At 43.8% G+C, this 66,742-nt stretch overlaps 3 non-coding genes and 6 pseudogenes across 3 annotated transcripts; 2 read left to right on the top strand and 7 right to left on the bottom strand.

Moving 5' to 3' along the window:
- Nucleotides 1-7,951: 7,951 nt before the first annotated feature.
- On the bottom strand, nucleotides 7,952-11,336 carry LOC149517868 (25S ribosomal RNA). The gene has a single exon (XR_016344415.1). It is a non-coding gene; the product is annotated as a 25S ribosomal RNA (ribosomal RNA).
- Nucleotides 11,337-21,344: 10,008 nt separating this feature from the next.
- Nucleotides 21,345-24,732, bottom strand: LOC149517869 (25S ribosomal RNA). The gene has a single exon (XR_016344416.1). It is a non-coding gene; the product is annotated as a 25S ribosomal RNA (ribosomal RNA).
- A 239-nt stretch (nucleotides 24,733-24,971) lies between these two features.
- Nucleotides 24,972-25,127, bottom strand: LOC149517870 (5.8S ribosomal RNA). Its single transcript, XR_016344555.1, has one exon. It is a non-coding gene; the product is annotated as a 5.8S ribosomal RNA (ribosomal RNA).
- Nucleotides 25,128-25,419: 292 nt separating this feature from the next.
- On the bottom strand, nucleotides 25,420-27,172 carry LOC149517871 (18S ribosomal RNA; annotated as a pseudogene).
- Nucleotides 27,173-31,128: 3,956 nt separating this feature from the next.
- Nucleotides 31,129-33,379, bottom strand: LOC149517872 (25S ribosomal RNA; annotated as a pseudogene).
- Nucleotides 33,380-33,615: 236 nt separating this feature from the next.
- On the bottom strand, nucleotides 33,616-33,770 carry LOC149517873 (5.8S ribosomal RNA; annotated as a pseudogene).
- Nucleotides 33,771-34,065: 295 nt separating this feature from the next.
- Nucleotides 34,066-35,268, bottom strand: LOC149517874 (18S ribosomal RNA; annotated as a pseudogene).
- A 23,101-nt stretch (nucleotides 35,269-58,369) lies between these two features.
- On the top strand, nucleotides 58,370-58,525 carry LOC149517875 (5.8S ribosomal RNA; annotated as a pseudogene).
- A 228-nt stretch (nucleotides 58,526-58,753) lies between these two features.
- Nucleotides 58,754-60,215, top strand: LOC149517876 (25S ribosomal RNA; annotated as a pseudogene).
- The last annotated feature ends 6,527 nt before the right edge of the window (nucleotides 60,216-66,742 follow it).

Raw genomic sequence — 66,742 nt, forward strand, 5'->3', positions numbered from 1 at the left:
GACTGCCCATGCCATTTGACAGGCAACAAAGGTGCGATACCACCAATGCTTGGCCTAGCTAGGATCGCACGAGTGAGCTCTGCTGACACCACCCTAGGGGTACGTTGCTCAATTCAGGGACTTGTTCATAAGGTCTTGGGCAGCATTGGCTGCATGCACGACCTTGTAGAGGCCAAGGCATTTTTGTGGTCGATGAGAAGGGACCGCAAGATCATCAAATATCGAGAGACTTGGTCGGGCCAAGCCCGCAACCATAGCTTCTGCTTGCACCACCCCAGGGAGCCGTTGCCTAATTTAAGGACTTGGTCTAGGGTCTAAGGCAGCATCCACCACGTGCACGGGTTCGAGCTTGGCTCCCTTTTTTCGTATGCACACCAATCGATCGAGGCCATGGGCACCTGCCGATCAACGGAGCAACCAGTCGTCAGACAAAATGATCGGAAGGCATGCACGCTCTATATTTCGCTCGAGGGACGTTGCCCTAGGTATACGTAATGGGAGGCCCATCACGCACACCTACTCCCTCCATTGGGAGTAGAGGGGTGCCGGACCACCACCCCCTAAAGAGCATTAGAGAATTTACAGATATGCTACCAGTAGATGTTAAAGTGTCTAAAATGGAGACACTTTTTTCAACATAGGCAGATCCCACATCGAGGGTGAGCAGGTGTCGATGGTGGTCGAGGCATGTGCCCACACCAAGGGCCAATGCGTGTCGATGGTGTTCAATGCCACTGCCTGCACCAAGGGCCATCTTCTGTCGATGCTGATCGAGGTAGGTGCCCGCACTGGTTCCAACTGGTGCACATGCTGATTGAGGCATGCATGCATCGATGGTGGTCAAGGCATCTGCCCGCACCGAGGCCCAGCATGTGCTAATGGTGTTCGAGGCAACCGCCCACATCATGGGCCATCTTCTACTGATGCTGATCGAGGCATGGCACGTGTCGATGGTGATCGAGGTAGAGGTTGAGGCCCGCATGCCAGGCACGCTAGTAGGTATTTCATGCAAGGCCTAAGAGATAAGACCAGAATGCTCGCCTAGCTTGCAGGCCAGCCTGTGAGGCCAAAGCTTACCCTGCACGCTACCCGTACCATATCTAGAGGGGCCCAAGGTGGGAGATACGTAACTGAATCTTCTGAAAGCTTGTAGGATCAGTAAGAGCCTCTTGGCTGATTTGGTTGACCCTAGAATTCAGGAGTTAGAATCCTGATTGATTGTAATCTTTTGTAATTCCTTGATTTTAGCCTTTATTCTAGGGATATTGCCATTAAGTGTAGCTGGAGCCTCAACTATAAATAGAGGGCTACTCCACCCTCATTTGTACACCATCAAACACTTCTGTTTCAGTGAATACAGAGCATATTTCCAGCATTCTGCCTTATTATTTTATTTCTCTTTAACTTGCGTAATCAGCCCTTCCCATTGTTCTAGTGCCCGTACGCTTGTGTTTTAGGCTGACTTAGGCATAAAGGAAGAGATTGCAAGCCTAAGGCCACAAGGATTCTAATTCTAAGGTCAGATCCCATGACAGTTGGTATCAGAGCAAGTTCGATTCTGCATGTTTATGTTGTGCAGGTTAGATCAAGATTATGGAGATGGCATCCCAAAGTGATGTTGCTAGCCAACAACTAGAGGCCCAGAAGTAGGGGTATAGAAGAGGCAAAAAAGCCAGTTCAAGAGATAAATGGTCTACCATGGATAGTAGGCTGGCCAAGGTGGAGGTGACCGTGGGTGACATGAGGGAGAAGCTTGAAGAAGTGGAAACTCACATTGCATCGCTAGACTCCATAGGGAAGGAGATCTAAGGTGAGCTACAAGCTACTCTCAATAAAGGCATGGACGTGATCACCCAAAAGAATGAGGCCTTGAAGGTTGAAGTGCTGACCTTGCGCGATGGCATAGAGGCCATGTGGCAACGGATGGAGGAGCTTGCTAGTGAGCTCGTTGCTTGTAAGATTGCCATTGGGAATGACATGTTTGTTAGAGTGTCTAAGTCCAGGATGGATGTCCCGAAACCTAAAGAGTTCAAAGGAACTAGGGTGACCAGGGAAGTAGACAACTACATATGGGGTATGGAGCAGTATTTCCAAGCCATGGGCATGCAGGACAAGACAATAAAGGTACGCACTACTGCTATGTATCTCACTGATCTAGCCTTATTGTGGTGGAGATGCAGGTGTGATGATGTTAGGTGTGGAAGTGCCAAGATTGGAACCTAGGCAGAGTTTCAAAAAGAGTTCAAAGAGCAATTTTACCCGGAGTATGCAGATAATGAGGCGTAGGTAAAGTTACGCTGGCTGAGCCAGCAAGGAGACATATTCTCTGAACTGATGCTATAGATCTCGAATCTAGGCAAAAACGATGCCTTATTTGTTTTCATGGATGGGCTGAAGCCGTGGGTGAAGCATGAGCTACAATAGAGGGGAGTTCATGACTTGGTTAAAGCCATGACTACTATTGAGTCCTTGATAGAGTTTAAGCCTCTGAACAAGTTCGAGTTTTCCAAGCCTAAGGGTAAGGGTAGGGATGGTAGGGACCGAAAGAAATAGTCCAAGGGGAAGGACCGTAACCTAGAGTCCAAGGATGGGGATCGAGACCGTTCAACCAAGGATGGTGAGAGGAAGCCACCAGCAGGTAAGTGGAAAGCAAAGAGGGATCGAGAGCCACTAACATGCTACCTATGTGGAGGGAGCCACATAGTGCACAATTGCCCACAAAAGGCCAAGCTGGCTGCTATAAATAAGGAGTCTGACGAGGAGTCTGACGAGGAGCCAGAGACAAGGGCAGCAAAGCTTGGGTCATTGGTGCTCAATGTTGTCTAGAGTAAAAGGAGCCACAAACTAAAGAGCTTGATGTTTGTGGATGTAATGGTTGCGGGTCAGAATGTGAGCACACTAGTAGACACAAGTGCCTCACATCTTTTTGTTTTAGGTGATAGAGCTCGAAAGCTTAGACTAAAGGTGCAAAAAGGGACTTGTACCATTAAAACGATGAACTTTAAAGAGGTTCTAGCCATTAGAGTAGCACGGGGAGTGGAGTTATAGCTTGGAGACTGGAAAGGCAAGGAGACCATAGAAGTAATACCCCTTGACGACTATGAGTTTGTGATTGGGTTGGATTTCCTTGTTCGAATTAATGCCCTCCTTTTGCCTTTTGCCAATTATATTTGTATCCTGGATGCACGGTCTAATGCTTAGTGCCATTAAGGAGAGGGTCTAGAGTTGGGTCACAGGTGGTGTCAACCATCCAATTTACCAAGGTAGTAAGTAGAGAAGAAGACACCTTCTTGGCAGCCCTAAAGTATGATGAGCTAAGGGAAAAGGAGATCGAGTCATCCTTAGAGGTGCTAAAAGTGCTGAAGACCTTTAGTGAAGACTTATCTTATGTGCCAACCAGACAAGGTGGAGCTCAAGAAACCAAGCAGTCTCTTGTAGCCATTACCAGTGCCGGAGCAACCATGGGATATTGTTTCTCTGGACTTTATAGTCGGTCTACCCAAATCAAAGGGGTTTGGAAGCATCATGGTAGTGGTGGACAGGTTTTCCAAGTATGAAATCTTCATTCCAGCAACCAAAGAGTGCCTAGTCAAGAAAACAGCTCGATTGTTCCTAAAAAACATGGTTAAGTACTAGGGAGTGCCGAGGACCATTGTTAGTGATCGAGACAGGCATTTCACGGGTAGTTCTGGACTGAGTTGTTCAAGCTATTGGGGTCAGAGTTGAACTTTTCCACCAACATCCATCTACAGATCGATGGGCAGACTAAGCATGTGAATGGACTATTGGAGGTCTAACTCAGGCACTATGTGAGTGCCACACAAAGGGACTAGCCAAAGCTGCTAGATGTTGCACAATTTTCCTACAACTTACAAAGGAGTGAGGCAATGAACCAGAACCTATTTGAGGTTGTGACAGGGCAACAACCACTAACACCCGGTTCGATGGCAGCAGGTTATACAGGGCCAAATCCAGTAGCATACAAGTTTGCCAAGGCATGACAGGAGCAAACTACCTTGGCAAGAGTTTGTCTACATAAGGCGGAAAAGAGGTCGAAAAAGTGGGCAGACCAAAATAGGTGGGATGTGCAGTTTCAGGTTGGAGACTTGGTGTTGGTGAAGCTGCATCCCATTGTACGCCACAGGGGACTACACAAAGGCCTAGTTTAGAGCTGTAAGGGACCTTTTCAAGTAGTCAAGAGGGTAGGCAAGGTTGCTTACAAGTTGGATATGCCACCCAAGCTGAGGGTACACCCGATGTTCCACATAATCATGCTCAAGCCGTTCCATAAGGATAAGGGAGATCCAAGATAGGCAAAGTCAAATCGTGTGCCATTAGGAACAAGGGCCTCATATGAGAGGGAGGTCCACAGCATCATAGTTGACCGGGAGGTGAGATAGAAAAACTATCAACCAAGACAAGAGTACTTGGTACGCTGGAAAAGACTTCCAGACAGTGAGGCGAGCTAGGAACTAGTAGAGGACTTATGGCAGTTCGGGGACCAAATCAGGCAGTAGCATGCAGAAGATGCAATAGGGGTGTTGCATAATCAGGTGAGGGAGAATGTCATGCCCTGGGCGGGGGCATCAGGCACATCAAGCGCACCAGCATGTGAGCCAGATGTTGAGGCTCGCACATTAGGTGGCTAGTAGGTTTTTCACGCAAGGCCTAGGAGACAAGGCCAGAACACTCACCCAGCTTACAGGCCAGCCCATGAGGCCAAGGCCTAGCCTGAAAACTGTCTTCACCATATCCAGAGGGGCCCAAGGTGGGAGATACGCAAGTGAATCTTTTGGAAGCTTGTAAGATCAGCAGGAGCCTCTTGGTAGATTTGGTTGACCCTAGAATTCAGGAGTTAGAATCCTGATTGATTGTAATCTTTGTAATTCCTTGACTTTAGCCTTTATTCTAGGGATATTGCCATTAAGTGTAGCTGGAGCCCCAACTATAAATAGAGGGCTGTTCCACCCTCATTTGTACACCATCAAACACTTCTATTTCAGTGAATACAGAGCATATTTCCAATATTCTGTGTAATCAACCCTTTCCATTGTTCTAGTGCCTGCACGCTTGTGTTTTAGGTTGACTTAGGCATAAAGGAGGAGATTCCAAGCCTAAGGCTGCACGGATTATGAGTTTAAGGTCAGAGCCCGTGCCACCCGCACCAAGGCCTAGCACATGCCGATGGTGTTGAAGGCAACTACCTGCACCAAGGCCCAGCATGTGCTGATGGTGTTCGATGCAACTGCCTGCACCAGAGGCCATTTTCTACTGATGATGATCGAGGTAGCCGTTTACGCCAAGGCCCAGCATGTGCCGATGGTGTTTGATGCAACCGTCTGCACCAGGGGTCATCTTCTATCGATAGTGATCGAGGCAGCCGCTTACGCCAAGGCCCAGCATGTGCCGATGGTGTTCCACGCAATTGCCCACACCAAGGGCCATCTTCTACCATTGGTGGTCGAGGTAAGTGCCCGCACCAATGCCCAAAATGTGCTGATGGAGTTCAAGGCAACTGTCGGCACCAGGGGCCATCTTCTATCAATGGTGATCGAGGCAACCACCTGCACTAGAGGCCATCTTCTATCGATGGTGGTCAAGGCAAGTGCCCACACCATGGGTCGGCTTGTATCGATGGTGCTCGAGAGAACCACCTGCAACAAGGCCTAACATGTACCGATGCAGTTTAAGGCAATCACACGCACTAGGGACCATCTTCTATCGATGCTGATTGAGGCATGGCACGTACCGATGGTGGTCCAGGCAAGTGCCTGTACCAATGGCCAGCTTGTGATGATGGTGGTCGAGGCATGTGCCTGCACCAAGGCCCAACACGTGTCGATGGTGCTCGAGGCAGCCGCCCATACCAAAGGCCATCTTTTGTCGATGCTCATCGAGGTAAGCGCCTATACCAAAGGCCAACTTATGCCGATGGTGGTCATGGTAAGTGCCCGTATCAAAGGACAGCTTGTGCCGATAATGATCGATGCATGTGCCATCACCATGCACCATTATGTGCCGTTGATGGTGCTGCATTTTTTTTGCCTGAGGCATCATTGTCGGAGAACCTGGTTGAAGCATCGTCGGAGAACCTGACCAATGACATTGGGGGTTTTGACGATTGGGGGGGCCAAGGGGTGTGCACACATGATGTGCAATGGGTGCTGGTACTCGACCCTTGTATTGGCCCCCTATCCCTCAACAAACCTCAAGAACTCACACCCCATTAAAGAGCATATGAGATTTTATAGGTTTGCTGCCAGTAGCCATTCAAGTGTCTGAAATGGGGACACTTTTTTCGAATGGTCATAAAATCTTCTACACTTCGAGTTTTTGCTGAATTTTTTTGGACTTGACAAGAAAAGAACACAAGAATCACATCTACCAAATTTGGGGCCAAAACTCCTAAAAAAATTTTAAAAAATCTCGAACCCTAAAAAATTTTGAAAATCATGAAAAATAGAAAACGAGTCATCTTGACATGAAACTTCACATGAAGGCTTAAGGGACTATTGTATGAATTTAAAAGCCATAAAAATGGCATTGGCATAGCAGAAATATGAAGATGTGCCTAAACCCACCTACCACCAGATCGTGGCACGTATGGTGCTCGGCCTGGGCTTAGGACACCTGCGCATGGTGTGCGGGTGCTGGGGAGTGCTCATGTGAATTTACAGGCCATAAAAATAGTATTGGCATGGTAAAAATATGAAGATGTGCCTAAACCCACATACCACCTGGTCGTGGCGCGTATTGGTGCTCGACGCGAGCTCAGGATATGCGCTCGTGGTGCGTAAGCATTAGGGAGGACTCATATGGATTCATGGGCCACAAAAATGGCTTTAGCATGTGGAGTTCATTCCCAGTCTAAGCTCTGATCGGATCGAGGGTTGTGGCAGTAGGACCCGCAGTAAGATCGATAGCACATAGAAGGGAACCTGGTCAATCTTCAACTTGCACATCTTGCCTTTCTGGCCAACGTAGTACCCGTCCACTTGTTTCGTAGGTTGACTTAGCCATACGAAGTTCATTCCTAGTTTAAAATCAGATTGAATTGAGGGTTGTGGCAGCAGGGCCCGCAGCAAGATCCACAGCACGTAGAAGGGGACCGGGCTGATCCTCGACTTACGCATCTTGCCTCTCTAGCCAGCTCAGTGCCTGCACGCTCATTTCGTAGGTTGACTTAGGCATACAAAGTTCATTCCCAGTCTAAGCTTGGATCAGATCGAGGGTTGAGGTAGCAGAACCCGTAGTAGGATCGACAGCACGCAAAGAGGCATCGAACCGATCCTCAGCTTGCGCATCCTACCTCTTTAGCCAACTCAGTGCCTGTATGCTTGTTTCATGGGTTAACTTAGGCATATGGAGTTCATTCCCAGTCTAAGCCCCAGCTGGATCGAGGGACTCGTAACAAGATCGACAACACATAGAGAGGGATCAGGCTGATCCTCAGCTTGCGTATTCTGCCTCTCTGGCTGGCTCAGCGCCCGTACACTCGTTTCGTAGGTTGAGTTAGGGATACAAAGTTCATTCCTAGACTAAGGCCCAGTCAGACCGAGGGACCCGTAGCAGGATCTGTAGCACATCGAGAGGGACTGGATCGATCCCTAGCTTACGTATTTTGGCTCTTCGATCGGCTCAGTGCCCGCATGCTTGTTTCGTGGGTTGACTTAGGCATACGTAGTGCATTCTTAATCTTGACCAACTAAGGGCCAGGCGCTATCGAAGGCATTTAGGGCAACAACCAAAAGGGACCTGCAGCGGGATCTTTGGCTCGCGCATCTTGCCCCCGTGGTCGGTTTAGTCCCGCACGCTCATTTCGTGGGCCGACTGGGGCGAGCAGAGTTCATTCCTAGTGGGGATTCAGGGATGGAAGGCCCTGGGTCATGGCCAACCCCAGAAGGGGGTGGCATGAAAAGAAGGAAGGTCGATGGAGAAAGGGGAGGAAGGGATGAATCAAAGCGATAATGGGCTGAATCTTAGTGGAATGTGGCAGCAAGGCCACTCTGCCACTTACAATATCCAGTGATGTATTTAAGTCATCTGTAAGGGATTTTACTCGCTACTTGATGGGAATTAAGCTCCGAAGAAGCCGGCACGGTTGGTCCACCACGGGGGCTGCACCCTATGACACGTGCCCTTGGGGGCCATGGGCCCCTACTGATGGTCGACAATCGGGCAGTGGGCACGTACATCACTTCTAGCCCAGATTCTGACATAAAGGCTTCAGTCATAATCTAGCGCATGATAGCTTCGCGCCACTGGCTTTTTAACAAAGTACGAAGACCAATTGTGTGAATCAACAGTTCTTCTCGTACTAGGTTGAATTACTATCGTGACACTGCCATCAATAGGGTAAAACTAACCTATCTCATAACGGTCTAAACCCACCTCACGTTCCCTATTAGTGGGTGAACAATCCAACACTTGGTGAATTCTACTTCACAATGATAAGAAGAGTCGACATCAAAGGATCAAAAAGCAACATCGCTATGAATGCTTGGCTGCCACAAGCCAGTTATCCCTGTGGTAACTTTTCTAACACCTCTAACTTCAAATCTCGAAGGACTAAAGGATCGATAGGCCACACTTTCACGATTCGTATTCGTACTAGAAATCAGAATCAAATGAGCTTTTACCCTTTTATTCCACACGATATTTTTGTTCTCATTGAGCTCATCTTAGGACACCTGCATTATCCTTTAATAGATGTGCCACCCTAGCCAAACTTCCCACCTGACAATGTCTTCCGCCTAGATCGATCGGCTGCGACCAGCCTTGGGTCCTAAAAAAGGGGTCGTGCTTCACCTCCGATTCACAAAATAAGTAAAATAACGTTAAAAGTAGTGGTATTTCAATTTCACCTAGGGGCTCCCACTTATCCTACACTTCTCAAGTCATTTCACAAAGTCGGACTAGCATCAAGCTTAACAAGGTCTTTTTTCCCCGCTGATTCTGCCAAGCCCATTCCCTTGGGTGTGGTTTTACTGGATAGTAGACAAGGATAGTGGGAATCTCGTTAATCCATTCATGTGTGTCACTAATTAGATGATGAGGCATTTGGCTACCTTAAGAGAGTCATAGTTACTCCCACCGTTTACCTGCGCTTGGTTGAATTTCTTCACTTTGACATTTAGAGCACTCGACAGAAATCATATTGCGTGAGCATCCATAGGGACCATCTCAATGCTTTGTTTTAATTAAGCAGTTAGATTCCCCATGTCTGTACCAGTTCTGAGTCAATTGTTCATCGCTCGAGGAAGGCCCTGGAAGGAGTCGTTCCCAGTCCATCCCTCAGTCGGCATGTGAAACTTGCTCTCACCACGGGGTAGCTCGAGTAGTGCACCGATAGTCGATGGGTTTGGGAGTGGGACTCTCATGCCCAGCCCTCAGAGCCAATCTTTTTCTTGAGGTTACGAATCCATTTTGTCGACTTCCCTTGCCTACATTGTTCCATCGACCAAAGGCTATTCACCTTGGAGACCTGATGCGATCATGAGTACGATCGGGCATGGATGGCACTCAGTCCTTTGAATTTTCAAGGGTCATCGGGGCATACCGAACATCACGCGACATGTGGTGCTCTTCTGACCTCTAGACCCTACCTTTGACTGAGCCCTTTCTAGTGTGGGTGGGCTGTTAAACAAAAAAGATAACTCTTTCCAAGGCCCCCACCAATGTCTCTGAACTCCCTAACATTGCCATCAGTCGTCGCGTCCCAATTTAAGAATTTTAACTCGATTCCCTTTCAAAGCTCACGTTGGACGCACTATCGAATAGGCTTCCCCCGTCTCTTAGGATCGACTAACACATGTGCAATTGCCGTTCACATGGAACCTTTCCCCTCTTCAGCCTTCAAAGTTCTTATTTGAATATTTGCTACTACCACCAAGATCTGCACCGATGGCCCTTTTACCTGGGCTCCTACCCTGGGTTTTGCTGTGACCACTGTGCCCTCCTACTCATCAGGGCCTGGCCCTTGGCCCAATGGCCAGGTATAAGTCATACGTTTAAGCGCCATCCATTTTTGGGATTATTTGATTCGACAGGTGAGTTGTTACACACTCTTTAGCGGATTTTGACTTTCATGACCACCGTCCTGCTGTCTTAATCGAACAACACCTTTTGTGGGTTCTGGGTTAGTAGGCAGTTGGGCACCGTAACTCAGCTTTCGGTTCATCTCGTATCACCAGTTTTGCTTACCAAAAATGGCCCACTTAGAGCTTTCGATTACGTAGCACGGCTCAACGAAGCAGCCGTGTAGTCTTACCTATTTAAAGTTTGAGAATAGGTCAAGGGTGTTGCACCCCTGATGCCTTTAATCATTGGCTTTACCCGATAGAACTCACCGAGGGCTCTAGCTATCCTGAGGGAAACTTTGGAGGGAACCAGCTACTAGACGGTTCAATTAGTCTTTCACCCTTATACCTAAGTCAGACGAACGATTTGCACATCAGTATCACTGTGGGCCTCTACCAGAGTTTCCTCTGGCTTCGCTCCGCTCAGGTATAGTTCACCATCTTTCGGGTCCCAATAGGCATGCTCGGACTCGAACCCTTCTTAGAACATCAAGGTCGGTCGGTGGTGCACCTGTGAGAGATCCTACCAATCAGCTTCTTTGCACCTTATAGGTTTCTTGGCCCGTTGACTCATATGCATGTCAGACTCTTTGTTCTGTGTTTCAAGACGAGCCAGATAGAGAGCCTGCAGGCAGACACCGGGAGCATGTCGGTGCCATGGCATGCCAAGATGGTGCAAGCTGCATTCCACGATCATGGTGACAATGTCTCCATGGGCACATCGAAAGCCCGGGCTTGGGCTGTCACCGTGACCCATGTCGGTCCACGCCTTGAGTCGATCGATGAACCAGCTCTCGTCTTTCCACATCCGATCGGGGTGCATCGCTGACCCCCATCTACTTCTCTCCCAACAATTTCAAGCACTCTTTGACTCTCTTTTCAAAGTCCTTTGCATCTTTCCTTTGCAGTACTTGTTCGCTATCGGTCTCTCACTCGTATTTAGCCTTAGATGAAATTTACCACCTGATTAGGGCTGCATTCCCAAACAACCCGACTCACAGATAGTGCCTCGTGGTGCGATAGGGTTTGGGCACAACAGGGCTCTCATCCTTTTCGATGCCTTTTTCCAAGGGACTTGGGCCTGGTCTGTCGCTGAGGACGCTTCTTCAGACTACAATTTAGACATCGGGGGCACCCAATTCTCAGGTTGGGCTCTTCTCAGTTCACTCACCATTACTAGGGAAATCTTGATAATTTTCTTTTCCTCCACTTATTGATATGCTTAAACTAACCTACTGCCTGCCTTAGATGTGGTAGTCATTTCTCAGGCTCTCTCTCCGAAATCGAACCCTAATTCTACGTCACCCATCACCATCATAGTAGGCCATTATCCTACCATCGAAAGTAGATAGGGCAAAATTTTGAATGATGCGTCGTTGGCATAAAGGTCGTGCGATCCATCGAGTTATCATGAATTATCAGAGCAATGGGTATAGCTTGCATCGACCTTTTATCTAATAAATGCATCCCTTTCAGAAGTTAGGGTTTGTTGCACGTATTAGCTCTACAATTACTATAGTTATCCGAGTAGTAGATACCATCAAACAAACTATAACTGATTTAATGAGCCATTCGCAGTTTCACAACCTGAATTAGTTCATACTTACACATGCATGGGTTAATCTTTGAGACAATCATATGACTATTGGCAGGATCAACCAGGTAGCATTCATTCGGGATATTGGCACCGCGTGGGCCTTGATGCATCGATCGAGCAGCGAAGAGAGCCCAACATAGAGCGCAAGCATCACGCGTGTCAAGCACGTGAAATGCATAGCATCAGACGAATGGGGGTTGAAAGCTCGTGCCCGCTAAACATTTCACATCTGAGAGCACGATCAAACGTCGGTGAACCAATGCGGCCACGGAGGATTAGGTGGCATGCATGGGACACCGACCATGATTGACGTCTGACCCGTAGCCCCTCAGGACATAAGACGGATGAGGGATGGCAAGACATTCGGTTTCCATCGATTCAGGTATGCAACACAGGATCCTGATCGTGCCCCCTGGGTATGAGGATCGCATGGGGGGAGATTGAAGAGGATGATGGGTCGACAGTTCGATGCATCGAGCACGAAGCCTGCCAACACGCGTAACCATAGTACCATTAATATGCCCATTACATACAAGTGGCAGCATACACGCGTGTCGGTCCACAACCCACCTGATCGATTACTCAATGAGCAAGTAGAGGAAATGATGTGTGAGGCCATGCCACAATCGTTTGGTATGAGAAAAACACAAGCAAGGGCCACGAGACTGCCCCTACCATCCGACAGGCAATAACGGCATGATACCACCAATGCTTGACCTAGCCGAGACCACACACGTGAGCTCTGCTGAAACCATCCCAGAGGGACGTTGCTTAATTTGGGGACTTGTTCTTGGGGTCTTGGGCTGCATTGGCTGCATGCACGGCCTCATTGAGGCCAAGGCATTTTCATGGTCGACGAGAAGGGATCGTGAGACCGTCAAATACTGAGAGACTTGGTCGAGTCAAGCCCGTAATTGTAGCTTCTGGTTGCACCACCCCAGGGAGCCGTTGCTCGATTTAAGGACGTGGTCTACGGTCTAGGGCAGCATCTGCCACATGCATGAGCTTAAGCTTTGCTCTCCTTTTTCACATGCACGCTAATCGATTGAGGCCATAAGCATCTGCCGATCACCAGAGCAACCAATCATTAGATAAAATGGCCGAAAAGCATGCATGCCCTGTATTTCGTTTGAGGGACATTGCCTTAAGTGTACGTAATGAGAGGCACATCATGCACAACTACTCCCCCCGTAGAGGGGAGAGGGGGTGCCAGACCACCACCCTCTAAAGAGCATTAGAGATTTTATAGATATGCTACCAGTAGATGTTAAAGTGTCTAAAAAGGGGACACTTTTTCCAACACAAGCATATCCCATACCGAGGGTGAGCAAGTGTCGATGTTGTTCAAGGTATGTGCCCATACCAAGGGCCAGCGCGTGTCGATGGTGTTCAATGTGATTGCTCGCACCAAGGGTCATCTTCTATCGATGCTGATCAAGATAGGTACCCACATCGATTCCAGCTTATGCGCATGCTGATCGAGACATGCATGAATTGATGGTGGTCGAGGCATCTACCCATACCAAGGCCCAGCATGTGTCGATGGTGTTCGAGGCAATCGCCCACACTAGGGGCCATCTTCTACCGATGCTGATCAAGGCATGGCATGTGTCAATGGTGATCGAGGAAAGTGCCCGCACCAAACGTCAGCTTGTGCTAATGGTGGTCGAGGCATGTGCCCGCAACAAGGCCCAGCATGTGCCCGCAACAAGGCCCAGCATGTGCCAATGGTGGTCGAGGCAACCACCCACACCAGCTTGAGGCATGTGCCCGTACCAAGGCCCAGCACGTGCCGATGGTGTTTGAGGCAACTACCCGTACCAAGGCCCAGCATGTGTTGATGGTGTTCAAGGTAACTACGTGTTCCAGGGGCCATCTTCTACTGATGGTGATCGAAACAACCACCCGTACCAAGGCCCAGCATGTGTGATGGTGTTTGACATAACCGCCCACACCAAGGGCCATCTTCTATCGATGGTGGTCAAGGTAAGTGCCCGCACTAAGGGCCGACTTGTGCCGATGTTGGTCGAGGCATATGCCAGCACCAAGGCCCAACACATGTCGATGGTGGTTGAGGTAACCGCCAGCACCAGCTCGAGGCATGTGCCCGACTCACGGGCTTTGACCTTAGACTCAGAATCCATGCGACCTTAGGCTTGGAATCTCCTCCTTTATGTCTAAGTTAGCCTAAAACACAAGTGTGCGGGCACTAGAACAATGGGGAGGGCTGATTATGCAAATTAAAGAGAAACAGGATAACAAGGTAGAATGCTGGAAATATGCTCTGTATTCACTGAAACAGAAGTGTTTAATGGTGCACAAATAAGGGTGAAGCAGCCTCTATTTATAGTTCAGGCTTTAGCTACACTTAATGGCAGTATCCCTAGAATAAAGTCTAAAATCAAGGGATTACAAAGATTATAATCAATCAGGATTCTTACTCATAAATTCTACAATCAACCAAATCTGTCAAAAGGCTCCTGTTGATCCTGCAAGCTTCTAGAAGATTCACTTGCGTATCTCCCACCTTGGGCCCTTTTGGATGTGGTGCAAGCAGCCTGCAAGCCATGCCTTGGCCTCACGGGCTGGGCGAGCATTTTGGCCTTGTCTCCTAGGCCTTACGCATAAATACCCACCAGCGTGCTTAGTGTGCGGGCCTCAACCTCTGGCTTGCATGCTGGTGGGCCTGATGTGCCTGGAGCACCCGCTCAGGGTGTGACATTCTCCCTCACCTGATTGTGCAATGCCCTCATTGTGTCCTCTGCATGGTACTACTTGATCTGGTCCTCGAACTACCATAAGTCCTCTGCTAGTTCCCAGCTCACCTTACTATTTGGAAGTCCCTTCTAGTACACTATGTGCTCTTGTCTTGGTTGATAGTTTTTTTGTCTCACCTTTCAGTTAGCTATAATGCTATGGACCTCTTCTCATATAAGGCCCTTGCTCCCAATGGTGCATGCTTTGACTCTGCCCATCCTAGATCTTCCTCATTCTCATGGAACAGCTTGAGCATGCTTACATGGAACATTGAGTGTACCTTCAACTTGGGTGGCATATATAGCTTATAGGCAACCTTGCCTACCCTTTTGACTACTCGAAAAGGTCCCTCATACCTTCGAACTAGGCTTTTGTGCAGCCCTCTATGGCACACAATGGGATGCAGCTTCACCAACAAGTCTCTAACCTAGAACTGCATGTCCCGCCTATTCTGGTCTACCCACTTTTTTGACCTCTTTGTCACCTTGTGTAGATAGACTCTGGCCAAGTCAGTTTGCTCCTGCCATGCCTTGGTAAACTTGTATGCTACTGGATTCAACCATGTATAACTTGCAGCAATCGAACCGAGTGTTAGTGGTTGTTGCCCTGTCACAACTTCAAATGGGCTCTGGTTCGTTGCCTCGATCCTTTGCAAGTTGTAGGAAAACAACGCAACATCTAGTAGCTTTGGCCAGTCCCTTTGTGTGGCATTCACATAGTGCCTGAGGTAGACCTCCAATAGTCCATTTACATGCTCAGTCTACCCATCGATCTATGGATGCATGCTAGTGGAAAAGTTCAAGTCTGACCCTAAGAACTTGAACAACTCAGTCCAGAACCTACCCATGAAACGCCCATCTCGATCATTAACAATGGTCCTCAGCACTCCCCTATACTTAACCATGTTCTTCAGGAACAATCGAGTTGCCTCCTCGGTTGGGCAGTCCTTGGTTGCTGGAATGAAGATTCCATACTTGGAAAACTTGTCCACCGCTACCATAATGCTTCCAAACCCCTCTGCTTTGGGTAGACCAACTATAAAATCCAGAGAAACACTCTCTCATGGTCGCTCTGGCACTGGCAATAGCTGCAAGAGATCACCTAGTTTCTTGAGCTCCACCTTGTCTTGTTGGCACACAAGACAAGTCTTCACATAGGCCTCCACATCGTCCCTTATGTGCGGCCAGTAGTACCGGTCCTTTAGCAACACGAAGATGTGGCTCACTCCTGGGTGTCTAGCCCACCTTGAATCATGGCACTATTGCAAAACTTCCTTGTAGAGCTTTCCATTCTATGGCACAAATAGTCTACTACCCCTGGTGTACAACAAACCATCCTGTACCCAAAATCACCTAGTCTTACCTTGCTGGGCGTACTCTATAAGAGCCTTAGCTGTAGGATCATACACAAGTCCTTCCTTGATGCATGGCAGCAGTGACCCCTCTGGTTGGCTAATGGCAGCAAGGTTAGCCTTCCTGCTCAAGGCGTCTACCACCAAATTCACCCACCCTAGCTTGTACTCCATTTGAAAGTCAAGTTCTGTAAGAAAATCTTGCCATCTCGCCTGCTTGAGGGATAGCTTCTTCTGTGTCTGGAAGTAGCTGGTCGCCACATTGTCCATCCTAACCATGAAGCTTAACCCGAACAAGTGATGGTGCCAAGTGCACAAGCAGTGCACCACTATAGTCATCTCCTTCTCCTGGACCATGTACTTACGCTCAGTCTCGTTCAACTTCCTATTCTCGAATACGACTGGATGTCCTTCTAACTCTGGTGGGGACATTCGGTAAGGGCTTCTAGCTGGTGGCTTGGCCTCGGACACTAGCTCGATCTTGTGGTCCACCTTTCTCTTAGGTGGTAGCTGGCTAGGCAGCTTTATGAGTATCACATCACTAAAGGTCTTCAACACCTTTAGCACCTTCAAGGGTGACTCGGTCTCCTTCTTCCTTGGCTCATCATACTTCAAGGCTGCCAAGAAGGTGTCTTCTTTTCTACTTACCACCTTAGCAAATTGGATGGCTGACACCACTCGCAACCCTACTCCAGACCCTCTCTTCAATGGTACTAGGCATTGGCACCGTGCATCCAAGATGCAAATATAATTGCCAAAAAGCACAAGGAGGGCATTAATCCAAACAAGGAAATCTAACCTAATCATAAACTCATAGTCATCAAGGGGTATTACCTCTATGGTTTCCTTGCCTTTCCAATCTCCAAGCTGTAACTCCATTCCTCATGCTACTCCAATGGCTGGAACCTCCTTAGAGTTCACCATTTTAATGGTACCAGTCCTTTTCTGTACCTTTAGTCTGAGCTTCCGGGCTTCATCACCTAAAATAAAAAGAAGCGAAGCACCTGTGTCCACCAGTGCTCTCACCTTTTGACCCGTAACCATCAGATCTGCAAACATCAAGCCCTTTGGCTTGCGGTTCCCCTTATTGAGCACCAACAACCTAAGCTTTGCTGTCCCTGACTCTGGATCCTCCTCAGACTCCTTGTCTACAGTAGCTAGCTTGCCCTTTTGTGGGCAATTGTGTGCTATTTGGCTCCCTCCACATAGGTAGCATGCTAGTGGTTCTCGATCCCCTTTTGCTTTCCACTTGCTTGCTAATGGCTTCCTCTCGCCATCTTTGGTTGAACGATCTCAATCCCCCTCCTTAGACTCCCGATCATGGTCCTTCCCTTTGGACTGCTTCTTTCGGTCCCTATTATCCCTGCCCTTACCCTTGGGCTTGGAAGACTCAAACTTGTTTAGAGGCTTAAACTCTATCAAGGACTTAGTAGTAGTTATGGCTTTAGCCAAGTCATGAACTCCCCTCCGTTGTAGCTCATGCTTCACCCACGGCTTCAACCCATCCATGAAAGCAAATAAGGCATCCTTCTCACCTAGATCCGAGATCTATAGCATCAATTTAGAGAATTTTTAGACATACTCCCTTATGTCCCCTTGCTGGCTTAGCCTGCGTAACTTTGCCCGCACCTTATCATCTGCATACTCCAGGTAAAATTACTTTTTGAACTCTTTTTGGAACTCTGTCCAGGTTCCAATATTGGTACTCCCATGCCTAACGTCATCACACCTGTGCCTCCACCATAATAAGGCTGCATCAGTGAGATACTTTATAGCAGTGCTTACCTTTATTGTCTCATCCTGCATGCCCATGGCCTGGAAATACTGCTCCATATCCCATAGGTAGTTGTTTACTTCCTTGGCCGCCCTAGTTCCCTTGAACTCTTTAGGCTTCGGGACATCCGTCCTGGACTTGGACACTCTAGCAAACATGCCATTCCTAATGGCAGTCTTGCAAGCAACAAGCTCGCTGGCAAGCTCCTCCATCTGCATGGCCCCCATGCCATCGTGCAAGGTCACCACTTCAGCCTTCAAGGCCTCATTCCTTTAGGTGATCATGTCCATGCCTTTTATTGAGAGCAGCTTGTAGCTCACCTTAGATCTCCTCCCCTATGGAGTCTAGCGATGCAATGTGAGTCTCTACTTCTTCAAACTTCTTTGCTATGTCGCCCATGGTCACCTCCACCTTCGTCAACCTATCATCTATGGTAGACCATATATCTCTTGAACTAGCTTTTCTACCTCTTCCACGCCCCTTCTCTTAGGCCTCTGGTTGTTGGCTAGCAACGTCGCTTTGGGATACCATCTCCTTAATCATGATCTAACCTGCATAACACAAACACACAGAACCGAACTTGCTTTGATACCAACTGTCATGGCCTTTGACCTTAGACTCAGAATCCGTGCGACCTTAGGCTTGGAATCTCCTCCTTTATGCCAAAGTCAGCCTAAAACACAAGCATGCGGGCATAGGACAATGGAAGGGTTAATTACGCAAGTTAAAGAGAAATAGGATAACAAGGCAGAATGCTGGAAACATGCTCTATATTCATTGAAACAGAAGTGTTTGATGGTGTACAAATGAGGGTGGAGCAGTCCTCTATTTATAGTTGAGACTCCAGCTACAATTAATGGCAATATCCTTAGAATAAAGGCTAAAATCAAGGGATTACAAAGATTACAATCAATCAGGATTCTAACTCCTGAATTCTAGGGTCAACCAAATCTGCCAGGAGGCTCCTACTGATCCTGCAAGCTTTCAAAAGATTCACTTGCATATCTCCTACCTTGAGCCCCTTTGGATGTGGAGCGAGCAGCCTGCAAGCTAGGCCTTAGCCTCAGGGTTGGCCTGCAAGCTGGGCGGGTGTTCTGGACTTGTGTCCTAGGCCTTACATGCAAATACCCACCAGTGCCTAGTGTGTGGGCTTTAACCTCTAGGTCACGTGCTGGTGAGTCTGATGTGCCTGGAGCACCCGCCTAGGGTGAGACACCCGCACCATGGCCCAACACATGCCAATGGTGTACAAGGTAACCGTCCGCACTAAGGCCCAGCATGTGCTGATGGTGTTCGAGCATGTGCGATGGTGTTCGAGGTAACCTCTCGTACCAGAGGCCATCTTCTACCAATGGTGATCGAGGCAACCACCCACACCAAGGGCCATCTTCTGTCGATGGTGGTCAAGGCAAGTGCTCGCACCAAGGGTTAGCTTGGGCTGATAGTGCTCGAGGCAACCACCTGTACCAAGGCCCAGCATGTGCTGATAGTACTTGAGGCAACCGCATGCACTAGGGACCATATTCTATCGATGTTGATCGAGGCATGGCACGTGTCGATGGTGGTCCAGGCAAGTGCCCATACCAATGGCCAGCTTGTGATGATGGTGGTCGAGGCATGTGCCCTCACCAAGGCCCAACATTCCAACAGTGCTCGAGGTAACTGCCCACACTAAGGGCCATCTTTTGTCGATACCAAGGGCCAGCTTGTGTCGATGGCGGTCGAGGTAAGTGCCCGTACCAAAGGGTACCCTATGTCGATGATGGTTGATGCATGTGCCATCACCATGCGCCATCATGTGCCATTGATGGTTAAGGCCTTGGCTGAAGTTTGATTTTGAACCACGATGCACATGCTGGGCTCGAGCATGTGCTAGTGGCACATTCTTTTTGCCCTGGGCACTATCACTGGAGCATCGCTGGAGAACCTAACCGGTAACATTGGGGGTTCCGATGATTAGGGGGGCAAGAGGGTGTGCGCACATAATGTGCGATGGGTGCTGGTACTTGGCCCTTATATTGGCCCTCTATCCCTCAACAAACCTCGAGAACTCACACCCCCATAAAGAGCATATGAGATTTTACAGGTTTGCTACCAGTAGCCATTCAAGTGTCAAAAATGGGGATACTTTTTCAAATGGTCAAAAAATCTTCTACACTTCAAGTTTTTAGCTGACTTTTTCTATGCATGCCAACAAAAATACAAGGATCACATCTACCAAATTTGGGGCCAAAACACCTTTGAAAAAAATTTTAACAAATCCCAAACCGTAAAAAATTTTGAAAATCATGATAAATAGAAAACGAGTCATCTTGCCATGAAACTTCACATGAAGGCTTAGGGGACCATTGTATGAATTTACAAGCCATAAAAACAGCATTGGCATAGCAGAAATATAAAGATGTGCCTAAACCCACCTACCACCTGATCGTGGCACGCATGGTGCTCGGCCCGAGCTTAGGACACCCGCGCGTGGTGTGCGGGCACTAGGGAGTGCTCACGTGACTTCACTAGCCATAAAAATGGTATTGGCATGGTAAAAATATGAAGATGTTCCTAAACCCACCTACCACCCGATCGTGGCGCGTATTGGTGTTTGGCCCAGGCTCAGGACACCCGCGAGTGCTGCGCGGGCATTGGGGAGGGCTCATATGAATTCATGGGCCACAAAAATGGTTTGGCATATGGAGTTCATTCCCAGTCTAAGCTTCAACTAGATCGAGGGTTGTGGTAGCAGGACCCGTAATAGGATCCGCAGCACACAGAGGGGAACCTGACCTATCCTCAGCTTGCGTATCCTGCCTCTTTGGCTGGTGTAGTGCCTGCCGCTTGTTTCGTAGGTTGACTTAGGTATATGGAGTCCATTCCTAGTCTAAGATCGGACCGGATTGAGGGTTGTGGTAGCAGGACCCATAGCAGGATCGACAGCACGCAGAAGGGGACTGGGTCGATCCTCGGCTTGTGCATCCTACCTCTTTGGTTGGCTCAGTGCCCGCATGCTCATTTCGTAGGTTAACTTAGGCATACAGAGTTCATTCCCAGTCAAAGCTCAGACCGAACCGAGGGTTGGGGTAGCAAGACTTACAGTAGGATCAACAACACGCAGAAGGGGACCGGATCAATCGTCGGCTTACGCATCCTACCTCTTTAGCCGGCTTAATACCCGTATTCTCATTTCATGGGTTGACTTAGGCATATGGTGTTCATTCCCAGTCTAAGCCCTAGCTGGATCGAGGTACCCATAGTACGATTGGTAGCATGCAAAAGGGGATCGGGCTGAACCTTGGCTTATGCATTTTGCCTCTCTGGTTGGCTCAGCGCCCGTACACTTGTTTCATGGGTTGACTTAGGCATACGAAGTTCATTGCCAGTCTAAGCCTGCCCTGGATCGAGGGACCTACAGCAAAATCTGCAGCATACCGATGAGGACCGGATCGATCCCTAGCTTGTGCATTCTGGCTCTCCGATCGGCTCAGTGCCTGTACTCTTGTTTCATGGGTTGACTTAGGCATACATAGTGCATTCCAAGTCTTGACCAACCAAGGGCCAGATGGTATCAATGATGTTTGGGGCAGCAACCAAGGGGGACCTGAAGCGGGATCCTTGGCTCGTGCATCCTGCCTCTGTGGTTGGTTTAGTGCCCGCACACTCATTTTGTGGGCCTACTGAGGCGAGCGAAGTTCGTTCCCGATCGAGACCAAGGGACAGAGGGCCCCGGGTCATGCCTAACCCTGGAAGGGGGCGGCGTGAAAAGAAAGAAGGTTAGCGAGGCAAGGGGAGGGAGGGATGAATCGAAGCGACAAATTGCTGAATCTTAGTGGATCATGGTAGTAAGGCCACTCTACCACTTACAATACCCTGTCACATATTTAAATCATCTGCAAAGGATTTTACCCACCATTTAGTGGGAATTAAGCTCTAAGGAGGCCCGCACAGCTCGTCCTCTATGGGAGCAGCACCTACGGGACGTGCCCTTGGGGGCCATGGGCCCCTACTGCGGGTAGGTAATTAGGTGGCGGGCACATGCATCACTTCTTGCCTGGATTCTAACTTTGAGGCATTTAGTCACAATCTAGCGCATGGTAGCTTTACGCCACTGGCTTTTCAACCAAGTGCGATGACCAATTGTACGAATCAACGGTTCTTCTTGTACTAGGTTGAATTACTATCGCGATGCCACCATTAGTAGGGTAAAACTAACCTGTCTCATGATGATCTAAACCCAGCTCACATTCCCTATTGGTGGGTGAACAATCCAACACTTGGTGAATTCTACTTCACAATGATAGGAAGAACCAACATCGAAGGATCAAAAAGCAACGTCACTTTGAATGCTTGGCTGCCACAAGCCAGTTATCCCTGTGGTAACTTTTCTGACACCTCTAGCTTAAAATCTCGAAGGTCTAAAGGATTGATAGGCCACGATTTTATGGTTCATATTCATACTGGAAATCAGAATCAAACAAACTTTTACCCTTTTGTTGCATACGAGATTTTTATTCTCGTTGAGCTTATCTTAGGACACTTACATTATCTTTTAACAGATGTGCCACCCCAGCCAAAGTCCCTACCTGACAATGTTTTTCACCCTGATCAATCAGTCGAGGCTGACCTTGGGTCCAAAAGAAAGGGTCGTGCCCTATGTCGAATTCATGGAATAAGTAAAATAACATTAAAAGTAGTGGTATTTCAATTTCGCCCGGAGGCTCCCATTTATCTTACACCTCTCAAGTCATTTCACAAAGTCAGACTAGAGTCGAGCTCAATAGGGTCTTTTTTCCCTACTGATTCTATTAAGCTCGTTCCTTTGGCTGTGGTTTTGCTAGATAGTAGACAGGAACAGTGGGAATCTCATTAATCCATTCATGTGCATCACTAATTAGATGATGAGGCATTTGGCTACCTTAAGAGAGTCATAGTTACTCCCACCGTTTACTCACGCTTGGTTAACTTTCTTCACTTCGACATTCAGAGCACTGGGCAGAAAATCACATTGCGTGAGCATCTGTAGGGACCATCACAATGTTTTGTTTTAATTAAATAGTCAGATTCCCCTTGTTTGTACTAGTTCTAAGTCGACTGTTCATCGTTCGGGGAAGGCTTTTGAGGGAACCGTTCCCAGTCCGTCCCCCAATCATCACATGACAACTTGCTATCACTACAGGAGCAACTCGAGTAGTGCATCGACAACTGACGGGCTCGAGACTGGGACCCCCATGCCCAGCCCTCAGAGCAAATCATTTTCCCGAGGTTAGAATCCATTTTGTTGACTTTCCTTGCTTACATTGTTCCATCAACCATAGACTGTTCACCTTGGAGACCTAATAAGGTTATGAGTATGATCGGGCACAGACAGCACTTGATCCTCTAGATTTTCGAGGGTCGTCGGGGGTGTACCGGACACCATAAAATGTGTGGTGCTCTTTCGATCGTTGGACCCTACCTCTAGCTGAGTCGTTTCCATGGTGGGCGGACCTTTAATAGAAAAGATAACTCTTCTCGAGGCCCTCGTCGACGTCTCTGGACTCCCTAACGTTGCCATCAGTCATCGCATCTTGGTTCAAGAATTTTAACCCGATTCCTTTTCGAAGCTCACGTAGGATGCACTGTTGGACGGGCTTCCCCCATCTCCTAGGATCGACTAACCCATGTGCAAGTGCCGTTCACTTGGAACCTATCCCCTCTTCGGCCTTCAAAGTTCTCATTTGAATATTTGCTACTACCACCTAGATTTGTATCAACGGTCACTCCGTCCGAGCTCACGCCCCTGATTTTACGATGACCGCCATGCCCTCTTACTAATTAGGGCTTGGTTCTTACCCTGACGGTTTGATATAGGTCACGCGCTTATTCGCCATCCATTTTTGGGGTTAGTTGATTCGACAAGTCAGTTGTTACACACTCTTTAACGGATTTCAACTTCCATGACCACCGTCCTACTATCTTAATCGACCAACACCTTTGTGGGTTCTGGGTTAGCACACAGTTGGGCACTGTAACCTGGCTTTTGGTTCATCCTGCATCACCAGTTTTGCTTACCAAAAATGGCCCATTTAGAGCTCTCGATTTTATGGTGCGGCTCAATGAAACAGCTATGCCGTCTTACCTATATAAAGTTTGATAATAGGTCGAGGGTGTTGCGCCCCCAATGCCTCTAATCATTGGCTTTACCCAATAGAACTCGCTGGGGGCTTCAGCTATCCTGAGGGAAACTTTAGAGGGAACCAGTTACTGGATGATTCGATTAGTCTTTCACCCCTATACCCAAGTCAGATGAATAATTTGCACGTCAGTATCGCTACGGGCCTCCACCAGAGTTTCCTCTAGCTTCACTCCACTCAAGCATAGTTCACTATCTTTTGGGTCCCAACGGGCATGCTCGCACTCGAACCCTTCTTAAAAGATCAAGGTCTGTGGATGGTACACCCGCCAGGGATCCCGTCAATCAGCTTCCTTGTGCCTTATAGGTTTCTTGGCCCGTTGACTCGCATGCATGTCAGACTTCTTGGTCCGTGTTTCAAGACGGGCCGGATGGGGAGCCCACAGGTCGATACCAAGAGCACGTCGATGATGTGGCACGTCAAGATGACATGTACTGCATTCCATGATCATAGTGATGATGTCTTCGTGGGCACATCCAAAGCCCGAGCTTGGGTCATCGTCGCGACCCGCGTCGATCCATGCTCTGAGCCGATCGATGGACCAGCTCTTGTCGTTTCACATCCGATCGGGGTGAATCGTCAGCCCCCATCCGTTTCCCTCTCGACAATTTCAAGCACTCTTTGACTCTCTTTTCAAAGTCCTTTCCATCTTTCCCTCACAGTACTCGTTCACTATCGGTCTTTCGCCCGTATTCAGCCTTAGACAGAATTTATTGCACGATTAGGGCTATATTCCTAAACAAGTCGACTCGTGGATAGCGCCTCATGGTGCAACAGGATCTGGGCACAACAGGGCTCTCACCCTCTCTGACACCCCTTTCCAGGGGGTTTTTACCCTTTCTGCCACTAAAGGCGCTTCTCTAGACTACAATTCGGATGCCAGGAGTGCCCAATTCTCAAGCTAGGCTCTTCTCGATTCACTCGCCATTGCAAGGGGAATCCTGTTAAGTTTCTTTTCCTTTGCTTATTGATATGCTTAAACTCAACGAGTGATCCCGCCTAACCTAGGGTCTCGACGCAAGCATCGATCGAGTAATACGGGGGGTCCAACGGGGTCCAAGTAGACAATGAGCATGCGTCACCGAGGATAAGGCATGCTGGGAGCTCTACCATCAACGGCCACGATGCTGTCATTGCTGGGGACTCACTTTTGGGCCAACCGTGATTGACGGGATCATGGGAGGTCATCTTTCACCTGCCCCCATCCTCAAGAGCGTGATGGGTGGGGGGTCAAAGGGGGGGTGACGGTGCATGACACCCAGGCAGACGTGCCCTCGGCCTAATGGCTTGGGGTGCAACTTGTGTTCAAAGACTCAATGGTTCATGAGATTCTGCAATTCACACCAAGTATAGCATTTCGCTACATTCTTCATCGATGCGAGAGCCAAGATATCCGTTATCGAGAGTCATTTCATTTTTTGGTGACAAAAAAGGTTGTGATGCTGCCCGTACACGCACTGCGAATGGGATGGCGATGGCGCATGTGTTCTGTTTTTGTTTTGGTTGCTTGGCACGATTCACCCTGAAGGTTCATTGTTTGGCAATGAGCGAGACAACACTGATCATTTCACCAGTGCGGTAGGGGGCACGGAGTGATTGTTGCACCTGCCCGAGATCGGAAGGAGCTCGAGGTACGGGGGCACCCTTACCCCCTCGATGTTTCGTTAACGTGTCAGGTCATCCATCAAATGGGGTTTCGACAATGAACCTTCCACAGGTTCACCTACGAAAACCTTGTTATGACTTCTCCTTCTTCTAAATGTTAAGGTTCAGTGGACTTCTCACGACGTCGTGGGTGGTGAACCGTCTAGGTCAATGAAATCCGAACACTTCACCAGACCATTCAATTGGTAAGAGTGACGGGTGGTGTGTACAAAGGGCAGGGACATAGTCAACGTGAGCTGATGACTCGCACTTACTAGGAATTCTTCATTGAAGACCAACAATTGTAATGATCTATCCCCATCATGATGAAATTTCAAAGATTACCCAGGCCTGTCAGCCAAGGCTATACACTCATTGAATACATCAGTGTAGCGCACGTGTAGCCCAAAACATCTAAGGGCATCACAGACCTGTTATTCTCTCAAACTTCCTTGGGCTAAGCGACCATAGTCCCTCTAAGAAGCTAGCCACGAAGGATCACCTCCGTGTATCTAGTTAGCAGGCTGAGGTCTCATTCGTTAACGGAATTAACCAGACAAATCGTTCTACCAACTAAGAACGGCCATGCACCACCACCTATAGAATCAAGAAAGAGCTCTCAGTCTGTCAATCCTTACTATGTCTGGACCTGGTAAGTCTCCCCATGTTGAGTCAAATTACGCCGTAAGCTCCACCCCTGGCAGTGCCCTTCTGTCAATTCCTTTAAGTTTCAGCCTTGCGGCCATACTCCCCCCGAAACCCAAAGACTTTGATTTCTTATAAGGTGCCGACAGAGTCCTAAAAGTAACATCCATCGATCCTTGGTCGACATCATTTATGGTTGAGACTAAGACGGTATCTAATCATCTTCGAGCCCCAAACTTTCATCTTGATTAATGAAAACATCCTTGGCAAATGATTTCGCAGTTGTTCTTCTTTCATAAATCCAAGAATTTCACCTCTGACTATGAAATACGAATACCCTCGACTGTCCCTATTAATCATTACTCTGATCCCGAAAGCCAACATAATAGGACCGAAATCCTATGATGTTATCCCATGCTAATGTATACAAGCGTAGGCCTACTTTGAGCACTCTAATTTCTTTAAAGTAACAGTGCCAGAAGAATGTCCCAGGTAATTAAGTCCAAGAACGCATCACCGATAGTAGGGATGAGTAGACTGGTGCTCACTGTGAGGCAGACCGGATGACCCAACCCTAGTTCCAACTACTAGCTTTTTAATTGCAACAACTTAAATATACACTATTAGAGCTGGAATTACTGTGGTTGCTGGCACCAGACTTGCCCTCCAATCGATCCTCATTAAGAGATTTATTGAGCCCGATATTGTTATTTATTGTCACTACCTTCTCGTGTCAATATTGGGTAATTTGCGCATTTGCTGTCTTTTTTGGATGTGGTAGCCGTTTCTCAGGCTCCATCTCCAGAATCGAACCCTAATTCTCCGTCACCCATCACCACCATAATAGGCCACTATCCTACCATGGAAAGTTGATAGGGTAGAATTTTGAATGATGCATAGCTGGCACAAAGGCCTTGCGATCCATCTAGTTATCATGAATCATTAGAGCAATAGGCATAGCTCGCATTGACCTTTTATCTAATAAATGCATCCCTTCCAGAAGTCGGGGTTTGTTGCACGTATTAGCTCTAGAATTACTACGATTATCTGAGTAGTAGATACCATCAAACAAACTATAACTGATTTAATGAGCCATTTGCAGTTTCACATGCATGGCTTAGTCTTTGAGACAAGCATATGACTACTGGCAGGATCAACCAGGTAGCATTTCTTCGGGACATTGGCACCGCTTGGGCCTCGACACACTGACTGAACATGGAGAGAGCCCAACGTGGAGTGCAAGCATCGTGCATGTCGAGCATGTGAAATGGATAGCATCGAACGAATGGGGGCCTAAAGCCCATGCCCGCTAAATGTTTTGCATCCGAGAGCATGATCGAATAAAGGTGCACCAATGCAGCCACGGAAGATTAGGTGGGGTGCATGGGACACCGGCCGCGATTGATGTTCGACCCGTAACCCCTTAGGACACGAGACAGATGAGGGATGGTGAGACATCCAGCTTTCATCGATTCAGGTATGCAACATAGGATCTCGATCGTGCCCCCTGGGTACAACGAACACATGGGGGGAGATTGAAAAGGATGATGGGTCAACAGTTTGATGCATCAAGCACAGAGCCTGCCATAGCACCACTCATATGCCCATTGCGTACAAGTGACAGCATCCACAAGCGTCGATCCATAACCCACCCGATCGATTACTCTACAAGAAAGCGGAGGGAACGACATATGAGGCCACGCCATAACCCTTGGCAAGAGAAAAACATAAGCAAGGGCCATAAGACTGCACTGCCATCCGACAGGCAACAACGATGCGATACCACCAATGCTTGGCCTGGCCAAGACTGCAAGTGTGAGCTTCGCTGACACTACCCCAAGGGGACGTTGCTCAATTTAGGGACTTGTTCCTAGGGTCTTGGGTAGCATTGGCTATTTGCATGGCCTCGTCAAGGCTAAGGCATTTTTGTGGTCGACTAGAAGGGACCGCAAGACTGTCAAATACCGAGAGACTTAGTCGAGCCAAGCCCGTAACCACAGCTTCTACCCACAACCATAGTTTTTACTCGCACCACCCCAAGGAGCTGTTACCCAATTTAGGGACTTGGTCTGGGGTCTAGGGTAGCATCCATCATGTGCACGGGCTCGAGTTCGACTCCCCTTTTTTGCATGCATGTCGATTGATTGGGGCCATGGGCACCTGTCAGTCACCAAAGCATGCACGCGATGGTCAAAAGGTATGCACACCCTGTATTTTGCTCGAGGGATGTTGCCCTAGGTGTACACAATGGGAGGCCCATCACACACTCCTATTCTCTCTGTGGAGGGGAGGGGGGTACCGGACCACCACCCCCTAAAGAGCATTAGAGATTTTACAAATATGCTACCACTAGACGTTAAAGTGTCTGAAATGGGGACACTTTTTCCAACATAGGCATATCCCACACTAAGGGTGAGCAAGTGCTGATGGTGGTCGAGGCATGTGCCCGCACCAAGGGCCAATGCATAAATGGTGTTCGATATGACTGCCTGCACCAAGGGCCATTTTTATCGATGCTGATCGAGGAAGGTGCCCATATCGGTTCCAGCTTGTGCGCATGCTGATTAAGGCATGCATGCACCGATGGTGGTCAAGGCATCTGCTCGTACTAAGGCCCAGCACATGCCGATGGTGTTCGAGGTAACCGCCCACACTAGGGGCCATCTTCTGCTAATGCTGATCGAGGCATCACATGTGCCGACAGTGATCGAGCAAGTGCCTGCACAAAAGGCTAGCTTATGTCGATGGTGGTTGAGGCACGTGCCTGCACCAAGGCCAGCACGTGTCGATGGTGGTCGAGGCAACCACCCGCACCAACTCAAGGCATGTGCCCGCACCAAGGCCCAGCACGTGCCGATGGTGTTCAAGGCAATCGCCCGTACCAGAGGCCATCTTCTATCGATGGTTATCGAGGCAACTGCCTACACCAAGGCCCAGCATGTGCTAATGGTGTTTAATGCAACCGCTCGCACCAGTGGCCATCTTCTGCCAATGGTGGTCGAGGCAAGTGCTCGCACCAAGGGTTGGCTTGTGTCAATGGTGGTTGAGGCATGTGGCCGCACTAAGGCCCAACACATGCCAATGGTGGTCAAGGTAACCGCCTGCACTAGCTCGAGGTATGCACCCACACCAAGGCCCAGCACGTGCCGATGGTCTTCGAGGTAACCGTCCGCACCATGGCCCAGCATATGTCAATGGTGATCGAGGCAACCTCTTGCATTAGGGGCCATCATCTATCGATGGTGGTTGAGGTAAGTGCCCACACCAAGGCCCAGCATGTGTCGATGGTGTTCAAGGCAACCGCACGCACCAAGGACCATCTTCTACTAATGTTGATCGAGGCGTGGCACATGGCGATGGTGGTCCAGGCAAGTTCTCATCCCAATGGCCAGCTTGTGACGATGGTGGTCGAGGCATGTGCCCGCACCAAGGTCACGCATGGTGTGCGGGTGCTGGGGAGTGTTCATGTGAATTCACAGGCCATAAAAATAATATTGGCATGGCAAAAATACGAAGATGTGCCTAAACCCACCTACCACCCGATCGTCACATGCATTTGTGCTCGACTTGGGCTAAGGACACCCGCGCGTGGTGTGTGGGCATTGGGGAGGGCTCATATGAATTCATGGGCCATAAAAAAGGCTTTGGCATACGGAGTTCATTCCCAATCTAAGCTTCGATTGGACCGAAGGTTGTGGTAGCAGGACCCGCAGTAAGATCGATAGCACGCAGAGGGGAACTCGACCAATCCTTAGCTTGCGCATCCTACCTCTTAGGCCAGCGTAGTGCCTGCCTACTTGTTTTGTAGGTTAACTTAGGCATATAGAGTTCATTCCCAATCTAAGATCAGATTAGACTGAGGGTTGTAGCAGCAGGACCCGTAGCAAGATTGGCAGCACATAGAGAGGGATCAGGTCAATCCTCAACTTGCACATCCTGCCTCTCTGGCCGGCTCAGTGCCCGCACGCTCGTTTTGTAGGTTGACTTAGGCATACATAATTCATTCCCAGTCTAAGCATACGAAGTTCATTCCCAATCTACGCTCAGACCAGATCGAGGGTTGGGGCAGTAGGATCGACAGCACGCAGAGAGGGATCGGGCCGATCCTTGGCTTACACATCTTGCTTCTCTGGCCGGCTCAGAGCTTGCATGCTCATTTCATAGGTTGACTTAGGCATACGGAGTTCATTCCTAGTCTAAGCCCCAGTCAGATCGAGGGACCCGTAGCAGGATCGACAGCATACAGAGGGAGATCGAGTCGATCCTCAGCTTGTACATCTTACCTCTTTGGCCAGCTCAGTGCCCTTATGCTCATTTCGTAGGTTGACTTAGGCATACGAAGTTCATTCCTAGTCTAAGCATATGGAGTTCATTCCCAGTCTAAGCTCGGATCGGATTGAGGGTTGAGGCAGTAGGACCCGTAACAGGATCGACAGCATGTAGAGAGGGATTGGGTTGATCCTCGACTTACGCATCCTACCCTCTGGCTGACTCAGTTCCCGCACGCTCGTTTCATGGGTTGACTTAGGCATATGTGTTCATTCCTAGTCTGAACCCTATCCGGACTGAGGGACTTGTAGCAGGATCGACAGCACATAGAGAAGGATTGGGTTGATCCTCAACTTACACAGTCTGCCTCTCTGGCCAGCTCAGTGCCTGCACGCTCATTTCATGGGTTGACTTAGGCATATGAAGTTCATTCCCAGTCTAAGCCCCAGCCAGACCAAGGGACCGTAGTAGGATCCACAGCACACCGAGAGGGATCGGGTCGATCCTTGGCTTATGCATTCTGGTTCTTCGACCGACTCAGTGCTCACGTGCTTATTTCATGGGTTGACTTAGGCATACGTAGTGAATTCCCAGTCTTGACCAACCAAGGGCCAGATGCTATCGACGGTGTTTGGGGCAACAACCAAAGGGGACCTACCGTAGGATCTTTGGCTTACGGATCCTGCCTCCGTGGTTGGTTTAGTGCTCGAACGCTTGTTTCATGGGTTAACTGGGGTGAACGAAGTTCATTCTCGATCAAGACCAAGGGACGGAAGGCCCCAGGTCATGCCCATCTTCGGAGGAGGGCAGCGTTAAAAAAAGAAAGGTCGATGGAAGAAGGGGAGGGAAAGACGAATCAAAGTGACAAAGGGCTGAATCTCAGTGGATCATGGTAGTGAGGCCACTCTACCACTTATAATACCTCGTCATGTATTTAAGTCATCTACAAATGATTCTACCTATCATTCAATGGGAATTGAGCTCCAAGGAGGCCTATGCAGCTCGCTCGCCATATGGGCTGCACTTACGATACGTGTCTTTGAGGGCCATGGGCCCTACTGCAGGTCAACAATTAGGCAATGGGTGCGCACGTCACTTCTAGCCTAGATTTCAACTTAAAGGCATTCAGTCATAATCCAGTGTAGTTAGCTTCATGCCACTGGCTTTTCAACCAAGCACGATGACAAATTGTGCGAATCAACGGTTTCTCTCGTACTAGGTTAAATTACTATCGTGATGCCGCCATCAGTAGGGTAAAACTAACCTGTCTCATGATGGTCTAAACCCAGCTCATGTTCCCTATTGATGGGTGAACAATCTACTTCATAATGGTAGGAAGAGTCGACATTGAAGGATAAAAAAATAACGTCACTATGAACGCTTGGCTGCCACAAGCCAGTTATCCCTATGCTAACTTTTCTTACACCTCTAGCTTCAAATCCTAAAGGTCTAAAGGATCGATAGGCCATGAATTCATGGTTCCTTTTTGTACTAGAAATAAGAATCAAACGAGCTTTTACCCTTTTGTTCCACATGAGATTTCTGTTCTCGTTGAGCTTATCTTAGGACACCTGTGTTATCTTTTAATAGATGTGCCACCCTAACCAAACTCCCCACTTGACAATGTCTTTTGCCCAGATCGACCGATCGAGGCAGGCCTTATGTCCAAAAGAAGGGATCGCGCCCCACCTCTAATTCATGGAATAAGTAAAATTACATTAAAAATAGTGGTATTTCAATTTCACCCAGGGGCTCCCACTTATCCTACACCTCTCAAGTCATTTCACAAAGTCAGACTAGAGTCAAGCTCAACACGGTCTTCTTTCCCGTTGATTCCACCAAGCTTATTCCCTTGGCTGTGGTTTCACTGGATAGTAGACATGGATAGTGGAAATCCTGTTAATCCATTCATGCTCATCACTAATTAGATGGCGAGGCATTTGGCTACCTTAAGAGAGTCATAGTTACTCCTGTCGTTTACCCGCACTTGGTTGAATTTCTTCACTTTGACATACAGAGCACTGGGTAAAAATCACATTGTGTGAGTATTTGCAGGGACCATCGCAATGCCTTGTTTTAATTAAACAATCAGATTCCCCTTGTCCCTACCAGTGCTTAGTCGACTATTCGTCGCTTGGGGAAGGCCCTTGAAGGAGCCGTTCCCAGTCCATCCCCTGACCGATACTCGATGACCTACTCTCGTTGTGGGAGTAGCTCAAGTAGTGCACCGATAGCCGATGGGTTCGAGACTGGGACCCCATGCCTAACCTTCAAAGCCAATCCTTTTCCCGAAGTTACGGATCCATTTTGCCAACTTCCCTTACCTACATTTGTTCCATCGATCAGAGGCTATTCACCTTGGAGACTTGAAACGATTATAAGTATGATGGGGCATAGACGACCCTCGACCCTTCAAATGTTGAAGGGCCGTCGGGGGTGCACTAGACACCATGCGATGTGCGGTGCTCTTCTGGCCACTAGACCCTTCCTCCTACTAAGTCATTTCCAAGGTGGGTGGGCTGTTAAATAGAAAAGAAAACTCTTTCTGAGGCCCCCGTCGATGTCTTTGGACTCCCTAACATAGTTATCAGCCATCGTGTCTCGGTTCAAGAATTTTAACCTGATTCCCTTTCAAAGCTCGTTGTTTCACATCCGACCTAGGCACATCGCTGACCCCCATCCGTTTCCTTTCCGATAATTCCAAGCACTTTTTGACTCTCTTTCGAAAGTCTTTTTCATCTTTCCCTTGTGGTATTTATTCACTATCGATCTCTCACCCGTATTCACCCTTAAATAAAATTTATCGCCCGATTGAGGCTACATTCCTAAGTAACCCAACTCGTGGATAGTGCTTCATGGTGTGACAGGGTCCAGGCATAATGGGGCTCTCACCCTCTCCAACGCCCCTTTCCAGGGGGCTTTAACCTTCTCCGTCGCTAAGGACACTTCTTCAGACTATAATTCAGATGTCGGGGTGCCCGATTCTCAAGTTGGTCTCTTTTCGGTTCGTTCACCGTTACTAGGGGAATCTTGGTAAGTTTTTTTTCCTCCACCTATTGATATGCTTAAACTCAGCGGGTGATCTCGCCTGACCTGAGGTCACGACACGAGCATCGATCGAGCGATACGGGGGTCTAACGGGGTCCGGGTGGACAATAAGAGCGCGTCACTGGGGATGAGGCATGTCGGGAGCTCTACCACCGATGGTCACGAGCTATCATTTTCGAAAACTCCCTTTTAGGCCAGCCACGATCGATGGGATCGTAGAAGGCCATCTTTCACCCGCCCCCTTCCCCTGGAGCCTGATGGGTGAGGGGTCAGAGGGGGGTGACGGTGCGTGACACCTAGACAAACGTGCCCTCGACCTAATGGCTTGAGGCGTAACTTTTATTCAAAGACTCGATGGTTCCGAGATTTTACAATTCACACCAAGTATTACATTTCTCTATGTTCTTCATCGATGCAAGAGTCGAGATATTCGTTGCTGAAAGTCATTTCATTTTTTTCCTACAAAGGGAGTCACGACGTCGCCCGTGCACGTATTGCGAATGGGATGGGCATGGTGCACGTGCTTCATTTTTGTTTCGATTCCTTGGTGTGATTCGCATTGGGAGTTCATTGTTTGATAGTGAGCAGGATGACACCGATCATTTCATCCACCCGATAGGGGGCACGAAGTGACCATCACACCCATCTGGGGTCAAAAGGGGCTCGGGGTGCGGGGGCACCCTCACCCCCTCAGTGTTTCATTAACACGTTCGTGGGTTGTCCATTGAGTAGGGTTTCGATAATGATCTTTCCATAGGTTCACCTATGAAAACCTTCTTACGACTTCTCCTTCCTCTAAATGATAAGGTTCAGTGGACTTTTTGTGATGTCACGGGCGACAAACCATCCATGTCACCATGATCCAAACACTTCACTAGACCATTCAATCAGTAGGAGCGACGAGCGGTGTGTACAAAGGGTAGGGACATAGTCAACGTGAGCTGATGACTCGTATTTACTAGGAATTTCTCATTGAAGACTAACAATTGCAATGATCTATCCCTATCACGATGAAATTTCAAAGATTACCTGGGCTTGTCTCATTGAATACATCAATGTAGCGTGCGTGTGACCCAGAACATCTAAAGGCATCACAGACTTGTTATTGCCTCAAACTTCATTGGCCTAAGTGGCCATAGTCCCTCTAAGAAGCTAGCCACAAGAGATCATCTCCGCATAGCTAGTTAGTAGGCTAAAGTCTTGTTTGTTAACGAAATTTACCAAACAAATCATTCCACCAACTAAGAATGACCTTGCACCCCCACCCATAGAATCAAGAAAAAGCTTTTAGTCTGTCAATCCTTACTATGTCTGGACCTAGTAAGTTTCCCCATGTTGAGTCAAATTAAGCTGCAGGCTCCACTCTTGGTGGTGCTCTTCCTTTAATTTCTTTAAGTTTCAACCTTACAACCATACTCCCCCCAAAGCCTAAAGACTTTGATTTCTCATAAGGTGCTGGCGGAGTCCTAAAAGTAACATCCATCGATCCCTGGTCGGCATCATTTATGGTTGAGACTAGGATGGTATCTGATCATCTTCGAGCCCCTAACTTTTATTCTTGATTAATGAAAACATCCTTGGCAAATGCTTTCGTAGTTATTTGTCTTTCATAAATCCAAAAATTTCACCTCTAACTATGAAATATGAATGCCTCCGATTGTCTCTATTAATCATTACTTCGATCCCGAAGGCCAACACAATAGGACCAAAATCCTATGATGTTATCCCATGCTAAGGTATACAAGCGTAGGCTTGCTTTGAGCACTCTAATTTTTTCAAAGTAACAGCGCTGGTGGAACGACCCAGGTAATTAAGTCTAGGAGCGCATCATCGGCACGGGTCGAGACTTAAGCTCTGAACCTGCATGGCTCTGGGACCCAAGCATACACTCATTTGACATCCTAGATCAGTTTTCCTACCACGGTTCACACCCTTGTGAGATATTGTCTGCTCTGGCCCCCTGGCCTCACGGTTTTATCCTACAAAAGGTACCTCACAAGGTTGAGGTGGTGTGAACCCTTTTATACCCCGGTGACCCTTTTATTATGTTCGATGTGGGATTCATGACTCTTTCTTAGGTCAGTGACATTCTCCCCCACCTAACCTCATGACATTCTCGTCACAGAGGCTGGCCACCCTGCATACCTCCCTCGAGGCACTTGGCGTGGATCGAATGATTTAGAGCTAGCTCTAATACCACTTGTCATGGATCAAGACTTAAGCTCTGAACCCGCATGGCTCTGAGACCTGGACATCCATTCATCAACATCCCAGATCAATCTTATTGCCATGGTTCACACCCTTGTGAGGTATTGTCTGCTCTAGCCTTCTTGGCCTTACGATTTTGTCTTACAAAAGGTGCCTCACAAAGAAGAGGTGGTGTGAACCCTTTTATACCCCAGTGACCCTCCTATTATGTTCGATGTGGGATTTAGGACTCTTTCTTAGGTTCATGATATTCTCTCTCACCTAACCTCGTGATGCCCTCATTACAGAGGTTGGCCACCCTGCTTACCTCCTTCAAGGTGCTTGGCGTGGATCGAACGGTTTAGGGCTGGCTCTGATACTACTTGTCACAAGCCTATGACATTCTCCCCCATCTGATTGCTTAACACCCTTATTATGTCCTCTGCATGGTACTACCTGATCTGGTCCTTAAACTTCTATAAGTCCTCTACTAGTTCCTAGCTCACCTCACTGTCTAGAAGTCCCTTCCAGTGCACCAAGTACTCTTATCTTGGTTGATAGTTTTTTCGTCTCACCTCTCGGTCAACTATGATGCTATAGGCCTCTTTCTTATATGAGGCCCTTGCTCCCAATGTCGTATGCTTTGACTTTGACTGTCCGACATCTCCCTTATCCTCATAGAATAGCTTGCGTGATCCTTGTATTTTTGTTGGCCTCCACAAGAAAATTTAGCTAAAAAAATGAAGTGTAAAAGATTTTGTGGCCATTTGAAAAAGGCATCCCTACTTTAAGCACTTGAATGGCTACAGCTACAAACTTGTAAAAGCTCTTATGCTCTTTAAAGGGGTGCTAGTCATTGAGGTTTCTTGAAGGATAAGGGGCTACTATAAGGGCCAATGATGAACACCTATCATACATCATGTGCACACTGCCCCTCATCCTTCCACTTCCAATCATCAAAACCCCCAATGCCACCGATCAGGTTCTTTATTGATGCTCCAATGATGGTACCCTAGACAAAAAATACAACACTAGCACATGCTTGAGCCTAGCATGTCCACCATGGCCTAAAATCAAACTTTGATTGGCATGTCCACATACCTCGATCAGCAATAATAGAAGATGGCCCTTGGTGTGGGATGTTACCTTGAACACCATCAGTACATGCTGACCCTTGGTATAGGCACTTGCCTTGAACACCATCGATACATGTTGAGCCTTGGTGTGGGCAAATACCTCGACCACCATTAGCACTTACAGACCCTTGATATAGGATATACCTGTTTGAAAAAAGTGTTCCCATTTTAGACACTTTAATGTCTACTACTAGTATATCATAAACTCTCTCATGCTCTTTAGATGGTGTTGTTCGGCCCTCCTCTCACCTCAACTAGGGGAATAGGTGTGCGTGGTGGGCCTGTCATTGTGTACATCCATGACAATGTACATGGAGCAAAATCCAGGTCGTGCATGCCTTCTAGCCATGTTATCTAGCAGTTGGTTTCTCTGGTGACCCATAAGCATCCATGGCCTTGATTAATTAGCATGCATATGGAGAAAAAGCACAATTGTACTGAGCTCCAGCTCAAGCACATGGCTGATGTTGCCTCAAACCATAAACCAAATCCCTATATCATAGGCCAAGACTCAAGCACCAAGCTTGTGTGACTCCAAGACATGGGAATGGACTCTTCCACATCCCAGATCAGCCTAAGACAAGAAATAGTGTATAAAAACTCTAGACAATGGGGCTTGGCTACCTAATATACTGTAAAATGAAACCAGAAAAAAGGCTAACAAAGAAACAACAAAAAAGTTTTAGGTAAGAGTAAGGATGTTATTACTTAATGGTTCTAGTTTGTGTACAATAAGGGTGAGGGACTTCTATTTATAACCGTGTCCCCCTTACAATCCCTTGATTCTAGGAGCTAAGATACAATCTTTGATTCAATGGGATTCAATACTACTACATAATCCTTGACTTGTTAAAATCTTGTTGGGCACCAAGCTTTATAGAAGCCTTTAAATTTAATCCTCTCAAGACTGTGTTCAGGCTTACTTGCACTTGTTCCCAATCGTGCACCCACACCTTCATCATTAACACTTGTCGCTAGGCCTGGCTCAATTTTGCTAAACCTGAACACCTTCTTAGAACTTGTAAAGTCTTGAACATTGCCCGCCCCATTATTCTGGGCTAGTTCCTCGTAGCTTGGACTTCTAATGTGCTTTAAAGCTTGGTTCACTTAGCTGTCAGACTTTGTCTTATTAGAACTTGAACTGTCACTTGACTTGGTGAAAAACCCTAGGCTTAGACCATCTTGCAAACCATAACATTCTCCCTCACTCATTCTAGCAATGCCCTTATTACTAGGGGATGATGCACCCACCTCACATGCCAATTCTGACTCCTACCCCGTGAACTAGTTTTCTAACATTTTAATCCCATACTTAAACATGTACTTTACTAGCTTTCATTGTTCTTAATCTTTTGTTCCTCAGCACTCTGCTATAATGGTCTTTTTTACATGCACTATCAATGTTTTTAGAATTTCCTCTAAGTTACCTGTGGCATACTTTTTTGTAAGGAATTTGGCTGCACTATAGCATTCATGCTATGGCACTCAATTATCACTGATTTCCCTTTATCGGCTTCTCTAGAGGTCCCAACCCCTTAGTAGTCTTGACTAGCACTTAGTCACTCTTTCTTAGGCTCATTCTAGTGCTATTTACCATTACCACCCTTGCATTCGGATAGCCCCTTTGCCTACTTGATTATTGAAAGCTTCAGGCACTCCCTGACCTAATGTGGACTAGCACAAAAATAACAACTTAAGGGCCCCTTGCTCTTGCTGGTGGATCTATTGGTCTTGAAAATTTTGGGCTTTCTTGTAGCCTTTTCCTCTCTCGAAGAACAAACATCGGTGTCTCCCCCACTGTAGCTTTTTCCCTTTAGCCTTGGAGACTTGGTGCACTCAACCAAAGTAATCAATTTTATAGTAATTCTAGCCTTACTCGACTCATGTATGCCTCTTCATTGCAGCTTGGCCTTTACCCATGGCTTTACTCTATCAATGAAATGCTTAGACACCTCTACTCTAGGTCATAAGCCCACACTAGCAACCATAGTAGCTCGTAATATAGCATGGTCAACCATAAGCTTGGCTAGCTTCCCTTGCAAGGTTGTCACCATAGACTCCAATGCCTTATTATGCTGCATAAGCTTCTCCATTACCTTATTTAAGGATCCCTTAATGTCCCTGAACCAATTTGTTCTTTGAAAAATGGCTTCCTCACACTTCACTAATTGAGTGCTTGTCGGCACATATCTTGCTAATGCTTTCCCCCACTTATTTGTAAGTGGGTGCTCTTCGAGAACCTAACTTTGGCCCTTTGTTTGGCTTTCCCTAGCCATACCATAGCCCAAAACACATAAACTATTAGACTATAAATGATAAACCAATAGATTACCTCAACTCTTTGGTTCTGGTTCTCACAAACTAGCACACCAGTCTATCAACATGGTACATTAGCATAGCATGCCTAGCACACCCACAACACATAAGAACAATTTATCGAGCACCTATCCTGCACTCTAGCATGCATACACCTACCACACTAAGAGTGTTTCACCAATACATGAGCATAATAGCGCTTCTAAGATGCCTGTAGCAAGCAGTAACTTGCTTACACCATATAGTCAAATGTCCACACACACAATAGGATGCCTACACAACTCACCATAATGCCTATACACCATACTAGGATACCCGTATGCAAGTCCCCCAATAAGCACTGGCACCAACTATAGCTCCCTACACTCTAAACTAAGGCTCTAGTCACCACATTTGGTTTGATCCAGGCTTTGATACACCTTAGTATTTGGTTCTACTGCCTACTATAAAAGCTCCCTCAAACTAGCCTATAATACCACTTGTCACTAGCCAAGACCCAAGCTCTTAGCTTATGTGGCTCCAAGACATGGGAATGGACTCTTTCACATCCCAAATTAGCCTAACACAAGAAACCATGCATGAAAACTCTAGACTGCGAGGCTTGGTTGCCCAATACATTGCACAACAAAAAGACACAGCAAGTTCTAAAAGAAAGGCTAACAAAAGAACAATAAAAAGGTTTAAGGTAAAAGAAAGATGTTATTACTTAATGGTTTTGGTGTGTGTACAATGAGGGTAAAAGACTCAATTTATATGAGTCCTCCTTACAATCAGTGCTTGAGATTCATTACTAAACTCTAAAGATTATAATGGTTTGAATCCATTAATTCTAAGAGCTAAGTTACAATCTTTGATTCTAAGGGATTTGGTGGTAGTGCTTAATCTTTGACTTGCTAAAATCATGCTAAGCATCAAGCCTTCTAGAAGCTCTTAAATCAAATCCTCCTAGGATTGTGTTCAGGCGTGCCATACTTAGGGCCAACCATGCATTGCACCTTGATCATCAATGCTTTTCTAGGTCTGACTAGGTGGCCATGCATTGCTCACCAGTGCTGCCTTTATGCCTGGCTTAATCTTGTCAAATTTCAACACTATCTTTGAGCCTCTGGAGTTTTGATCACTATCCACCCTACTATTTTGGGCTTGTTCTCCATGACCTAAACTTTCAATGCACCTTAAGGCCTGGTCGCCTTAGCTGTTAGACTTTGTCCCACTAGAACTTGAATTGTCACTCAACTTAAAAAGAACCTCTAAGCCTGGACTAGCTTGTAGATCACGATACTTAAATTAGGCAATGGCTCTTCTAGATCGTGTAAGTAGAAGCTACAGTTGTAGGTTAGCTCTAGCTAAGTCTCTTAATTATTTGGCAATCTCATGGTCCATTTTCATTTACCATAAAAAATGCCTTAGCCTGGCCAAGCCCATTCACATGCCTGGCCAAGCTCGTTCATGTGTCATGGACTGAGTGCTTAAGCCTAGCACTCGTGTGGCCTTAGGCTAGAAACTACTATCCATGTGCCTAAGTTATCATTTTTTCACACTTTATGCTAAACACTTGTGCTGTACACTCCATTGGCTTTCTAAGAGCTTGGCAGAAAGCTTGGAAAGAGAGTTATAGCAATTGTAACTTCTATTTACTTGATGCTATATACAATTGCTCAATGCCCAAATCTATGACTTTGTTCTTTTTACTTATGGTTACAATGAATGTAAGGTATGGCCATTAAAGGCCTTTTAGACAATTCTAGGGTGCCTAGGCTCTAACAAAGTTGGCTAAAGCCTTTCTAGAGATATGCTAATTTCAAGCTTCCTATCAAGCCCCTAGGTTTGAAAGAGTCCGGGCATTCCTACTAAATGCCCATGTCTAGCAGGTTCTAAAGCTTTCTCCATCTAGGTGCCCATAGCTAGGGTCTTTTAGAAGCTTTTTCATTTGGGTGCTATTATGCCCATCACTATGCCTATGTTGCAAGCTTTGAACTTAAGCCTAAATCCATGTAGCCTTAGGGCTTGGAATTAACTCTGTATGCCTAAGTTTAGCCTTAGCAACTAGCATGTAGGCAAAGAAGAGTAAGAAATGGTGGAATATGCAAGTTAGAGAATACAACAAAATGCTATAATATGCTCTGTGTATTACTAAAATAGAATGTGAAGATGTGTGTACAATTAAAGGTAGGGTGACCTTCTATTTATAATTGAGGCCCTCAACTCTACTTGTAGCTATCTCCTAAAATAAAAGGATTTACAAGAATCCTAAAAATCAAGGATTACACAGATTACATAGATTACATGAGGCTCATCCTAATTTTCAAGGTCAACTAGATCCTCCTACTGAATACTGCTGATCTTAGATGCTTTTGAAAGATTTTTTATTAGCATAATTCTCTTAGGTCCACTTGGGTGAGGTGTGGGCATGTTGTGAGCCTAGTCCTAACTGTACAGGTAGGCCTACATGTTGTGCTGGCAGTCTAGACATTTCTCCTATGCTTATTGCACCAACCTTCATAACTGTCCTTAGTGCTCGAGCCTTGGTCCCTAGTGCTTGGGCCTACGTGCTTGGTGTACCCATTTAGGGTGTAACATTCTCCCTCACTTGATTATATAATGCCCTTGTCACATCCACTTTGTGGAATTGCCTGATCTGGTCTGAGAATTACCATAAGTCCTCTATTGGCTCCCAACTCACCTTACTATCTAGAAGTCCCTTCTAACACACCAAGCACTCTTATCTTGGTTGGTAGTTTTTTTGTCTCACCTATCGATCAGTAATGATGCTATGGACCTCTATCTCATATGAAGCCTTGGCTCTTAATGGTGCATGCTTTAACTCTACTCGTCTTGGATCTCTCTCTTCTTCATGGAATGGCTTGAGCATGATAACATGGAACACCAGGTGTACCGTCAGCTTTGGTGGCATATCCAATTTGTAGACAACCTTGCCTACCCTCTTAAAAACTCTGAAAGGTCCCTCATACCATCGAACTAAGCCTTTGTGTAGCCTTTTGTGGTGTATTATGGGGTGTAGCTATGCCAAAATCAAGTCTCTTACTTAGAACTGCACGTCATACCTATTTTGGTCTGCCCACTTCTTTAACCTCTTTGTGGCTTTGTATAGACAGACTTTGGCCAAGTTGGCTTACTCCTATGAAACCTTGGCAAACTTGTATGTTGCTAGATTAGGCCCTGTATAACCTGCAGCAATTTAACCATATGTTAGCAATTGCTGACTTGTCATAATTTCAAATAGACTCTGGTTTATTGCTTCACTCTTCTGCAAGTTGTACGAAAATTAGGTGACATCTAATATAGCTTTGGCCAATCCCTTTACATGGCACTCACATATTGCATGAGGTAGGCCTCTAACAGTCCATTCACTTGCTTAATTTGCCCGTCAGTCTATAGATGCATGCTGGTGGAAAAGTTTAAGTTTGACCCTAAGAACTTGAATAACTTAGTCTAGAACTACCTTGTAAAATGCTAGTCTCAATCACTAGCAATGGTCCTCGGTACTCCCCAATACTTCACCACATTTTTCAGGAATAAACGGGCTGCCTCCTTAATTGAGCACTCCTTGGTTGCTAGAATGAAAGTCTCATACTTGAAAAACCTATCCACCACTGTTACGATGCTTCGAAACCCTTTTGCTTTTTGTAGACTGACTATGAAGTCTACAGTGATGCTCTTTCATGGTCACTTTGGTATTGACAATGGCTCTAAGAGATCACCTAGTTTTTTAAGCTCCACTTTATCCTATTGGCACATAAGACAAGTTTTCACATAGGCCTCCACATCATCTTTCATGTGTGGCCAGTTGTATTAACCCTCTAGCAAGGCTAAGGTACGGCTCATTCCTAGGTGACTAGCCCACCTTGAATCATGGCATTCTTGCAAAACTTTCATGCAAAGCTTCCCATGCTGTGACATAAACAACCTACTACCTTTGGTGTACAATAAATCATCTTACAACCAAAACTACCTAGTCTTACCTTGCAATACATAATTAATAAGAGCCTTAGCTATAAGATCATGCACAAGCCCCTCTTTGATGCACAACACCAAAGACCCCTCTAGTTGGTGAATGCAATAAGGTTCGCTTTCTTGCTTAGGGCATCAGCCACTGTATTCGCCTACCCTGGCTTGTACTTTAACTTAAGGGATAGCTTCTTTTGCATCTAGAAGTAGCTAGTTGCTATGTTGTCTATTCTGACCATGAACCTTGACCTTAATATATAATGGCACTAAGTGTGCAAGTAATGCACCACTATTGTCATCTTTTTCTCTTGGACCATGTACTTGTGCTCAGTCTCATTGAGCATCCAACTTTAAAACATAACTGGATGGTTCTCCTACATCAACACTCCTCCTATCATAAAGTTTGATGTGTTCGTATGCACCTCATATGGCTTGGCATGGTCTAGCAAAGCCAACACTGGCTTCTTAGTCACTACCCATTTCAACCTATAAAAGGTATCCTGGCACTTGATGCTCTACTCCCACGCTCTTCTTTTTTTAAACAAATCTATCAATGATGTGGCTATGGTTGATTGGCCTTTAATGAAGCATTGATAATAGTTAACCAACCCAAGGAATGACCTCAACTTAGTAACCCTAACTGGAGGCTCCCACCTTAAAATGGCACAGACATTGCCTGTATCCATGTGTATCTTACCACCTTCCACTATGTGGCCTAGAAATGGTACCTCTTACTAGGTGAATGAGCACTGCTTCTTTTTCACATATAGTTGATGCATTCATAACACCTCGAACACCTATCTCAAGTGGTCTACATGCTTTCCCAATATCTGGCAATAGATCACAATATCATTAAGATAAACCATAACAAAATGATCAAGGAACAATTGAAGTACCTTGTTCATAAGACCAAGAACTCATATGAACTATACGAAGTGACACACGCTATCTTGGGCTTATCTGCCTCTATAATCTTAACCTAGTAGTAACCTGACCTCAAATCCAGCTTGGCGAATCACCTTGTGCTTCCAAGTTGGTTGAACAAGTCCGTAATAAGTGGGATAGGATACTTGTCTTTGATAGTTAGCTTGTGTAGTGCCTTATAATCCTTACACAACTATAAGGACCAATTATGGTTGTGTTGGAACAACATTGGGGCACCATACGAGCTCTTCAAAGACTTGATATAGCCTGTATCAATCAACTCTCTGAGCTACTTTCTTAGTTCCTCTAACTTTAAGGATGACATCCTATAAAGGGCTTTGGCTGGTGGCTTGGCCTTGGGCACTAGCTTGATCTTATGGTCCACCTCTCTCTTTAGTGGCAGCCTACTTAGTAGCTATGCAAGTATCACATTGCTAAAGGTCTCCAGCACCTTTAGCACTTCCAAGAGGGTGTTGGTCTCCTTTCCCCTTAATTCTTTATGCTTTAGAGTAGCCAAGAAGGTGTCTTCATTCTTGCTCACTGCTTTGGCAAATTAAATGGCTGACAGCACCTTGGACCTAACCTGGACCCTTGCTTCAATGGTACAAAGCATTGGCACCATGCATCCAAAATGCATATACAATTAGCAAATGGCATAATGAGGGCATTAATTTGAACAGGGAAATCTAACCCAATCATAAACTCATAATCATCCAAGAGTATTACTTTAATGGTTTTCTTTCCTTTCCAAGCTCCAAGCTGTATCTCCACTCCCCGCACTACTTCAAAGGCTGGAACCTCCTTGAAGTTCACTATCTTGATGGTACTAGTCCACTTTTACACCTTCAGATTGAGTTTCTGGGCTCTATCACCTAAAATAAACAAATGTGAGGCACTTTTATCCACTAATGTGCTCACTTTCTTGCCTACAACCATCAGATCCACAAACATCAAGCCTTTTGGCTTGCGATTCCCCTTAATATAGACAACATTAAGCAATAGTGACCCAAGCTATGCTATCCCAACCTCTAGCTCCTCATCTAACTCCTTATCTATGGTAGCTAGCTTGCTCTTCTATGGGTAGTTTGATGCTATATGGCTTCTTCCATATATGTAGCATGAGATCAGCTCTCGGTCACCCTTAGCCTTTCATTTCCTTTTTAGTGGTTTACCTTGGATGCCCTTGTCTGAATGTTCCTGGTTTCCATCCTTGGACTACTGGTCATGATCTTTTCCCCTGGACTATTTCTACCAGTACCTCTTGTTGGTCTTGGTAGACTTTGACTTGCTCTACAGCTTGAAATCCACCAAGGACTTAATGATGGTCATGGCCTTAGCTAGCTTATGAACTCCCTTCCTTTATAAGTCATGCTTCACTCATGGCTTGAGCCTATCTGTGAAGGCAAACAAACCTTTAGTCTCATTCAAATTTGAAATCTAAAACATCAATTCAAAAAACTTCTGGACAAACTTATGTCCCTTTACTAAGTAAGTCAGCTTAACTTCGCTCACGTCACATCATTGGGGTACTCAAGTAGAACTGCTCTTTAAACTCTTTTTGGAATACATCCTAGGTTCTAATCATAGTGCCTCGATGCCTCACATCATCACACCTGTGCCTCTACCATGATAAGGTGACATTAATAAGATACATAAAAGTAGTGCTTACCTTACAGGTATCGTCCTGTATGCCTGTGGCTCGAAAGTACTACTTTATCCCCCATAAAAAGTTATCCACTTCTTTTATAGCTCTAGTCCCCTTAAACTCTTTGGGCTTAGGGATTTCCATATGAGACTTAGACATTCCAGTGAACATGCTATTCCCAATGGCAGTCTTATAAGCAATGAGTTGCTTTTCAAACCCCTTGTTCATAGTCTCCATCATGGCCTCCAAGGTTTCATTCCTTTAGGTGAACATGTCAATTGTCTCATTTAGGGTAGCCTATATCTTGCCTTTGAGCTCCTCCTCCTTGGAGTCCATATCCTTAAAGCGAGCCTCTATCACTTTAAGCTTGTCCCTTACATCAACTACTGTCACCTCCACCTTGGCTAGCCTCTGATCCATGGTAGACTAAATGTCTCTTGAACTAACCTTCTTCCCCCTTCCACGACCTTGCTCCTAGGCTTCTGGTTGTTGGTTAGCAAAATTGCTTTGGGATGCCATCTCTTTGACAGTGATCTAGTAACCTACATACAAAACATGCAAACAAAACCTACCTGATACCAACTATCATGGGCTCTAGACTTAAGCCTGAATTTGTGTGATTTTATGGCTTGGAATTAACTTTGTATGCATAAGTTCAACCTTTGCAACTAGCATGTGGGTAAACAAGAACAAGAAAGGGTGGAATAAGCAAGTTAGTGAACATAATAGAATGCTAGAATATGCTCTATGTATTACTGAAATAGAATGTAAAGATATGTTTTCAACTAAATGTGGGGTGACCTTCTATTTATAGTTGAGGTCCCCAGCTCTACTTTTGGCTATCTCTTAAAATAATGGGATTTACAAGTAAAAATTGGAGATTACAAAGATTACAAAGATTACATGAGGATCATCTTGATTTTTAAGGTTAACTAGATCTTTTTATTGAATGTTGTCGATCTTGGATGCCTTTATAAGATTCTAGATTGGCCTAGCTCCTCTAGGTCCACTTGGGTGTAGTGTGGGCATGTTATGGGCTTGGTTTTGGCTATGCGGGCAAGCCTGCATGCTGTGCAGGTGGTCTGGACACTTCTCCTATGCTTATTGCACCAACCCCTACAACTATCCCTGGTGCTCGAGTCTTGGTCCTTGATGCTTGGGCCTGTGCACCTGGCGCACCCACCCAGAGCGTGACACCTGCACTTGACCCTTCTAGAACCTATGGTGCTTGCACACCTGGCTTGCCTCTAGGCATTTCTACACCCTTATGTGCCTTTTCGTCTAACCTATCTCTAGGATGATCTAGAAGCTTCCATGCCAATGTGCTTGGCTTATGTCTGGCAGTTTTAGGCCTTTTTATGCTTAACTACCCATGCCACATCCTAGGGCTTTCTAAAGCCTTCCAATGAGCAGTCCTCATCCCTAGCACTATGTAGCTAACTTTAAGTGTACTCCTACACTCTGGCCTTAGCCTTTGCCCCCATACTTGGGTAAAATATATGCCATTAGGACCTTGGTTTCAATCTTTCATAGTGCTTCACCTGCATTTTCTTAAGCAAGTCTCGTCAGTGACCTTTTTGGTCTAAGACTCATGCGTAGTCCATGACATTCTCCCTAATCATTCTAGCAATGCCCGCACATGCATGTTGGATCGATGTCCCACTGTCATCCCATCATCCTCTTTAATCACCCTCATGTGGTCATGGTACCCTTAGGGCACAATTGAGATCCTATGCTATATACCTAAATTGATGAAAACTACATATCTTGCCATCCCTCATCTATCTTGTGCCCTTACGGGGTATGGGTTGAACCTCAATCATGCCCTATGTCCCAAGTGTGCCACCCAAACCTTTATGGCCATATTGGTGCACTAGTGTTCAATCATTCTCTTGGATGCAAAATGTTTTGTGGGCATAGGCTCTTAGCCCTTGTTCATCCAATGCCATGCATTTTACGTGCTGGATATGCATAATGCTTGTGCTCCATGTTGGCTCTCTCTATTGCTCAATTAGTGCATTGAGGCCCATGCAATGACAAGGTCTTAAAGGAATGCTACTTGGTTTGTCTTGCCAATAGTTATATGCTTGTCTCAAAGATTATGCCATGCATGTGTAAGTATGAACTAATTTAGACTATGAAATTGCCAATGGCTCATTAAATCAGCTATTATTTATTTGATGGTATCTACTACTTGAATAATTGTAGTAATTCTAAAGCTAATACGTGTAACAAACCTTAATTTCTAGAAGGGATGCTTTTGTTAGATAAAAGGTCGATATGGGCTTTGCCCGTTACTTTGATGATTCATGATAACTTGACGGATTGCATAACCTTTGTGCTTATGATGCATCATTCAAATTTTTACCCTATCAACTTTCGATGGTAGGATAGTGGCCTATTATGGTGGTGACGAGTGACAAAGAATTATGGTTCAATTTCGAAGAAGAAGCTAGAGAAATAGCTACTGCATCCAAGAAAAGTAGTAGGCATGCAAATTACCTAATCCTGACACAAGGAGGTAGTGATAATAAATAACAATACCAAGCTCTATAAGTTTGGTAATTGGAATGAGTACAATCTAAATCCCTTAACAAGAATCCTTTGGAAGGCAAGTTTGGTGCTAGTAGTTGAGGTAATTCTAGCTCCAATAGCATTTATTTAAGTTGTTGCAATTAAAAAGCTCATAGTTGGAACTAGGTTTGGGTTGTCCAATCTGCTCATTGTGAGCATCGATATACTAGTTCCTACTACCAGCAATGCACTCGTAGCTTTAACTGGCTGGGTCATTCCTCTGACACTATTACTTTGAAGAAATTATAGTGCTCAAAGTAGGCCCACACTTGTATACATTAGCATGGGATAACATCATAGGATTTCATCCTATTTTGTTGGCCTTTGGGATTGGAGTAATGATTAATAGGGACTGTCATAACGATTTTTCATCTGTGGGGACTCAATTGCTAAACTTGATGAAAATTTTCGGATCCGCCACCAATCTTTTTATAGGGTATGATTGGCCACCCAAAATATCATCTTTTAGTAAAAAAATTTTAAAATTAATTAAAACTTACTAAAAGAAATTTAGGAATGCGAAATTAGGACTAGGTCTAGGAGTACGGTTACGTGTGAGAAAGGTATTAGTACCCTCACATCGCCTGTTCGAAGAATGGTATCATTTAAACATACGTAATCCTATAATTTTGATAACGGGGTCTTTTTTATTTAAGTTTAATTTCCTAAAATTTATTTTAAAACAAGTTTCTTTGCTTCGAAATTAACATTATTATTATTATTTCATATTCTATAAATTCTCCAACGCTTTGGTGGAATTTATAGAAAATCACTACTTACAAAATATTTTGAGAAAATTGACCATTCACAAAATTCTCGAATCTTCATCATAAGATATTTTAATTATTTATTTAAAAAGGATTTTAAGAACATCCCGACTCTTTGGTGAGTTCCCAAAATTTTGAACAAAGTTTAAGATTATCCTGACTCTTCGGTCAAATCTAAATATTATGGTTATTTTAAAATTTTGTATTATTTATTCCCTAATTAATTTTTATAAGAAAAAATTTAGATTATCCTAACTCACCAGTAAAATCTAAATATTAATCTCTTGTTTGTATTGAAGAAAATCGAACTCTTTCGATTTTCTATATTTTTAAATATTCAAAATATCAATTATTATTAATTTCATTTTTTATTATTATTTTACATTGTTTAAATCAATCTTTATTTTAGTAAAAATAATTTTGGATTATCCAAGCTCTATGGTGAAATTTCAAAAATTACTTTTACTTGCAATAATTAAAGAAAACTAAACTCTTTTAGCTTTCCCTAAAAATTATATTTAAAAGATTCATTTAAATAATTTTATTTTTTTATTTATCAATTTTTATTTATTTTTTAGCAAAAATTATTTTTTAAAATTATCCCAACACTTTGGCGAAATTTAAATAATATTTTTGCTTGTAATAAAATTTATTTCCTTTAAGTAGTTAGTATTATTAAATTTTTTATTTATATTTTTTTAGGTCTTTTATTTTATTTCAGTTTCATTTTTTATTCTATTTATTTATTTGTTTTTTAAAAAATTTTACCAGTAATAATATAAAATAATAATAATAATTAAAAAAACATAAAATTAACATAAAAAATCAACATAAAAATCAAAATGGAAAATAAAAAGAAAAGGAAAAACCTACGAAATAAGTCGGGATGGCACGCGGATCCTGCGTGCGTCGAGTTCTGTCCAGACGTCTAAAACGACATTATTTTGAAGGGCCTATGAAAGGCCTTTTTCTAGTTTTTTCTCCCTTCCCTTTTCTCTCTCTACCAAGAGCTCCTCTTTCTAGAAAACCCAACCCCTATGCCGACTGTCATGGACCCCAGTTTCCTATCGGTTGCCGCTGTGCACCGATGGCCGAAAACTTTAATAGTGCCAAAAATTTCAAAGATTCCTAAATTTCAATGACTGAAAATTTAACGGTCATCGAAAAATTCAAACTTTTCCAATTTTCGATGACCTAAAAAATTTTTCAAAAATTCCCCCAATGATCCTTTTTGCTTTCTAAACACCTTTCCAAGCCCAGATTTTTCAAAAAAAATCTACAACTTCTTGGATCGAGAATTTCATTCTCAAAATTTTTTTTTTGTGTTTGCTATCTTTTTTTTTATTGTATGTGTTCCCTCTTATTGTTCTTCTTTTTTTTTTGTCAATTCCTTGCAGAGATTAGCTTTATTTAAAGAGTTTTTGAGATTCAATATCCTAGATCTTCTGGGATCCTTTTGTGGAAATTTTGGGTGTCTATCCAATGACTTTTGGTCACCGGATTTCATGCTGCCATGTTAGGCAGTGTCAAGAAGAAATTTGGACGATTCTGGTAGCTTGATTTCGACTGCCAGAGTTGAAATCAAAGACTTTTTTTTAACTATTTTGTTCCTTTTGTTTTAAAGATTAATAATAATAATAATAATAAAGAACAAAATTATATAATAATAATAAAAAAAAGAACAAAATTGGTGCCTACAGCTGCCCCTCTTTGCTTATTTCTGAGAATTAGGAATAAAGCAAAGACAAAAAGACACCAATTTTGTTTAGATAAATACATACAAAAATGAAACATTCAACATAAAGTTTTTTTTTTTGAAAGAAAATTTGAAAGGCTTTTCTAAACAGAGGCTATAAAACTTTAAATTCAAAAAGCTCTTCTCACCAGAGGCAACAAACTTTAAATTAAAAATCTCTATTACCAAAGGCAACGAACTTTAAATTCAAAAGGCTCCTGTCATTAGAGGCAACAAACTTTAAATTCAAAAGGCTCCTCTCATCAGAGGCAACAAACTTTAAATCCAAAAGCTCATTTAACCAAAGGCAGCGAACTTTAAATTCAAAAAGCTCCTTTAACCAAAGGCAACAAACTTTAAATGTTAAAAGGCTCCTCTCATCAGAGGCAACAAACTTTAAATTCAAAAGCTCCTTTAACCAAAGGCAATAAACTTTAAATTCTAAAGCTCCTTTAACCAAAGGCAACAAACTTTGAATTAAAGATCTGAGAGGCATAGTATTTGAAAATTTTCTCTAAGCAAAGGGTTCACATCTTTCCTACTTTTGACTTTCTCTTTTGTTGGTCTTGGATTGTCCTAGACCCATACATCTGTCGTGTCACATGAATGCATGAATGACATTTTCATTTTTTGCAATGCCATGCAATAAATGATGATTATGATGCAAATCCACTTATTTTGCAAATGAAAAGACCATTTTCTTTCTCTTTTTTTTTTGTTGTCATTTTCTTTTAATCCTCAAAATTTCTTAAAGTTTGTTTCTTTTCTTCTTCTCTTGAATCCTAAGCATTCCAACTGTTGATGAAGCTCAGATAAAAAAAGATTTCTCTTCATATCCCATATTTCATGTCAACCACTTTATGACTTATAGGACACTTTTCTCATTAACCTTTGTTCCCTACTATTTTGCTTATCATTTTAAATCTCCTTCAAAATAATGTGTGTGTCTTTTATGGTCATTGTTATTCCTTCATCACCTTTTGAATTTCAAACAATTATAACACATTGTACATTTCTCTTTTTAATGAGAGGGACAAAAGAAAGGATAAACAAAGTGGTATTTTATTTTGGTAAAATGAAGAAGTGTTTCATGCGTTATAAAAAAGGATAAAACAAGGACAACAATTAATCACATAACAAATATTCAGATCATCATGAACTAATTCATCATGGATTATTTTCTGAAGACTTTTAATTGGTGCCTTTGACTTTTAAAAATGTAGCAAACTAAACTAGTCCAAAACCATTGAGATCTTTGGCACATATTGAGAATTGAGCCACTCCATTCATTATCCCCCTTTATTTTTATCTAAGCTGCCCTTTCATGTTTTCAACTCAGATATCTTTTAAATTCATTTTGCTTTTTTTATTTTTTTAAGCATAATACTTTTTTACTACATCAGCATTGACTGGATTTGACAAATCATCTCTATCCATTCTTGCCAAGATCGGTGCCCCACCAAAAAAAGCTTTTTTCACCATATATGGGCCTTCCTAATTAAGAGTCCATTTTCCTTAAGGATCCTATTGGTTAAGAAAAATCTTCTTCAATACTAATTTTCCCTCTTAAAATTGTCATGGGTGAACTTTCTTGTCATGAGCTCGCATTATTCTTCTTTGATATAGTTGGCCATGGTAAAGTGCAACTAATCTCTTTTCTTCAATGAGATTCAATTGTTCATATCAAACGCGAACCCACTTAGATTCTTCTAACTCAACCTCCATGAGAATGCGCAAAAAAGGAATTTCAACTTCGATGGGTAACACTGCCTCCATCCCATATACCAATGAAAACGGTGTAGCTCCCATAGATGTGTGCATCAAAGTTTGATAAGCATGTAATGAAAATGGTAGCTTTTCATGCCAATCTTTATACACATCTATCATCGTTTCAATAATTCTCTTTATATGTTTTTATTGGCTGCTTCAACTACCCCATTCATCTTTAGATGATAAGGTGCTGATTTATGGTGTTTGATTTTAAACTGAGCACAAACCTCAATCATCTTTTTATTATTCAAATTAAGAGCATTATCCAAAATGATCCTTTCTGGAAGGCCATATCGACACATGATCTCTTTCTTGATGAACTTGCAGACTAACATTCTTGTCACATTGGCATATGAAGCTACTTCTACCCACTTTGTGAAGTAATCAATTACCACTAAAATGAATCAATGTCCATTTGAGGCTTTTGGTGTAATGGGCCTAATCATATCCATTCCTCACATAGAGAAAGGCTAAGGTGTTGACATAACATGCAAGGACATTGGAGGAACTTAAATCTTGTCTGCATAAATTTGACATTTGTGGCATTTTCTAGCATGCTCAATGCAATCTCTTTCCATTGTCAACCAATAGTATTTTGCTCTTATTATTTGTTTAGTCATCATATGACCATTTGCATGAGTTCCACACACACCTCTATGAATTTCTTCTAATAACTTTTTCGGTTTAGTAGCATTCACACATCTTAATAGTGTTTGGTCTCTTATATAAAATTTCTCCATCCAGAAAGAAACTCATTGCCAACCTTCTCAACATTTTCTTATCATTATCTTATATTTGCTCTGGGTACTATTGATATTTAACATATTGTAATATGTCAAAATACCATGGTTTTCCATCAACTCCTTCCTTAACATTTGAAAAGTAAGCTGGTTTATCTCGTAAGCTCAATTTGATAGGTTAGATTTCAACATTTTCATTTAATTTGAAATTGCTACCAATGTAGCCAATGCATCAACCATCTGATTCTCTTCTCAAGGTAAATGATGAAACCAAATATTCTCAAATTTTTTGATCAATTCTGATACATACTTTTGGTATAAAATCAATTTTGAGTCTCTGGTTTCTCATTTTCCTCTGAATTGGTATATGACTAAGGCAGAGTCTCCATAAACTTTTAAAGCATGGGCCTTTCTTTCAAAAGCAACTTGAAGACCTAGAAGACATGCTTTATATTTTGTAACATTATTGGTACAATCAGAATTTAGTTTTGCAGTGATTGGGTAGTAATCCCCTTCTAGAGATATCAAAACTACTCAATACCATGCCTCAAAGCATTTGATGCACCATCAAAATAAATCTTCCATATATCTTCATTTTACTCTTCTTTATCTATGTGCAGTATAGACAATAAGTCTTCATTTGGAAAATCAAATGTCATAGGCACATAATCTTTAGGAGCATGTTCTGTAAGAAATTCAGTAATAGCACATCTTTTGATTACCTTTTGGGACACATATACAATGTTATATTCATAAAAGTAACACTTGCCATCTTGCTATTCTTCCCGACAATGAAGGTTTTTCAAAGATGTACTTGATTGGGTCTAATTTTGCAATGAGCCAAGTAGTATAATACAACATGTATTGTCTGAGTCGATGAGCTATTCAAGCTAATGCACAACACATCTTTTTCAATGGTGAATACTTTGACTCGTAATCAATAAACCTTTTGCCCAGGTAATAAATGGCTTGTTCTTTCCTTCCTGTTTCATCATGTTGCCCCAAAACACATCCCATTGATTTTTCATGCACCATTAAATATAGGATGAGAGGTCTTCTAGGGACAGACGGCATTAATACTAGTGGGTTTGATAAGTATTCTTTAACTTTTTCAAACGCCATTTGACAATCTTCATCCCATTCTCTTGACCCGTGTTTTCAAAGAATCTTAAATATGGGATCACATTTAGCTGTAAGTTGGGAAATGAAATAAGCAATATAATTCAATCTCCCAAAAAATCCCCTTACTTCTTTTTGTGTGTGTGTGGAGGTGGTAGCTCTTGGATGGCACGTATCTTATCCGGATCCACCTTTATTTCTTTTTTACTAATAATAAATCCTAGCAATTTTTTGAGGTTGCACCAAAAGTGCATTTAGTTGGATTGAGCTTGAGCTAAAACTTTCTTAATCTCTTAAATAACTTTTTGAGATTAGTCACATGATTTTCTTGTTCACGGGATTTGGCAGTCATGTCATCCATATACACCTCTATTTCTTTGTGCATCATATCATGGAATAGAGTTACCATGGTTTTTTGATAAGTTACCCCAGCTTTTTTCAAACCGAAGGGCATGACTTTATAGCAAAATATTCCCCATACTGTTACAAAAGTAACCTTTTCCTTATCTTTTTATGCCATCTTAATTTGATTATAGCCTGAAAATCCATCCATGAATGAAAATAAAGAATGCCTAGCGGTATTGTCCACTAGAGTGTCAATATGAGGCAATGGAAAATTATCTTTTGGACTTGCTCTATTCAAATCCAGATAATTAACACACATTCTTACTTTGCCATCTTTCTTGGGTACTGGGACTATATTCGCCACCCATTCAGGATATTTGGCCACTTCTAAGAATCCTGTATCAAATTGCTTTTTCACTTCTTCCTTTATTTTCAACAACATTTCAGGTTTCATCTTTCACAGCTTCTATTTAATTGGTTTACACTTAGGCTTCAATAGTAGCTTATGCACTATAATTTTAGTATCCAGCCCTGGCATATCTTGATATGACCAAGCAAATACATCTACATATTCATGTAGTAACTTTATCAACTCTTGCTTTATCGGTGATGACATCGAAGTACCAATCTTAATTCCTTTTTAGTTTCTTCGTCCCCCAAATTAACAACTTTAGTGGCTTCTTGATGAGGCATGATTTGCTTCTCTTCTTATTCCACTAATTTCAATAATTATGGGGATATTGCATGGTCTTCCACATTCTCTTCATCATCAAGTTCACCAATATAGACAAAAATTTCAAAATCAATTCTTAGAAAATTGTCATGATGATTTTCATATTCATTATTCAGATACCTGAAAATAAGTGAAATGGACAAAATGTAGATGCAAGGAATTGAAATGAAAGAGGCAAAAAAAATGAACAAATGTGCTACACTTATTTTATTCAATTGAAAATGAGGAAACAAACACACATAAGACATTTATTTAGATTTGGTTCAACACATTACTTTGGAAGAAATTTAAAAACAACAGGTAGCTCCCCAACATGCCAATTTTTCAATTCTGTACCATGAGGTGTAAGATAAACCCATGGATAACCTAGGTCTTTGCTTTCTTTTTCTTTACCCACCATTTGTATTGAAAATTCTACGAAGATATTTTTCGACGATGGTGTAAACTCTTTCCCTATGTTTCTTGCTACATTTGGATAGATATAGCCAGCTGAGATGAAAGTCTCATAAAGAGGGGAAAAAAAAGATCTTCAGTCTCTACTTTTTACCCTAAAAAATGAGCCAACTTTTTTTCTATTTTTTCCTCTATGAATTTCATTCTTTCTTTTTGAGTTGGCTTGTACCTCAGCCCAAACTGATCGTCCTTCTTAGGCATCATCCATGGTCATTGTATTCCCTGCAAGTTAGCCCACACTTGTGGTCCTTTCCTTACCACTTCTTTAAATGCCATTTATACTTTAATTACTTTTTACAAGAAGAAATTTAGATTATCTTAAATCACCGGTGAAATTTAAATATTAATCTCTTGTTTGTATTAAAGAAAATCGAACTCTTTTAATTTTTTATATTTTTAAATATTCAAAATATTAATTATTATTATTTTCATTTTTTATTATTTTTATTATTGTTTTGCATTGTTTAAATCAATCTTTATTTTAGTGAAAATAATTTTGGATTATCCCAACTCTATGGCGAAATTTGAAAAATTATTTTTACTTGCAATAATTAAAGAAAACTAAACTCTTTTAGCTTTCTCTAAAAATTACATTTAAACAATTTATTTTTTTATTTATCAATTTTTATTTATTTTTTAGCAAAAATTATTTTTATAAATTATCCCTACACTTTGGTGAAATTTAAATAATATTTTTGCTTGTAATAAAATTTATTTCCGTTAAGTAGTTATTATAATTAAATTTTTATTTATATATTTTTTAAGTCTTTATTTTATTTCAATTTCATTTTTTATTCTATTTATTTATTTGTTTTTTTAAAAAATTATTACTAGTAATAATATAAAATAACAATAATAATAAAAAAAAACATAAAAATCAACATAAAAATTAAAAATCAAAATCAAAATGGAAAATAAAAAGAAAAAGAAAAACCTATGAAACGGGTCGGGTTGACGCGGGTCGAGTTCGGTCTAGATGTCCAAAATGATGTCATTTTGAAAGGCTTATAAAAGGCTTGTTTCTGGTTTTTTTTTCTTTATTTCTCCTTTCCCCTTTCTTTCTCTGCCCAGAGCTTCTCTCTCTAGAAAACCTAGCCCCTATGCCGGCCGTCGTGGACCCAATTTTCGATTGGTTGCTGCCATGCACTGATGGCCAAAAACTTCAATAGTGTCAAAAAATTTAAAGATTCCCAGATTTCGTGGTTGAAAAATTCAACGATCGTCGAAAAATTCAAACTTTTCCAGTTTCTGATGGCCCAAAATTTTTTTCAAAAATTCCCAAAAATTCCCCTAATGATCTTTTTTGCTTTCTAAACACCTTTCCAAGCCCAAAATTTTCAAAAAAATCTATAACTTCCTGGATTGAGAATTTCATTTTTGAAAATTTTTTTTTTGTGTTTGTTGTTTTTTTTTTGTGTTTGTTCCCTCTTATTTCTTTCTTTTTTTATCCTTTCCTTGTAGAGATTAGCTCTATTTATAGAGCTTTTGAGATTCAAGATCCCAAATCTTTTGGGATACTTTTGTGGAAAATTTGGCTGTCATCCGATGACTTTTAGTCATCGGATTTCATGCTGCCATGTTAGGCAATGTCAAGAAGAAATCAAAGATTTTTTTCTTTTAAAATTTTTTTTTTTACTTTTTTTCCTTTTGTTTTAAAGATTAATAATAACAATAATGATAATAACAATAAACATAATTATATAATAATAAAAAAATAAAAAATTATATAATAATAATAAAAAAAGAAGAATGAAATTGGTGCCTACAAGGACGATTAGAGGCATTCATATTTAATAGTCAGAGGTAAAATTAATGGATTTATGAATGATGAATAATTGCAAAAGCATTTGCCAATGATGTTTTCATTAATTAAGAATAAACGTTGGGGGCTCAAAGACAATCAGATACCATCCTAGTCTCAACCATTAATGATGCCAACTAGGGATCAATGGATGTTATTTTTAGGACTCCGTCAACACCTTATGAGAAATCAAAGTCTTTGGGTTTTGGGTGAGTATGGTCTCAAGGCTAAAACTTAAAAGAATTGATAGAAGGGCACCACCAAGAGTGGAGCTTGCGGCTTAATTTGACTTAACATGAGGAAACTTACTAAGTCCAAACATAGCAAGGATTCATAGACTTAGAGCTCATTCTTGATTCTATGGGTGACGGTGCATGGCTAATCTTAGTTGGTGGAGTGATTTGTTTGGTTAATTTCATTAATGAATGAGAGCTCAGACTGTGATGTCATAAGAATCCACTAAACCTTATCATTTAGAGGAAAGAGAAGTCATAAAAAGGTTTTCATAGGTGAACCTACGAAAGAATCATTGTTCAAACCCGTTTAACAAAAGACCTGCAAATGTTTTAACGAAACACCAAGAGGGCAAGGATGTCTCCGTGCCCTGAGCCTCATGCCTCTTCTAGCCTTAGACATGCATGATGGTCACTTCATTCTGGCTCTCGAGTAAGTGAAATAATTGGTATCATTACCCAGGGCTAAATAACAAACCCCCAACACAAATCCCACCAAGAAAATAGAATGAAAAAGAGTGTGTGTGCTGTCACCATCCTATTTGTAGTACATGCACGGGTGGCACCATGACTCCTTTTATCATGAAAAATCAAAATGAGTCTCGATAATGGATATCTCAACTCTCACATCGATGAACAATGCAACGAAATATGATACTTGGTGTGAATTATAGAATTTTATGAACCATCAATTCTTTGAATGCAAGTTGCACCTTTAGCCATTATGCCAAAGGCATGGCTTCCTAGCTACCATGCATCATCACCCTTTCTAACCTCTCTCCCATCAGGCTCCTAGTAATAGGGCAAAAGATGGCCTCTAGTGACCTCATCTATTATGGTTGGCCTAAAAACAAGTCCCTGGCAATCAAAGCCCTGTGACCATCAATGCTAAAGCTCCTAGTGTGAATCATCTCCGATGACATGCACTCATCTAACTAAATCCATTGGACCCTCCATATCACTCAGTCGATGCTCACATCGTGACCTTAGGTCAGGTAGGATTACCTGTTGAGTTTAAGCATATGAATAAGCAAAGGAAAAGAAACTTACCAGGATTCTAGTAACAATGAGTGAACTAGAAAAAGCCCAGCTTGAGAATCGGGAACCCTTGGAGTCCAAATTGTAGTATGGTGAGGCATACTTATTGATAGACTAGGCCTAAGTCCTATAGAAAAGGGTGTTAGAGAGAGTGAGAGTCCTATTGTGCTTGGATCCTATCGCCCCATGAGACTCTATCTATGAGTCAGGTTGTTTGGGATTGCAGCCTTAATCAGGTGGTAAATTTCATCCAAGGCTGAATATGAGTGAGAGAGCAATAGTGAAGAAGTATTACGAGGGAAAGATGAAAAAGACTTTGAAAAGAGAGTCAAAAAGTGCTTGAAATTATCAAAAGGGAAATGGATGGGGGACGATGATGCATCCCAGTTAGATGTGGAATGGTGAGAGCCAGTCCATTGATTGGCTTAGGGAGTGGACTAAAATGTGTCATAGTGGCTGCCTAACCCTGGGCTTTCGATATGCCCATAGAGACATTGTCGCTATGATCGTGGAACGTATCGCACATCGTCTCAACATGCCTCGACACTCATGCGCTCTTGGCATTAGCCTGCGAGCTCTTTATCTAGCTTGTCTTGAAACATAGACCAAAGAGTGTGACGTGTGTGCAAGTTAACATGCTAGATAACCTATAAAAGATAACACAAGTGTCCTATGATTATCTCAACGAGAACAAGAATTTTATGTGGAACAAAAAGGAAAAGGCTTATTTCATTATGATTTCCAATATAAATATGAGCCATGAAAGCATGGCCTATCGATCTTTTAGACCTTCAAAATTTGAAGCTAGAGGCATTAGAAAAGTTACCATAAGGATAATTAGCTTGTGGCAATGAAGTATTCATTAGCGACATTACTTTTTGATCCTTCGATGTCAGCTCTTCCCATCATTGTAAAGCAAAATTCTCTAAGTGTTGGATTGTTGACCCACCAATATAAAATGTGAGCTAGGTTTAGACCATTGTGAGATAGGTTAGTTTTACCCTACTAATAGCAATGTTGCAATAGTATTTCAACCTAGAATGAGAAGAACTATTGATTTGCATAATTGGTCATCATGCTTGGTTGAAAAGCTAGGGGCAAGAAGCTATCATGCACTGGATTATGATTGAATGCCTCTAAGTCAAAATCTAGGCTAAAAGTGATGCATGTGCCCATCATCCAATTGTTGACCTATAGCATGGATGCATGGTCTCCAAAGGCATTTGTCATAGGTGCAGCCCCTGCTACGGACAAGCTACATAGGCTTCATTAAAGCTCAATTCCTATTAAGCGATGAGTAGAATCCTTTGCAGATGACTTAAATATGCAATGGGGTATTATAAATGGTAAAGTAGCCTTGCTATGATGATCTATTGAGATTCAATCCTTCGTCACTTCGATTAATCCCTCCCCCTACACACCCACCAAAGTCTTCTCACTTCATTTTTTTACACTGCATCTTTCTGGGGTTAGAGATGAATAATGTTCTCTATTGCAACTGATTCAATCAGGTGATGAAATCTTTCTTTTGAGCTTCCAAGTAAATAAGGACCGAATGCCCTTAGTATTTATTATAAGGATGGGCTTGCCCTTGGTGAAGGCACTTGCCTCAAACTCTATCAGCACACACTATCTTCTAGTGTAGGTGTCACGCCCTATGTAGGTGCACCAAGCACATCAGGCTCACCAGCATGCGCACTTAAGGTTGAGGCCCACACACCAGGTACACTAGCGGGAGTTAGCATACAAGGCCTTGGAGGGAAGGCCAGAACACCGACACAGCCTACAGGCTAGCCCGTCAGGCCAAGGCTTGGCCTGCATGATGTCTACACCATATCAAGCAGGGCTTAAGATGTGAGATACATAAAGGGATCTTTTAAAAGAACACAAGATCAACAGAAACCTTCTAATAGATCTGGTTTACCCTTAGAATCAAGAGATAGAATCCTAATTGATTGTAATCTTTGTAATTCCTTGATTTTAACCTTGATTCTAGGGATTTAGCCATCAGTGTAGCTGGGAGCCTCAACTATAAAAAGAGAGCTGCTCCACCCTTATTTGTACACCATCATACATTTTTGTTTCAGTGAATACAAAACATATTCCAGCAAGCTATCTTGTTTTCCTATTTCTCTCAAACTTGCACAATTAGTCTTTCATATTGTTCTAGTGCCCGCATGCTAGTGTTTTAGGCTGACTTAGGTAAGAATGAGCTGATTCCAAGCCTAAGGCCACACGAATTCTGAGTCTAAGGTCAATTCTATGTGTTTATGTTGTGCAGTCAGATCTCAGTCGAAGAGATGGCATCCCAGAGTGATGTGGCTAGCCAGCAACCAAAGGCGTAAGAGCAAGGCCATGGAAGAGGCAAGAAAACCAATTCAAGAGGCATTTAGTCTACCATGGACAGTAGGCTAGCCAAGGTGGAGGTGCGCATAGGCGACATGCAAGAGAAGCTTAAGGATGTGGAGACTCACGTTGAAGTGCTAGACTCCATGAAGGAGGAGCTCAGTGGTGAGTTGTAAGTTGCTCTCAATAAAGGCATGGACATGATCACCCATAAGAATAAGACCTTGAAGGCTGTGGTGGAGACCATACACGATGGCATGGAGGCCATGAACAAGAGGATAGAAGAGCTCACCAACAAGCTCATTACTTGTAAAACTGCCATTGGGAATGGCATATTTGTTGGAGTGTCTAAGTCCAGGATAGATGTCCTCAAGCCCAAAGAGTTCAAAGGGACTAAGGCAGCCAAGGAAGTAGACAACTTCTTATGAGGTATGGAGCACTACTTCTAGGCCATGGGCATGAAGGATGAGGTGATAAAGGTAAGCACTACTGCTATGTATCTTACTAATGTAGCCTTATTATGGTGAAGGTGTAAGTGTGATGATGTTAGGTGTGGGAGTGCCAAGATTGAAACTTAGGGAAAGTTTCAAAAATAGTTCAGGGAGTAGTTTTACCCAGAGTATGCTGATGATGAGGTGCAGGCAAAATTGCGCAGGTTGAGCTAGCAATGGGACATAAAGGAATATGTCTAGAGATTCTCTAAACCGATGCTTCAGATCTTGGATATAGCTGAAAATGATGCCTTATTTGCTTTCATAGGTAAAGCATGAGCTACAACGGAGGGGAGTTTATGACTTGGCTAAGGCCACAACTACTATTGAGTCTTTAATAGAGTTTAAGTCTTTGAAACAAGTTTGAGTCTTCCAAGCCTAAGGGTAAGGGTAAGGACGAGAGGGACCGAAAGAAGCAATCTAAAGGGAAAGATCGTGATTGGAAGTCCAAGGATAGGGACCAAAACTGTTCAACCAAGGATGACGAGAGGAAACCACCAGCAGGCAAGTGAAAAACAAAGGCGGAGCGAGAGCCGCTCGTATGCTACCTATGTGGAGAGAGCCATATAGTGCGTAATTACCCATAACAAAGAGCCAGAGGTAAAGGTAGCAAAGCTTAGGTCATTTGCGCTTAATGCTATCTAGAGTAAAGGGAGCTACAAGCCAAAGGGCTTGATGTTTACGGATCTGATGGTTACGGGTCAGAAGGTGAGCGCACTGGTGGACAAAAGTGCCTCACATCTTTTTATTTTAGGTGATGGAGCCCAGAAGCTCAGACTAAAGGTGCAAAAAGGGACTGGTACCATTAAAACGGTGAACTCCAAGGAGGTTCTAGCCATTGGAGTAGTGCGGGGAGTGGAGTTATAGCTTGGAGACTGGAAAGGCAAAGAGACCATAGAGGTAATATCCCTTGATGACTATGAGTTTGTGATTGGGTTAGATTTCCTTATTCAGATTAATGCCCTCCTTGTGCTTTTTACCAATTGTATTTGCATCTTGGATGCACGGTGCCAATGCCTAGTACCATTGAAGAGAGGGTCTGGAGTTAGGTCGCGGGTGGTGTCAACCATCCAATTTGCCAAGGCGGTAAGTCGAGAGGAAGATACCTTCTTAGTAGCCCTAAAGTATGAAGAACCAAAGGAGAAAAAGATCAAGTCACCCTTGGAGGTGCTAAAAGTGGTGAAGACCTTTAGTGATGTGATGCCTACAAAGGAACCTAGCCAGCTACCACCTAAGAGGGAGGTGGACCACAAGATTGAGCTGGTGTTCAAGGCCAAGCCACTAGCTAGAGCCCCTTATCGAATGTCCTTACCAGAGTTGGAGGAGTTAAGGAAATAGTTCAAAGAGTTAGTTGATGCTGGCTTCATTAGGCCATCAAAAGCATCATTTGGTGCACCGGTTCTATTCCAGTGCAAGCATGATGGGTCATTATGGCTGTGTATAGACTACCAAGCTTTGAATAAGATGACTGTTAAGAACAACTATCCTATCCCACTCATTGCGGACTTGTTCGACCAACTTGCGAGCACAAGGTGGTTTACCAAGCTAGATTTGAGGTTGAGCTACTACCAAGTCAAGATCACAGAGAGAGATAAGCCAAAGATAGCATGTGTCACTCGTATGGTTTGTATGAGTTCTTGGTGATGCCATTTGGACTCACAAATGCCCTAGCAACATTCTGCACCCTTATGAACAAGGTACTTTAGTCATTCCTTGATCGATTTGTTATGGTTTATTTGGATTACATTGTGATATACAGTCAGACTTTGGAAGAGCATGTAGACCATTTGAGACAGGTGTTCGAGGTGTTACAGGTGCACAAGCTAATTGTTAAGAGGGAGAAGTGCTCATTTGCCCAGTAAGAGATCCCATTCCTAAGCCACATAGTGGGAAGTGGCAGGATATGCATGGATGAAGGCAAAGTGCATGCCATCCTGGAGTGGGAACCGCCAGCCAAGGTAACTAAGTTGAGGTCATTCACTGGGCTAGTCAACTACTACAGGTGCTTCATCAAAGGTCACTCAACAATAGCCACACCATTGACTGACTTGCTAAGAAAAAGAGAGCATGGGAGTGGAACGTAGGGTGCCAAGAAGCCTTTGACAGGTTAAAATAGGCTATGAGCGAGGAGCCAGTCTTGGCCTTACTAGACTTTGCCATGCCGTATGAGGTGCATACGGATGCATCAAACTTTGCCATAGGGGGTGTGTTGATGCAAGAGGGACATCTAGTCTTTGAGAGTAGAAAGTTGAACGAGATTGAGCATAAGTACATAGTCCAAGAGACAGAGATGACTATAGTGGTGCACTGCTTATGCAGTTGGCACCATTACTTGTTGGGGTCGAGGTTCATATTTAGGACAGACAATGTGGTGACTAACTACTTCTAGACGTAGAAGAAGCTGTCCCTAAGCAGGTAAGATGGTAAGATTTTCTTATAGAATTTGATTTCTAGATGGAGTACAAGCCAGGGTGGGCAAACTTGGTGGCAGATGCCCTGGGCAGGAAAGCTAAGCTTGTTGCCATTAGCCAACCAGAGGGGTCACTAGTGTCACGTATCAAAGAGGGACTTGTGCATGATCTTACAACCAAGGCTCTTATGGAATATGCCTAGCAAGGTAAGACTAAGCAGTTTTAGGTGTAGGATGGTTTGTTGTACACCAGGGGCAGTAGACTGTTTGTGCCATTTTGCAAGAGTGCCATGAGTTAAGGTGGGTTAGACATCTAGGGGTGAGCTATACCTTGGCATTGCTAGAGGACCAGTACTAATGGCCGCACATGAGAGACGATGTGGAGGCCTATGTGAAGACTTGTCTTGTATGCCAATAGGACAAGGTAGAGCTTAAAAAACCAGGTGGTCTCTTGGATCCATTGCCAGTGCTAGAGCAACTATGGAAGAGTGTTTCTTTAGACTTTATAGTTGGTCTACCCAAGGCAGAGGCATTCAAAAGTATCATGGTAGTGGTGGATAGGTTTTCCAAATATGGAGTTTTCATTCCCGTAACCAAGGAGTGCTCAATGGATGAGGTAGCTCGATTATTCCTGAAGAATGTGGTTAAATACAGGGGAGTGCTGAGGACTATTGTTAGTGATCTAGATAGGCGTTTCATAGGTAGGTTCTAGACTAAGATGTTCAAGCTATTGGGGTTAGACTTGAACTATTTTACCAGCATCATCCACAGACCAATGGGTAAACTAAACATGTGAATAGACTATTGGAGGTCTACCTTAGGCACTATGTGAGTGCCACACAAAGGGACTGACCAAAGCTACTAGATGTTGCCTAGTTTTAATACAACTTGCAAAGAAGAGAGGCAACAAACCAGAGCCCATTCGAGGTTGTGATAAGTCAACAACCATTAAAACCCAGTTCGATTACTGTAGGTTATACGAGGTCAAATCCAGTAGCATACATGTTTGCCAAGGCTTGGCAGGAGCAAGTTGACTTGGCTCGAGTCTGTCTACACAAGGTAGCAAAGAGGTTAAAGAAGTGGACAAACCATAATAGGTGGGACGTGCAGTTCTAGGTTGGAGACTTGATATTGGTGAAGCTACATCCCATTGTGCACCATAGGGGGCTGCACAAAGGCCTAGCCCAGAGGTATGAGGGAACTTTCTGAGTAGTCAAGAGGGTAGGTAAGGTTGCCTACAAGCTGGATATGCCACCCAAGCTGAGGGTACACTCGATGTTCCATGTAAGCATGCTCAAGTCGTTCCATGAAGATGAGGGAAATCCAAGACAAGCAGTGTCAAAGTGTGCACCATTAGGAGCAAGGGCCTCATATAAGAAGGAGGTCCACAGCATCATAGCTGACTGAGAGGTGAGACAGAAAAACTACCAACCAAGATAAGAGTACTTGGTGCACTAGAATGGACTTCCAGATAGTGAGGTGAGTTGGGAACCAATAAAGGACTTAAGGTAGTTTGGAGACCAGATCAGATGGTACCATGTAGAAGATGCAATAAGGGTGTTGTACAATCAGGTGGGGGAGAATGTCACGCCCTGGACAAGTGCATCAGGCACATCAAGTGCACCAGTGTCACAAACTAAGCTTTCTCTCAACAAGCAATAGCCCGTGCGACACTTGAATAGACGCTCCCACCCAAGTCATCCCTTAATAGTTTGATATCTAAGCAAATAACCATAAGCCACAGTTAGTCCCTAGCATACGCAATAAGATACAATCATATCGGGATCAATCCCAAGCACACACACAAGAAGGCACATTCATATCGATAAAAGACAAAACACATCAAGGCAACAATTGGGACATTCGAATCGAAGGTGAATTTCATTAAAATCGAGGATATTACATTGGGACTTTCCACCATCGCTAGGGCCAAGGTGGCAGCCCTTGGCAAATGGCCTAAGCCCGTATCACGACTGGTGAGATAGCCCAACAAGATGCTGTCTTCTCACCCCCTTAAAGAGCCTTAGAGATTTTAGAGCTATGCTACCACTAACCATTACAATGTTTGAAATGGGGACACTATTCCTAGCACAAGAGATCTACCCGGTCATGGCCCTATACATGGGTGGCTTATGACAACCTAAGCCCCGATCATGGCCCTATACAAGGTTGGCTCATGACATCCTCCCCCACCTATTCTATTGACATCCTCATCGACTTGCTTGCTTGAAATTCTTCAATCTTCCTCTTGAATCTCTGGAGGTCATGTTCCCTTTCCCAGCTAGTTTGTTCTAGTCCTAATCCTTCCCACTTCACTAAGTATTCACGTACTAGTCTTCGAGATACCTTGGTTTCCCTGTCGGCTAAAATCTCTTTGACTCGACGTTCTGAGGGTGGCTTCACGGTTATGGTGGCTCTGGTTGGCTCCTTTCAGTTAACATCTATAAGATCTGCATGAAAAGGTTTCAGGTTGCTCACATGAAATATTTAGTGCACCTTCATCCATTTTGGTGGATCGATTTTGTAACAAGCATTCTCTACTTTGGAAAGGATCTTCACTGGACCTTCATATTTGTGCACTAGTCTATGATATTGCTTTCTCAAGAACCTAGTTTGTTTAGGGACTAGTCGAATGAGAACTAAATCATCAACTTGGAATTATTGTGCCCTGTGACCTTTGTCTGC

This window comes from Durio zibethinus, chromosome 8 (genome assembly GCF_047325235.1).
Source record: "Durio zibethinus cultivar Kanyao isolate XHJ-2024 chromosome 8, ASM4732523v1, whole genome shotgun sequence".
Taxonomy (NCBI): Eukaryota; Viridiplantae; Streptophyta; class Magnoliopsida; order Malvales; family Malvaceae; genus Durio; species Durio zibethinus.